Here is a 72,089-nt window from a genome sequence, read left to right on the forward strand (position 1 = left end):
CATACATTCTCACCTACTTTATATCACAACACCTATAAATACCCCTTCTTCTTATTTATTCATGGTGGGGGAAAAAGTTGGGAAAATATTGGATGGGGGAGAGAAATATAGAAACATATATTGATAAAAAAACATAATAAATATAGTCAAAGTTTCGAGTCTCGAATTTAGAGTTTTCCTTTGACTTCACCGGAGCTTTCCGTCGCAGTTCTGTAATAGGAATCAAAAGTTGTCACCTTCTCGTTTGTCTCCATTTTTGTACCTAGAAAGAGGTGAGAATCTCGCCTTTGCGTTATTTATAACTCTCTTTCTTCTCGGCCTTTGTATGTTTATTATGGTCTCGCACAAGTATATTTTTTCATTACGATCACATTATCTATTAGAAAATGTGCATGTCTCTTGGAATATGCCTAAATATGAGTTGAATGTCGATATAACTCCCTTCAAATGTTGAATCATATTAGATCTATGATGTTCCGGAATCGGTTTGATGACTTGATTTTCCGTGGTCAATGCTTTGATTGCTCCTCATACTCATAGTATTTTGTATTCCTTGTGAATGTAATTTATTCTTTTGTTTTCTTTGTGGTGACATTCTTCCTTCTGTGCAAATATGACTAGTTCTCTTTTTTCCTTAGCGCTTAGAGGTTAGATTATAGGTCGTATGTATGATATTTCATGTAAAGAGCAAATGGCTATTGTCTTACGATATGTTCATAGAAGGGGAAGTGTGATCGAACAATTTCTTAGTATTTTTCATGCTCGTGATACTACTACTTTGCATTTAAAGAATTGAATTATTGATTTACTTACTCGACATTCTTTAAGTTAATATTATATACGTGAACAATGTTATGATGGAGCAAGTAATATGCAAGATGATATAAATGGGCTAAAAATTGATACAATAAGAAAGTAAAGGTGCTCATTATATTCATTGTTTTGCTTATCAACTTCAATTAACTCTTGTTGCGGTTTCTAAAAGATGTGATGAATGCAAGAACTTTGTATTGGTTTCTTATATATTAAATATAGTGGGAGCTTCTTTCAAGCATAGAGATGAACGTCGCGAAGCTCAAGAAATATTAATTAAAAAGGCATTACGTAAAGGTGAACTTGAAACTGGTAAGGGCTTGAATCAAGAATTAGGTCTTGGTAGAGCAGGTGATACCAGATAGGGATCTCTTTACAAGTATTTTAACAATTTTATCCTCATGTTTGGCCTTATCATTGGTGTACTTGATTCTATTGTTGTGATTGCTCGTTTTGAAGAAAAATGTAGGGAAAAATATATCTTATAGCATGTTTAAAATTTAGTGTTGTCTTCATGTTGCATTTCATTCGCATTGTTTTAGAAATTACAAATTATCTAAATGATGATTTTCAAAAGAAAGAGAAAGACATTGCAAATGTCATGTTACTCGTTGTGGCAAAGAATCGATTAAAAAATACGTGATGATGGTTAGGATTCACTTATGAATGAGATATTTATGTTTTGTATCAAATATGATATTTTGATATGTAAATTTTATGAGTTTTATGTTATCTGTGTGGAATATCACATAGTAGAATTACAATGTCTACTATTTTACATCACTATTGAATTGAAGTATTTTATAAGATTATTGATTGACAACGACAAGAACTCAATAATCGCTTTAATGAGGTGACAACTGATTTGCTTCTGGGAATTGCTTGCTTGAACCCAGTTGATCTTTTTTCTAACTTTGATATGAAAAAGATATTGAGATTGGCTCAGTTATACCCTGATAATTTTGATAAATACGCTATAGTTGACCTTCGCTTTGAGCTTGAAAATTACATTGTTGATGTTAAAGATCATCATAAAAGGTTATTCGGTCTTTATGGACATTCTAATCTTTCCAATATACTCATAGAGAGGAAGAAGCACATAACTTATCCTCTTGTGTTTTGACTTGTTAATTTGCTTTACTTTTGTCGGTAGCTACTGATACAGTTGAAAGAGCTTTATCGGCAATGAAGTTAATTAAGTCCTATTTACGAAATCGAATGGATGATGAGCTTTTAAGTGGTTGGTTGGTGCCTTATATGGAGAAAGAATATTTAATACTATCCCAATGAGGTTATTATGAATACATTTCAAAATATGAAAACTCGTCGAGTGTAGTAGTTCACATGATTTATGTTTTATTAGTACATTTTAAATATTTTGTTATTATTTAATATTTTTACATTAATTATTTATTACTTATTTTTTTAAAATATTAACAACACTGTTTTTAAATATTAACAACACTTACAAAAATTCCTGCGTACGCCACTCCTCCTAGTCTATTTGGAAGAAAAGTCAAAGTGCTTTATTTAATTATGTTCTAATTTACTTAAAATATCCCCTCAATGTTGTTTGAATGTCAATAGGATTTATGAATTAGATGTTTATTTTATAAATTTTTTTGAGAAAAAGGCTCAAATAGTATATGCCATGAGATAGTTGTTGAATGTTCGTATTAGTAGATAGTTTAACTGTTCACCGTCCTTTTTAATTTCACCTTGGAAACTGTTTTATTTTTCTTATCTATCCCTGGGGTATTGATTATCTTATTTTCATTATCAGAATATTGGATAAAGTTATTTCAATATTAGTTACTTATTCAATGTCATTTGCCTTTGACTAATTCTTATCTTTGTTTTTGTTGCAAGTGAAATCTTTCTGTCACATCCGGGAACACCCTCTACACGTAACCGACGTCATCGTCCTCTTTGAGGAGTAAGACTAGCCTCTTAGATTAAATCATTACATTCATTGGTTAAAATTAGTGGAAATTGTAAACTTTTTACTACTTCTACATTGAGGTTTACATAGACCTCTACATACACATAGTATATATATTGAGTATCCATAGACCCTTCTTATATGAAGATTACTTAGTCTTCTACTTTTATTGCATATAGATATATAGGATATAACATAAACTCAAATAGTTGTCTCATATCATAACCATCTAATAATAGTATAATAATTTGGGCCTAGTCCATACATCAATGAAATAAGACCACATACAGATCATACAATGTTTAGTATCCAAATGAAAAGGAAAGAACATAAAAGTCTTGAAAACTAAAGAAACATCATGAGCTTGATAGTGGCATTGCCCTCGGAATGTGAGGACCTACCCAACTTGGATGATTAAGAATTCCAAGCTTCTTCAAAGTCGTTTCCAAAAGCGGTTCAATGATCGGAACCTAAAATATTTAGGAAAAAGAAGAAATGGGGTTAGTACACCACTTGTACTAAGTATGAGTACCATATGCACATATAATATCAAATTATGCTAAAAAGGGACATTTCATTAAGTATGTAATTTAATTTGAAAACCTTTATGCACATTCAACAAGACCATACCAATCAATAAGACAAATTCCTTAAGTCATAGGCATGTACATCATAAGGCCAACAATACGAGGCATAGTCAAATCAACATACATATCATATAATTGAACAAATATTGAATGTAACTCTATCATTAAGTTATAATGGTAACAAGAATGAATAAGAGCACATTTCATCATAAGCAAAGCAAGACCATTACTCATCACCCTGTTTAAGTCCACTTATGCAATGACTAAGCAAATCCCCATAACTTTATTTATTCAAGTAAACCTATCAAGAATCATAATCAATGTCCAACTTCACATAACATAGCATTAAGAGTAAATAATATCATACTTTAGCAATATAGACCAAATACATTTTCATAAGAGTAATCAACATCAAATAGTATCATTAACATGTAAAATCATTATACACATATCGTTTACATTCATAAACATATACATACGTAAGAACATCCTCCTAGATTTCCCTTAAGGCTAACTAGTGCAATGTATAGGTAATCCCAAACCCCTACCTATACTAAGCTAAACCCCTTAGATCATCTTAGTTAGAGTTCAATCCTTTAGTTCATTTTACCTTTTTGAAAACATCTTGTCTTAACCGACATAGAACACATGAGCTAATGTGGAATCTGGTGTCATGAAATCCTACCCCGAAAGAAGGCGGACTACTTGTCAAGGTAGTACCAAAACATGAACATAGAAACTACGTGGATCCACTAGCTAGTATTCCTATGGGGTCAACAAAGTTCAAAAACTAGGAGATATAGTTGGGATCCTCTTTATGCTACATGCATTATGATGTCCAATCTCAAGAGTACAATAGTGCTCCTACCTTCCCTATGTGGGAAGGGACAATCCTCACTCTAGTTCACTAGGTGCTAAGCTCGAGTCCCTTTTGAAATGTCTTTAATACCTTTATTAAATATCATAGCTTAATGTAGGTCATAGGATATAACCCTTGTATAAACATCATTATCATAGATCAATAACAATTGCATGAGTATTGTCCTTTCATTACAATTCATATTGTAACATCCCGAAAATGACTATGCTAAGTAATGCCTAAACGTACCTAGAATGCCTAGATTAGACCGGGTCCACACGGCTTCATGCGCGTGGAACCAGACCTCAGAACCTATGCACCAGCCAAGACAACTAACTTCCAGAGTTAGTTTAGCTAGGCAAGGTTGGGTCCAGTCATGTAGGGCACCCTTATATAAAGATTCACCTGGATGAGTCTTAACCGTACTTGAAAGGGGTAATCTTCAATTTGGAGGGTCTAGGGGTAAAATGGTCATTTCCAATATAGGAGTAGTATTGTAATTACCCTAAGTATTTAATAATTAATTAATATAAAAAGGTGGACAATTCGTGTAGGATTGGCCGAATTTGACCCTTTTCGCAAGTTAAGCTTCACCCGGGTTCGATCCTTGGTGGAAGCAATGTTAAATCTAATTAATTTATATTAATTATCTGATTTAAGTAAGGGTATGATTAGTCATTTCACCTAAGACTTTAAAAAATCAGATTTTTAATAGTAAATGGCAAGGAGTCCTAGTTGACCAAGTCTTCAACAAAACTCCTACTCCTACACTTACTCCCATCTCTCTCCGCTCTCTTTCTCACTCTTATTTACTCTCATTCTCACGTTCATTATCAGTAAAAATAAAAAGAATCAAAATTTCATCACTCTTGAAGAACTTGAACGCTAAAACTCAAAAGAAAAAACTAAACTAAAAACGAAAAGCAAGTTAACGTAAGATGTATGTGATGAATTGATGTGACCCCATGAGGGTTAAGTAAGGGTGTGAAACACACTAAAAGTCCAAGTGCATTGGCATATAATGAAATGAACATTCATGTAAAAGGGGTGAGTAATTATGATGAGCTAATATGCTAAAGTTAATGAATGTGGTGACAACATGATAAAAGGCTAATGTGAAAGATAAGATCAATCTCAGATGAGCCTAAGTAAGTGTTACCAATAACGTACTCAGCTATGAGAGTGTAAAGTTAATGAGGAGACCAGTCTCTAAGAAACACTCTAATGAAAGTATTGAGATTAATACACACTTAAAACTAATGATGAGATGAGAAATAATCTAATGAGCAATGATGCCCTCATTCTAGAAGCCAGTTTCTATGATGTGTGAGATGAATGTAATGGAACTTTATACGGAGCGCCGATAGACTAGATATGAGTCGCGATTCCTTCTTTCGAGAAGGAAGAGGTTCGTGTAAATATCATGTGATGAGACTGTCCGTTTAGGCAGGTATGGGTCTCCTTATATCTCCTAGTCTTTAAACCTATGCAGCCAACATAGGGATCTAGCAGGGTTCAATCCCCTATATACGCTAGAATGTCTAAGTTTCATCTTGGCCGGTGATTCCACCTCTTTTCGATGTGTGGTAGACATCGTATTTCATGGAGCTCACATGATCAATGTCGGTTAAAGTTAAAGTTCCCACAGAAAGAATAAGTCTAGCCTTAGTAATGCACAAAAAGAAATGAATGATACCAAAGGTGTTTGGTTAGGATAATCAAGAGGTGAACTAGACTCAAGTAATGACACTAGGTTATTCTTGGTCATTGCACAGTGAACCCGATGAGTGTCTTAAACAATATCCTAGGTATAGCTAGTGCTTACACCAGCCTATGAATAAATGAAACGAATGAAAATGAAGTATGCATGAATAAAAGAAGTAGACTCTGTTTTTGCTAAAGAAGGATCCCTAGTTGAGGTCCCATATGTTGAGCCCTCATTTTCGGAAGTCCTAATGTTAAGTTCATGATTCCAAGGTCTCATGGCATATGAACGAATGATATGTGATATATGTATGTGCTATATGAAATATTTTATGTGATGTGTGTAATATGAAAAGAATGATGATGCATGTTACTCTCATAGCATGACTTTCCTAAACCGATTTGGCAAGTCCAACTGACTGGGATTTCCATAACTCATATCGTTAGAAGAGAGCTTTCCTTAATCATGCATGTCCTTGGTGTGTACTTGCATACACCCATACTTACTACAATTGTGTACTAAATCCATTCAGTATTTTACTTTTAGGTGCAGGTGGACGCTAGAGCTTACGAGACTATGTTGAAGCTATCCGGGAGTGCAGCATTCATCCAGACTTAGTAGGCCCTCATGTTTTCGAGGATGCTTATCTTTTATATTCTAGCTTAGACGTGGGAATGAGCTAGTGGAGAGTGTTCCACTAGCGTTTATTTCTTATTTATTTCAGATGTTGTATTGGTGCCATTTTGGCAACTTTATATTTATGTAGTTATGAACTATTTCCTTTATTTGAATATCTCATTATTAGATGGTTGTGGTGAACTGGTGTGATATATTGCAATTCTTACTACGAAGTCTATGTATCCTTCAAACCTAAAAAAAAGTTTTAAATTTTCCACTAAAATTAACCTATACGATGTAATGATGACGTATGTAGGCATGTCTGCGACCTCTAAGAGGTCAACGATGCCGGTTTTTACTAGGGTCTAGACCTCGGTCGTGATAAACATTCTATCAGAGCTTTAGGTTAAGTTCCAAGGATAATAAGTTCACATCAACCACATCGAGTAGTTTCTAACTTATGATAGTGAAGTTCACCACTATCATGGATTAGAGACTGCATGATACGTAGAAAAATTTCCCTTTTTCTGATCTTATCGTGCTTCCCTTAATATCTGATTTCTTGTTTTTATGAGAATATCTAACATCAATTCTTATGTTTTCAGAAATTGAACACAAGGGGAAACGCTGGCCGGGGAAGAGTAGGAGCAGCTGCTGGGGACAACCAAGTTCCACCCCAGGCTCCAACTGCAGGACTGGTCATGCTAGTTAACCCAGCTGGGTTGACTGATGCTGAGGTGCGGAAAACTTTGGCACAGATGGCTCAAGCCATCACTCTGTAGGATTAGGCTATGACGGCCCAGGCCAATAGACAGTACGCCCAGCGGGAGAACCCACCAGCCCACACCATGGTGAACAAGTTGCGAGACTTTATGAGAATGAATCGTCTAATATATGCAGGATCTAGGACTGCAGAGGATCCTCAGGAGTTTGTGGATGAGGTCCAGAAGATTCTGGTAGCGATGGAGGCCACGGAGATTGAGAAAGTTGAGCTGGCCTAGCACCAGCTGAAGGATGTTGCACAGTCTTTGTGCAAGATGTGGCAGGATAGCAGGGTGTTGGTCGAAGGTCCGATCACATGGGAGTTGTATAAGACAACCATTCTGGAGAGGTTCTTTTTCAGAGATATGAGAGAGGCTAAGGTTGAGGATTTCATCAACCTTAAGCATGGCTCGATGACTGTCAGGGAGTATTCCCTAAAATTCTTTAAATTGTCCCGGTATGCCACTTCTCTTGTGTCTAACAGTAGGGACGAGATGAGCAGGTTCCTTACAGGAATCTTAGAGGAATTGCATGAGGAGTATTGAGCTGCGATGCTCCATGACAGCATGACTTGTCCAGGCTGATGGTGCATATCCAACAGGTTGAGAAGAGCAGGAAGAATAGGAGTGTCCGTGAGGTCAGGAGGCCTAACCCTTCTGACCAGACAGGTTCCAGTAGAGGTGGTGGAAGGAGCACTTTTGGAGTTCGTGTTCTGCCAGATTTACGAAGGGGCATCAGAGTTTAGGGAAATCTAACTCTCAAAGGAGTGCAGCACCCAGAGGAGGAAGACCCGAGCCCAAAAAGGGCAATGTAGGTGATGTGCAACGTCTCAGAAAGGAATGTAGCAAGTGTGGCCGTATTCACAGTAGAGAGTGCAAACTAGGCACAAATGCCTGCATCGGTTGCGGAAAGAGCATACACATTGTCAGGTACTGTCCACAGAATAGGGGTCAGGCTAGAGGTAATTCTCAGCTTAGGCCTAATCCCCAGAATGCTACTGCAGCCGAGCCTGCTAAGAGGAGCAGATTCTACGCCTTGAATGGAAGGGAGGAGCAGGAGAAGTCTGTTGATGTGGTCACAGCTATGCTGAATGTTTTCTCAACCCCTGTTTCTGCTTTACTTGATCCAAGGTCTACACTTTCTTTTGTTACTCCCTTGCTTGCTCTTACTTTTGAAACACCACCTGAGGTTTTGCATTATCCTATCGTAGTTAGTACTCCCTTAGGAGATGTCACGACCGGGGAGCAACCCCTAGAAGTAACATGGCGTACTTGACCTCTCGGAGGTCTTATACAAGCACATAGTTATCATTCATCGAATCAACATAGTAAATTTAGCGGAAAATTTAAAACTTTTCGTATCACCCATATGCTAGAAACTTTACTTCATATACAAATAAATTATAAGTCATAATACATATATAGACTCTAAGTCTCTTTGACATCTTAGACTAAACAACATTAGAATACATTAGGGATACGGCTCTTAAGACATAATACAAAACTATACAATAGTTAATAGAGTTTACAATAAGTACACATTAGGACATCCTTGGACTTAAGGATTCCTTTCCTTGAGCTTGGGAATTACCTATCAAGAACTTCATCATTCAAGACATCCTTTAAGCATCCATAACAAACACTTTGTGTAAAAAGTATAGAAGAATGGGATTATCACAAGAATGCACTAAGTATGGCAACCAAGCAAAAACATGCATTTAAAAGGGACATTTTTCTTGAAAATCATATTTCATGCCTTTTTAAGTAAATCCTTATGAAACCTTTAAACAATATCATTTACATCATTTTCATACTTCATAGAAACACAACCAAAGGCCAAAAATCATAGAAAAGCACATATAGAATTTAAGTCCAATTTGAGGTCACTTTACAGTGAGCTCATTTCGCTTTACAGTGAAACTCTCCCTTTTAATTCATTAGTCTCCCAAGTAATCCTTTAAGGATACTTGGTTCCATGTATCACCTTAGGACCACAAGGAAAATCATACATATCATCTGCATAAGACAACACATATCATCATAGAAGTATAATACAACATAGACATAGTTAAGTCAAGACCTTCATCATAAAGTCAATAAGATGAACATTATGCGTATAGACTCATATCATGTACATCTTCATAAAAAATAGACCAATACTGCAAAGTCATGCATATGGACATAATAATAAACATACACCTTAGGTCACCTTCCTAGGACTTCCTAAAGAGCTACTTGTGCAATGTCTAGGTGGGTTCATTACTTCCACCTATACTAAGTAACTAACCTTACGTCCTCCTAGTTAGGATCCTATTCATTTACTTCCATTGTCCATTTTACTTTAGGGAAACTATAGCCTTAACCGACACTAAGAACATGCGTGCTAAACATGGAATTAGGTGTTGTAGATCCTTATACCAATTGAAGGTGTTCCTACCTAGCCAAGGTAGAACATTAACATATATCCTAGCGTTCTAAGTGAATTCACCTTGCTAGATCCTATGTGGCAAGCATAGTATAGAGAACTAAGATATATGTATTCCGTCTTCATACCATTTGGTAATTGGGGACTCACCTTATGAGAAAACATGGATGAATCTTCCTCCAAGGAAAGTCAACACCTCATGTGGGTCCTTAGGTGAGTATTCCTCTAAGGGAAATCAACACTCTATAAGGGACAAATGGTGAATCTTCCTCCAAGGAAAAGTCAACGCCTCTCAATGTCAAGTTCACTCAGTGCTAAGCTAAGTTCCTTTTATTAAAAAACCTGTATTACATTTATTTATAAAACATAGGCTTAGTATATTTGATTCTCATATGCTTATAGCATACTCAAGCACCTATCTAGTTTAGAGTATTCTTGGGCACACCTCTCAATGTCCCTCTTTTAACAAGATCAACATACATGTGTGTCTATATACATATATGTGAGAAAACCTTTCACATAACACATTAAGTCACACAAGTCCATACATACATATTCATACATATAGAAACCAAAACTAGAACTATCATAGCAAGGTACACATGTACAATGCATAGGCAAAGTCCCATACCCTTGTAACATGCATGTGAGTGAGTGTGTGTGTACATTGGTCAACATGATCACATAATTGCTATAAACAACATATTGAGGCATACACCCTCTTAGACCGTAATATACCTTCAAGCATAAACCACACAACACACAATAGCATAGGAGACAAGCCAACTACATATTACACTTAAGACTCCTAACTTGTGCTATTCATACATTCACATAGGGGTACATAGGTAAGGGATTATTAACCATTTTAACTCATCAATGGAAGCACATATACTTCACCCTAACATAGATATACACATGCTTACACAATAGCCATACAGCCTAAATCACAACTAGAATAGGAAAGTAAGCATAAGCTTCACATAGTATCATCATAAGCACATGCTCATATATTCATCAATTTGCCTTCATGGCCATGGTAAACACATATATAGATTTTACAATAAAATAAACACCGCCACCATAAGTGGACCATACCATAGAATGTCATACAAGGCTTCATCACCATTACTATAAAGAAGTAGAAGAGTAGAGGGAATAAGCATTCTTACCAGTTTATCACTCTTTGATCATCATTGATCAATACACCTTATTCATCAATAAAACACATATATGGAAGTATCTAAATGTACTTTAAAAATATAAGAAACCATGTACAAGTCGCCACAAGATTATACTATAACATAATACAACACATCAACATACTAGGAAAGTAGAATAACATAGATCATTAGCTAATTTCCCTTGAAATTTGATCATATTTAATACATATTATAAGTCTAAAGAAGTATCTAAACCTGTATTTAACCATATTGAAATCATAATTACATACCTTCAAGATTAAGGTTACAACATAGGCATTTAGGCTTATCTATTTGCTGGAGTATAGAAGACTTTACCAATACTATGAAATCTATAAGATTTTGATCATCGTTCATATTTTATCAAGAATACACTCATTAGGCAGTAATTAGATAAGAAATCAAGATGAAATCATGCTTCATCTAATCACAATTCGAGATTCATCACACACTTAGCTTTTTGACTTCATAGCCTAAATGAATCTAGATCAATTCATGCAAGCCTTTCTTAATTTGATCATTAAAGATTTACACCTAAAAAATACATCCATTATATCACCTTAAAAAGTAGCTACAGCATTTCATAGATAATCAAAACTCTACACAACCGATCTCGCAATCAACTTCAAGGCAACATGTAGAAACATAGGCTATTCATGTTGAAATCTTCATACATTGATCCTCATGTATCCTTCAACATCAATTCAACATAAATTCATGTAAATAACAGCATATACAATCACTTCAACGTGAAAGAATCATAATTCAGATAGCAATTCAAGATCACAAAGCGCATGCAAGGCTAAATCATTTTGGTGAAGGAGCATGGGTTCATCATGAAATTGGAGTAAAATTCACGTTAAAATCACTGTATTAACTTCAATTAATCATGATTCAATCGTTCAAATTCTTTTTAGAAAGAACCCATGGCAAATTGAAGAAGAAGGACTTTGATCATATTTTTCTCTTTTGAAATCTTTGAGAATGGCTCTCTAGATGAAAAGATAACTAGAGATGAAGATCACCATACCATTGTCTAGTTGAAAACCTCTAAAATTTTATGATTAATACATAGAAGACTCAGCTCCAAGCAGTTCTTGAGCTTCACCAACAATGGAGGTTTGAAGGGAAATATTTTTGGAGGGAAAGGCTTCAATCGTGTGAGAGGATCTAGAATGGGGTGATCACGTTTTTAATGACTTATATACACCCAAAAATAGTTAAATAAACCTATTAGGGTCAGGTTAGTACGTGGGGTGAATATACCACTCACCCCTTAAATGAAACAGACGCAGGCTGCCAGTTGCAGGCTGCCAGTTGCAGGCCACCTTCGACGATGGCAATGACGGGGCGTCGAGGCCATGACGGGCTGTGTCTGGCCTCCGTTGCCTGACACTTAGCCAAAATTGGCTTAAGACCTGTCCAAGTCATGTATCCCTTGACGATACCTGCTCTAAGGGCCATTTGTGGACCAACGATCCGTCGTTGGGTTCGTCAATGGACACTGCCCAGGCAGTGTCTTAGGTAGCTTTGGGTCCTTCTTTGGGGACTCTTGTGGGGCCCTTTAAAAGTCGTACCCAGACGTTTCTAGTGTGATTACTAAACTTAACATGTTATACACCTTCAACATAAATTTCATCCAAAACAAACACCTATATGACGTCCAAACATTCCAAGCCCCATCATGACATACGATGAACGTCTTAGGGGCTATCTTTTGAACGTCTTGGACTTTCTTGGGCGTTTGACCTCGAAACTTTACGAAACTTCATATAGAAACATTAAACATCATTTTAAACCATTTCAAGACTTATTATACTCAATTCATACATATTTAGGCATGCATGCATACATGAGGCACATAAGCGACTAATCGTCGAACGTCTTGGACGTCCTTTAAAGTTCGACTTCCAAATCACTTCAAATTTTACACACATCCTCTAAACCATATGATAATACATTTTAGGACCTCATAACCTTAAGACGAACATGTTAGGATCTAGAAACCTTATCTCATTTTTGGGGTCTTACAATATCCCCCACTTGGGAACATTCGTCCTTAAATTACACTTAGGGATCTTTAATCACAACAAGGACTTCAATGCATATAAGAGAAGTTCATATCATTTAAAACATCTTCAAATCATTTTAGCACTAAATGCACACAAGCAAGCAAAACCATTACTCACTCACTCTTTAATGCATCAAACACAAAGGTCCTTTTCATGTTCATAGGAGAACATCCTTCTCCTAATCATAACATGATCATTACATCTTGATTCATTACAAGAAAATCTTGAAAAGCTACTCATGGGCAGATCATAACCCATACTCAAAGTTACTTACGCACTCATACTTCAATGCGCATAAACTTGAGTTAGTTAAATCACAAAGATCTTCATTAGTTAGACCTAGTACCATGAAGGTCATACTCAACCATACCATGCTTAGTGGTGTTCATGGACGAATGTCCTTATCCTCAACAGACTAACATGTATCATGAGTTTCACACCTTAGCAAGTACAAGGTCAATTTCATCTTAAAATGAGAAATTCTCAACTTTTAACCAAGACATGCTCATAGTTCCTTCCTAGTGAAGTCTAAGTGGTAAGTCCCACCAAGCACATCACAACAAAGAGGAAGACATTCCATAAATTTCTTTTCTTAACATAATACTCACCCTTATAGTAAGCCTCATTTTGGAAAAAATAACACAAATTATAGGCACACACATGGACACTTAGCTAAACATGCTTTCATCTTTCAAGAGTGAGCCTAAAATTTTGCATTCCAAATCATCAAAATCACTTAATTTTCAAGAGATTCAACATATTTCATCGTTAAAGAGACTCAACTTCCATTACAAGGCTAAACAATTTACTCTACAAGTGACTATTACCAAGTTACTTGTCTTACCTCATGAAGTCAACTTCACAATTAGCACATTAAAATGTATGCCAACATGAGAAAACATGGACTTTATCAAAAATTACCTTTCATGCTCTTTGGAAAATTAACCATGTCTCCAAGATGATGTCAATCTATTCATACCAATCATATAAAGGTCATGCAATTCACACTTTATGCAAGACTATATTCATGAACAAGATTACTAAGAATTCATTATTTTCCAATTCAAGTAAGAATAGAAGGACAGTGTAGACAATTTCGACAACCTCACTACTCAATCACCATCCCCCACTTAGGGTAATCCCAATTAAGAGCAACTTAACCCAACCTATAGAGGATCTTAACTACACAACCTTCATTTTCATCACTTAAAGTGTTTACTACTTTAGAGGGAATTTTCATTTATTCAATTTAGCAACACTAAGGCATTCTAAACCTTATCATTTTACGCAAATCATCCTCAACCATCAATTTTGATCATACCATTTAATTCACATAAGGTCTTCCTACAATGCAATAGACACTAAGGTTATACATCATTTGAGGAAAACAACAAGAAGGTTCATAACACAATAAGAAGTTTAGAAATAACTTTACGACTCATCATGTCATAAGATTCTCATTCTTCAATCTAAATAGCAAATTTTCTTTTCACATACATTATCATGTTCATATTCATCAATTCTACACATATTTCAACAAAATCCAATCAAAGGAAAATTTAGTTGATTCTCCAAACATGTTACAATAAGTTGCCTAGTATTTATAGTGAGCATGCTTCCAAATATCCAAAAATGCAACATTTAGACAATTGAGGGACAAGCATGGCAATATAAGATACAAAGTTTTACCAACTCATCCTTCATAAGCATGCATACTATCATCACAACTAGGATCAAGTCTTTACAAAGGACTCCAATTTCACTAGCAACTTATCAAGTATCTCGTATATACAAAAGGATACAATGCACACTTTTAATCACATACATTCATAGGATAACATGCTTCCATAGGTAGTTATCAAACATTCCAAGTTCAAATCCTAGTATTTGGCTACCATCATACAAAACCATAACTTCTAGAATGCTTTAACTATATCATGACATACATTATTCGACATATCTTGCTATTTCACATAGATTTCATATATTGCCATAATTGGCATCACATCATCAAATAAGATATATTTCATACATAGTAAGGTAAGATAACCAATCATAATCCCCATAGAATTAACATGTGCAATGATCAAGTAAAGCCCCATAACCTTACTAAATCAAATAACCCAACAGAAACTACAGTTAGCACCATACTCCACTCATCTATAACCTTCATGCATGCATAACTCCATATGTTTAGCACAGTAGGATATTTACATGTTTATAAGCATAGATATTATCACATAAAGATAATTACATTTATCATCATATACATACATAATATTAACCTCCTAAGGTCTCCATCAAGGCAAACTAGTGCAAGACATAGGTAGAGTCCCATACCCATACTTAAGTCTAGTTAACCCTTCAAGTCACCTTAGTTAGTTTATACATCATCAAATAAGGACAAGTGTCACCTTCACAGATACTCATTCAACCCATAAAACAAAGATAAGCATTTTAAACTCACCTTTTCTCCTTTAGGAATAAGAGAGAGGTCTTATAGAGTTAAGTTCTATGGCACGACCTGAGAATTATGAAGAAGGGAAACTCTATCGTCCAATAGCCTCTCATACCATTTGATGTATCGTGACTCGCCACCAATGATACAAGACTTTACTAAACGTGGCAATATGAGAATTCTTGGACCCTAAACCACTTTTAAAAAACCCTCGTGCTCTGATACCATGTTTGTCACGACCGGGGAGCACCCCCTAGAAGTAACATGGCGTACTAGACCTCTCGGAGGTTTTATACAAGCCCATAGTTATCATTCATCGCATTAACATAGTAAATATAGCGGAAAATTTAAAACTTTTCATAGCACCTCATAAGCTAGAAAACTACTTCATATACATATAAAATATAAGTCATAATACATATATAGACTCTCAGTCTCTTTGGCATCTTAGACTCAGCGACATTGGAATACATTAGGGATATGGCTCTTAAGACATAATACAAAACTATACAATAGTTAATAGACTTTACAATAAGTACACATTAGGACATCCTTGGACTTAAGTATTCCTTTCCTTGAGCTTGGGAATCACCTATAAAGCTCTTCATCATTCAAGACATCCTGTAAGAATACATAACCAACACTTTGTATAAAAAGTATAGAAGAATGGGATTAGCACAAGAATTCACTCAGTATGGCAGTCATGCAAAAACATGCATTTGAAAGGGACATTTTTCTTGAAAATCATTTTTCATGCCTTTTTGAGTAAATCCTTATGAAACCTTTAAAAATAGCATTTACATCATTTTCATACTTCATATAAACACAACCAAAGGTCAAACATCATAGAAAAGCACATATAGAATTTAAGTCCAATTTGAGGTCACTTTACAGTGAGCTCATTCCGCTTTACAGTGAAACTCTGCCTTTTAATGCATTAGTCTCCCAAGTAATTCTTTAAGGATACTTGGTTCAATGTATCACCTTAGGAACACAAGGAAAATCATATATATCATCTACATAAGACAACACATACCATCATAGAAGTATAATACAACATAGACACAGTTAAGTCAAGACCTTCATCATATAGTTAACAAAATCAACATCATGTATAAAGACTCATATCATGAACATCTTCATAACAAGTATATCAATACTAAAAAGTCATGCATATGGACATAAGCATAAACATACACATTAATCACATTCCTAGGACTTCCTAAGGAGCTACTTATGCAATGTCTAGGTGGGTTCATTACTTCCACCTATACTAAGTAACTTACCTTAAGTCCTCCTAGTTAGGATCCTATTCAATTACTTCCATTGTTCATTTTAATTTAGGGAAACTATAGCCTTAACCGACACTAAGACCATGGGTGCTAAACATGGAATTTGGTGTTGTAGAGCCTTACACCAATGGAAGGTGTTCCTACCCAGACAAGGTAAAACATTAACATATATCCTAGCGTCCTAAGTGAATTCACCTTGATATATCCTAAGAGATAGGTATTCCCTCTTCATACCATTTGGTAATTGGGGCCTCACCTCATGAGAAAACATGGGTGAATCATCCTCCAGGAAAGTCAACACCTTATGTGGGTCCTTAGGTGAGTATTCCTCTATAGGAAGTCAACACTCTATAAGGGACAAATGGTGAATCTTCCTCCAAGAAAAGTCAACACCTATCAATGTCAACTTCACTGGGTTCTAAGCTAAGTTCCCTATATTGGAAAGCCTTTGTTACATTTATTTATAAAGCATAGCCTTATTATATTTGATTCTCATATGCTTATAGCATACTCAAGCACCTATCTATTTTAGAGTATTCTTGGGCACACTTCTCAATGACCCTCTATGATCATCATACATGTGTGTGTGTATACATATATGTGAGCAAACCTTTCACATAACACACTAAGTCACACAAGTTCATACATACATATTCATACATATAGAAACCAAAACTAGAACTATCTTATCAAGGTACACATGTGCAATGCATAGGCAAAGTCCCATACCCTTTCCCATACTAGTACACCTATCAAGTCATCCCAGTAAAGAATACAAAACATACTTCACATACATATACTTTACATGCATAGTAATAGACATTAGTGAATATGAGAACAACATTTTATTAAGACACCATGACCTATACTAATTGTAACATGCATGTGAGTGAGTGTGTATGTACATTGGTCAACATGAGCACATAATGGCTATAAACAACATATTAAGTCAGCTCCAAGAAGTTCATGAGCTTCACCAACAATGGAGGTTTGAAGGGAAATATTTTTGGAGGGAAAGGCTTCAATCGTGTGAGAGGATTCTAGAATGGGGTGATCACGTTTTTGAAGACTTAGATACACCCAAAAATAGTTAAATAAACCTATTAGGGTCAGGTTATGATGTGGGGTGAATTTTCCATTCACTCCTTAAATGAAACAGACACAGGCTGCCAGTTGAAGGCCACCTTCGACGATGGCAATGACAGGGCGTCGAGGCCATGACGGGCCGTGCACGGCATCCGTCGCCTGACACTTAGCCAAAATTGGCTTAATACCTATACAAGGCATGTATCCCTCGATGATACCTTCTCGAAGGGCCGTTGGTGGACGAACGATCCGTCGTTGGGTCCGTCAATGGACACTGGACAGGCAGTGTCTTAGGCAGCTTTGGGTCCTTCTTTTGGGGCCTCTTGTGGGACCATTTAAAATTCATACCGGGAAGTTTATAATGTGATTATGAACCTTAACATGTTATACACCTTAAACATAAATTTCATCCAAAACAAATACCTATAAGACGTCCAAACAGTCCAAGCCCCATCATGACATACGATGAACGTCTTAGGGGCTATCTTTCGAACGCGTTGGACGTTCTTGGGCGTTTGACATCCAAACTTCATATAAAAACATTAAAAATCATTTTAATCCATTTAAATACTTATTATACTCATTTAATACATATTTATTCATGCATGCATACATGAGGCACATAAGCAACTAATCGTCGAACGTCTTGGACGTCCCTTGACGTTCGACTTCCAAATAACTTCAAACTTTACACACTGCCTATAAACCATATGATAAGACATTTTAGGACCTTATAACCTTAATACAAATATTTTAGTCCCGACAAACCTTATCTCATTTTGGGGTCTTACAGAGAAAATGTGAGAGCTGATAGGGTTCATAAAGACTACCCAATAGTAGTATGTGGTAAGACTATGTGTGCAGACCTTGTTGAGTTACCCATGAATGACTTTGATATTATACTGGGTATGGAATGGCTCCATAAATATTATGCTTTTATGGATTTTCGTAGTAGGGTTGTGAGATTCTGTTTCCCTAATGAAGTAGAGCTGGTCAAGGAGGGGTTAAATTCTAGTCGTTCAGGTTCCTTGATTTCGAATCTAAAAGCTATAAAATGATGTCCGAACGATCGTTATGGCATCTTGTGAGTGTCAATGATCTAGATCATGATGTTCCTTCCATAGACTCTGTGCCAGTAGTGAATGATTTCCAAGATGTTTTCCTTGATGATTTGTCTGGAGTCCCTCCTCATAAAGAGATTGATTTTGGTATCGACCTAGATCCCGATACCTAACCAATTTCAATTCCTCCCTACAGAAAGGATCCAACTGAACTCAAAGAGTTGAAGTTGCACTTAAAGGATCTCACTGATAAGGGCTTCATTCAGCCGAGCGTATACCCTTGGGGCGCTCCAGTGCTGTCTGTGAAAAAGAAGGATGGAACCCTTAGGATGTGTATCGATTATCGGTAGCTCAACAAAGTCACTATAAAGAACAGGTATCCACTTCCCAACATAGATGAAGTGTTCGATCAGCTCCAAGGGTCTAGTTTCTTCTCGAAGATTGATCTTCGTTCCGGGTATCATCAACTTAGGGTTAGGGATTAAGATATCCTAAGACAGCCTTTCGCACCCGTTATGGTTATTATGAGTTCCTAGTCATGTCATTTGGTCTCACTAATGCACCAGCTGCATTTATGGACCTTATGAACCGAGTCTTCTGTGAGTACCTTGATTCTTTTGTCATAGTATTCATTGATGGCATCCTCATCTACTGTAAGACCAAGGAAGAGCATAAACAGCATTTGAGACTAACCTTGCAGGTACTTAGACAATATCGGTTGTATGCCAAATTTATTAAATGTGAATTTTGGCTTAGATCAGTGACCTTCCTGGGTCATGTTGTGTCCGATCAGGGTGTAGAGGTAGACCTCAGGAAGACTGAGGCTGTTAAGAACTGGCGAAGACCTCTTACTCCCACTGATATTTGTAGCTTTCTGGGATTGGCTGGTTACTACCGCAGATTCGTGGAGAGTTTTTATTCCATTGTTGCCCCACTGACAGCTTTGACTAAGAATAGAGCCAAGTTCGAATGGGCGGAGAATTGTGAGAAGAGTTTCCAGAAGCTCAAAGACAGACTTACTTCAGCCCCAGTGCTTAGGTTGCCTAAATGTGGTGAGAATTACACTGTTTATTGTGAAGCATCTAGGGTTGGTTTGGGTTGTGTTCTTATGCAGGGTGGTAAGGTGATATCTATGCGTTCAGACAGCTCACAGTTCATGAGAAGAATTATCCCACTCATGACCTGGAGTGGCAGCTGTGGTATTTGCATTGAAGATGTGGAGGCATTACTTGTACGGGGTGCATGTGGATGTCTTCACAAACCACAAGAATCTCCAGTACGTGTTCACACAAAGGGAGTTGAATCTACGTCTACTGAGATGGTTGGAGTTGTCTAAGGACTATGACATGAGTGTCCACTACCATCCAGGGAAGGTAAATGTTGTAGAGGATGCTTTGAGCATGTTGAGCATGGGGAGTACAGCCCAGATTTATGATGGGAAGAAGGAGTTGATGAAGGATGGACACAGACTAGACAGAATGGGTGTGCGGTTGATGGTCTCTACTAGTGGGGTGTTTCAGTTCATCCTGGTTCTGAATCATCCTTGGTAGTTGAAGTCAAGAAGGGTCAGCATCATGATCCTGTGTTGATGAGGTTGAAGGACTCAATGCTGATAAAGATGAATGAGTCCTTGACCTTGGAAGGTGACACCATACTTAGGTGCCAGGACAGGTAATATGTACCAGACGTGGATGATTTGCGGACCAAGATTATTGCAGAGGCCCATGGTTCCAGGTATTTGATACATCCAGGTTCCACCAAGATGTATCATGACCTCAAGCAGATCTATTGGTGGGATGGCATGAAGAAGGACATTGTTGAGTATGTGGCCAAGTGTCCTAATTGTCAGTAGGTTAAGGCGGAGCACCTTAAGCCTGGTGGTCACACTCAGATGATTTAGAAACCAACTTGGAAGTGGGATGCCATTAACATGGACTTCGTGGTTGGTCTTCCGAGCACTAGGAGGCAACGTGAATCCATATGGGTTATTGTGGGCAGGATGACTAAGTTTGCCCATTTTATCCCTGTGAATTCTACTTACAGGGCCAAAGTTTATGCGAGACTCTACATTGATGAGATTGTGAGGTGGCATGGGATTCCTTTGTCTATCATTTCGGATAGGGGAGCTCAGTTCACTTCGCATTTCTTGAGATCTTTCCACAAAAGCTTAGGCACTCAGGTAAAGCACAATATTGCCTTCCATCCTCAGATAAATAGGCAGGCAGAGCGCACCATTCAGACATTGGAGGATATGTTGAGGGCGTGTGTGATCGACTTCAGAGGTAGTTGGGATGACCATCTGGCATTGATAGAGTTCTCGTACAATAACAGTTATCACTCCAGCATAAGGATGGCACCATTTGAGGCATTGTATGGTAGGAGGTGTAGGTCTCCTCTTAGGTGGTTTGAGGTTGGAGAGTCATCCATTTTAGGTCAAGAGATCATTCATGAGGCCATAGAGAAGGTCAGGGTGATTAGGGACAGGTTTGCTACTAATTACAGTCGGCAAAAGTCTTATATAGATAACAGCAAGCGGCCCTTAGATTTTGATGTTGGTGACCAGGTATACTTGAAGATATCACCCATGAAGGGGGTGATGAGTTTGGCAGGAAGGGGAGGTTGAGTCTGAGGTATGTTGGTCCATACGAGATTCTACAGCATGTGGGTGAGGTGGCCTATGAGTTGGCGTTGCCTGCGGAGCTAGCTTCTGTTCATCCAGTCTTTCATGTCTCTATGTTAAAGAAGTGCCTTGGAGATCCAGCATCGATTCTTCCTATTGAATGTTTAGGGGGTGATGAAGACTTGTCCTATGAGGAGGTTCCTGTAGAGATTTTAGACCGGCAGGTAAAGAGGTTGAGAAACAAGGAGGTTGCCACAGTGAAGGTATTGTGGAGGAACCATCTAGTTGAGGGTGCTACGTGGGAGGCCGAGGCCGATATGTGATCCCACTATCCTCATCTTTTCAGCTCTTGAGGTTAGACTTCCTACTCTTAAATTTAAGTTCCTTGCCTCCTCTATTCTTTGTTGATATTGCTTGACTGTGTAAAGTACTTATGTTATGATATGACCGGCATTATGCTAGATAATTAGAAGTGTCATTCGGGGACGAATGTTCCTAAGGGGGGATAATGTAACAACCCGAAAATGACTATGCTAAGTAATGCCTAAACGTACCTAGAATGCCTAGATTAGACCGGGTCCACACAGCTTGATGCGCGTGGTACCAGACCTCAGAACCTATGCACCAGCCAAGACAACTAACTTGGTGAGTTAGTTGATCTAGGCAAGGTTGGGTCTAGCCTTGTAGGGCACCTGAATATTAAGATTCACCCGGATGAGTCTTAACCGGACTTGAAAGGGGTAATCTTAAGTTTCGAGGGTCTAAAGGTAAAATGGTATTTTCCAGGCTAGGGGTGTATTGTAATTACTCTAAGTATTTAATTAATTAATTAATTAATATAAAAAGGTGGACAATTCGGGTAGGGTTGGCCAATTTTGACCCTTTTTGCAAGTTAAGCTTCACTCAGGTTCGATCCTTGGTGAAAGCAATGTTAAATATAATTAATTTATATTAATTATATTATTTAAGTAAGGGCATGATTAGTCATTTCACCTAAGCCTTTTAAAAAATCAGATTTTTAATAGTAAATGACAAGGAGTCCTAGTTTGACTAAGTCTTCAACTAAAACTCCTACTCCTACACTTACTCCCATCTCTCTCCACTCTCTTTCTCACACTTATTTACTCTCATTCTCATGTTCATTATAATTAAAAATAACAAAAATCAAAAGTTCATCACTCTTGAGGAACTTGAACGCTAAAACTCAAAAGAAAAAACTAAACATTGTTCTTGACGGGTTGTGCTTGAAGTTTAGTAGTGAGGCTTTGGTGTCATGGAGTGGGCTTCCATTGGAGAATATTTGGAGGGTGTTGATCGACAAAAGGTATAGGTCTTTCTTCCTCTTGGTCCCTTTCCCGAGAGACCCCTAGGATTCAGTCAAATTCTAATCCGAAAACTAGGAATTTTCCCCGTTGCATGTCCCTGTCACTAGCTCCCATCGAATTTTGTAGGTTCGGTATGTTTTGCTGGTAGAATTTAGGGATGTGATGTGTTTTCGTAATGATTATGTTCATTTATGTGTATTCGGATTTATGTGAGTAATAAGCATGCTTTCCAAGACAATGTGTTAAACGTGTGTGTGCATTGTGTATGCCGTGACCTTGGTCACTGGTTGAAGTGTGTAATATGCATGTTAAATTCTTGTGTTTTATATGAAATTACTTGAAGTAAATCATGATGTTCGTAAGTGGTGTAATGTTGCTTAATTGAGTGAAAATTCTTGATCAAACATAACCACGAAAATGCACAAAATAAACGTACGAAATGTCCAATGAATCGTCCAAAAATCTAACGTATAAAATGTTGAGGAAATGGATTGGAAAGCGTGATCAAATTTTCAGATTTGCTGGAAATTTGGTTTTGGCTAAGTTGAAGAATTGGAGATTTAAAATTTTTTTAAAATAAGTGAGGTCATCAAGGATTGAACCCGAGACCTCACTATATGAAGGCTTCTAAAAAATTTAATATTTAAATTAAGGTGAGGGGGATTCGAAATGGGCTAAGGCTGGTGAAGCAACAAGAGAAAAGGGGAAGATAAATAAAATGAGGTGTGTGGGGATCGAACCCACGACCTCTCGGATAGATAAGAAAGTTAGGAGAAAAATTAAATAAAAGAAAAATGAGGTTGTGGGGGATCGATCCCACATCCTCTCGGTCTAAACGGGAGAATTAAGGAAAGAAAGAAAATAAAAGGGATGTGGGCGTGGGGATTCGATCTTGGGTCTCCAAGCCGAGATGTTTAAGACAAAGTGAAGAAAAGAAAGAAAGGAAGTGTAGGTGTGGGGATTCGATCTCGGACCCCCCAAGCCAAGAATTCAAAATCAAGAATTTATAAAATAAAAAAAACAAGTGTTATACAAGGGATTTGAAATCGGGTTCCTTTACCCAAATTCCGTATTGACACATAAGTCTTACGTGATTAAATATTTCATGAATGTTGCCTATAGTAAACGAAATTTAGACCTTGGCATACTCACAAGATGCATAAGTCCTGTACCATATAATCTTGGGTAAGTATAAGTCACTTAGACGAATTATGAATGAAGCCTCATGGCTTGTACGTATGGGATCATAAGTCCAGCGTACGTTAAAAAGTAAGTCAACGTAAGATGTATGTGATGAATTGATGTGACCCTAGGAGGGTTAAGTAAGGGTGTGAAACACACTAAAAGGCCAAGTGCATTGGCATATGATGAAATGAACATTCATGTAAAAGGGGTGAGTAATTATGATGAGCTAATATGCTAAAAGTTAATGAATATGGTGACAACATGATAAGAGGCTAATGTGAAAGATGAGATCAATATCAGATGAGCCTAAGTAAGTGTTACCAATAACGTTTTCACCTATGAGAGTGTAAAGTTAATGAGGAAACCAGTCTCTAAGAAACACTCTAATGAAAGTATTGAGATTAATACACACTTAATACTAATGATGAGATGAGAAATCATCTAATGAGCAATGATGCCCTTATGCTAGAAGCCAGCTTCTATGATGTGTGAGATGAATGTAATGGTACTTTATACGGAGCACCGTAGACTAGATATGAGTCGCGATTCCTTCTTTCGGGAAGGCAGAGGTTCGTGTAAATCTCATGAGATGAGACTGTCCGTTTAGGCGGGTATGGGTCTCCTTATATCTCCTAGTCTTTGAACCTATGCAGCCAACATAGGTATCTAGCAGGGTTCAATCCCCTATATACTCTAGAATGTTTTGGTTTCATCTTGGCCGGTGATTTCACCTCTTTTCGGTGTGGGGTAGACACTGGATTTCATGGAGCTCACATGATCTATGTCGGTTAAAGTTAAAGCTCCCAAAGAAAGAATAAGGCCAGCCTCAGTTATGCACAAAATGAAATGAATGATACCAAAGGAGTTTGGTTAAGATAATCAAGAGGTGAACTAGACTCAAGTAATGACACTAGGTTGTTCTTGGTCATTGCACAATGAACCCGATGAGAGTCTTAAACTACATCCTAGGTATAGCTAGTGCTTAACCAACCTATGAATAAATGAAACGAATGAAAATGAAGTATTCATGAATGAATGAAGTAGACTCTGTGTTTGCTAAAGAAGGATCCGCAGTTGAGGTCCCATATGTTGAGACCTCATTTTGGGAAGTCCTACTGTTAAGTCCATGATTCCAAGGCCTCATGGATATGAACGAATGATATATGATATATGTATGTGCTATATGAAATATGTTATTTGTTGTGTGCAATATGAAAAGAATGATGATGCATGTTACTCTCATAACATGACTTTCCTAAACCGATTTGGCAAGTCCAATTGACTAGGTTTTCCATAACTCATATCATTAGGAGAGATCTTTCCTTAATCATGCATGTCCTTGGTGTGTACTTGCATACACTCATACTTAGTACAAGTGTGTACTAATACCATACAGTATTTTACTTTTAGGTGCAGGTGCAGGTGAACGCTAGAGCTTACGAGACTATGTTGAAGCTATCCGGACGTGGAGCATTCATCCAGACTTGGTAGGCCCTCATGTTTTTGAGGATGCTTATCTTTTATATTCTAGCTTAGACGTAGGCATGAGCTAGTGGAGAGTGTTCCACTAGAATTTCTTTCTTACTTATTTCAGACGTTGTATTGGTGCTATTTTGGTAACTTTATATTTATGCAACTATGAACTATTTCTTTCATTTGAATATCTCACTATTAGATGGTTGTGGTGAATTGATGTGATATATTGCAATTCTTACTACGAGTCTATGTATACTTCAAAGCAAACAAAAGTTTTAAAATTTCCACTAAAATTAACCTATACGATGTAATGATGACGTATGTAGGCATGTCTGCGACCTCTGAGAGGTCAACAACGTCGGTTTTGACTAGGTTCTAAACCCCGATCGTAACACATACAGGTGAGGTTAGCACATTCACATATTACTTTATACTAAGGCACATTGGTAAATTATCACCATCCTTATAATATTTACATCTTAGCAAACACCTCAAAAACCATAGTCAAGATATTTCAATTCAACATCATACCAACACCTACTTAGACTATTCACAAGTCATCATAATTGAAGTAAAGATTAGGATAATAGAGACTTAATTAATCTCCTTCAATAGAAAAATTCATGGTTTTGCCATCAACCAACCAATTACATCCAACAATAGGTGTAGCAACATCAATCAATAGTAATAAACACAAGAACTAGGTCAATTGCATTATCACTATCCAATTAACATCAATTCATAACCTAGGGTTAAGGGGAATAGGGTTCATCATGAATTCTTCAAAAAAAAAAGATTCAATACCAACGATACATTATCCTAGGCAATCCATGAATGAATTAGAATAGATAAAACAAGTCTAATAATTAATTCATACTTCAATTCCCATCAATTTACAATCTAGATCCAAGATTTAGGGAATTGGGGAAAGGAACATGATCAATATGAAATTCAATAAATTAACATCACTTAACCAACAATCTATACCTAATTAATCTTAAGTAATCAACAATTAATCAAGATCAATCATTAATTTGAAGTTTAGAAGAAAACCATTAGAATAGAAAAACCCTTGGAATTGGGGAATTTAGAAATCAACTTTGAGAGTACCTCTTGGGTAAAGGAATCCCAAGAATGAATAACCCATACCTTAATGAAGATTATTCCACGAAATTGAAGTGGAATCCTAGAGAAATTGGTCTTCTCTTCAAGCTTTCTTTTTCTTGCAATGGAGGATGAATAAGGAGAGAAACTAGAGAGAGGTGAGAGCTTTTGGGTTTTGATTTGGGATTTGATTTGAGTGAGTAAATGTGAGGGAATACTGATTGGAAATAAATATATAGACACCAAATTAAATACCCAAAAGATCCCTCACTTAAGTTGACCCTTTAATGAAGTCAAACTTCAAATCCAAATTTCAGATTTTCATCGGGGAACAAGTCCGCGATGCGGAGCTGTTCCCGCATGATTTTCCAATTTAATTTTTGATACAGTGAAGTCATCTACCTGCCCACGACGCAGACTTGAGTTTTTCCCAAAATCCTCCCAAGTTTGCGACGCGGACTCACTCCCTCCATGTGCAATTTCTTGTTGCCTTAGGCAGCTTGCTTGGCCAAGTTCAGGGTCCCTTCATGGACCCCTAGGGAAACCCTTGGGGGTCGGACCTGGATGTTTTTACTCTATGTACAAGTTTTTAACTATTTAAAGTTATTTTACAAGTTTTAGACCTCATACAAAACCTCTAAACCTTCTTGAAACCTAAGGACGTTTCACTAGTTATATTAGACTAGCTTCCGGACATAATGGACGTTTCTTGATGTCTTGACTCCAAAACTTTCTAAATGGTTCATTAACATTATTTTAGGCTTTAAGACAGTGCTACTAACCTTATATAAACATGTGAGGCACTAGTTAAGGTCATAGACTTTCGGAGTGTTACACTCCGCCAAGTCCTCATGGACTCTACCTTTGCATTTCAAAGGAGGCCATGAAGACCTCAAAATTCATTTATTGAGTCAGCCAGCCGTGTAATCCGAAGAGAAAGTGGCAATAATATTGGCGTATAGGATCTGAAGTCAATATACTAAGAATATACAACAATATACACTAAGTGTATATACTGTGTGTTGTGGCAGAATGGGGCCCAAAAACACATCTCTTTATTTAAGATGTATTTTGTCATTTTGGACCTAAGCCCTTGTCATTTTAATTGTTATTACTTTTTTTGGACAGGCGGAAGAATTGTGCCTAAGGCCCAAAGAAAAACATTTCTTTATGTTAGACTAAAACAGGTACAGGTGATCTAAATGTCCGTAGACCTAAAACAAAAGTAGGCCCAAGTATTGTCCAGGCGGCCAGAAAACCTGACTTGGGTAGAAGTTTCTCTGCTATATTGTTTACTTGTCAATATTTTTGTATTAATCTTGAGGTTTTAAAATTCAAATCTCCAAAAGACAAACGTTTTGAATTAACTACATAACTAAATTATTCATCTTTTACTTCACTTAAAAAATAATTTTTCAAAGTATCCTACTTATATAATGTCTTAATCTTTTCCTTCCCCCTTCAGATGATCTTATCTTTCAAAATTATTCATTCTCTCAATTGATTTAAGTCGCCTTATTTTTAGTCAAATAGTTAACTATCGAATAACCACATAGTAGTGGGCATTTCAGGTTCTTTCAAAACCCTTTCCAAAATGCTAATATGAACCCCGAACCCTTTAAATATTTTCAATTGACATCTGTTTTCATCTTTTGAAAAAATTATTAATTTTCCTTTAAAAATTGAGTGGCGACTCTTAAACGCCGTTCTCTTTTTAAATAAAACATCTCTCTCTAGAAATCTTGAAGAAGAAGGGATCAACTTAAGGTTTCAAGTCAAGTCTTCAATTCCTCCATTGAAGGAAAACTTTTGGCATTGAGGTATGATTGTTTTCATCTATGGAACCATTTCTTGCATGGAGTTTCCAAATTCTTCAATTTACTAAGTTAGAATTCCCCAATTGATTTAGGATTTTCTTTCATGTCATGGGTTACTTTAAATATTTATTTATTTGATTGTTTTATGAATAATTAAGCATGCATTGATATAATTACATGATTTGATGATGAATTCCCATGAACCCATGTCCAACCCATGTTCTCTAGATATTGATGATTAAAAGAGGGTTTTGAACCATGAAAGGTGAATTATAGAATTATGCATATTCTTATGAAATTGATGTAAATGTTTTAAGGATGCTTTGAGAGTGTAGTATCATTGATGTTGTTGTTGTTTTGTTGTTGAAAAAAATTCTCACATACACATGAAAGCATTACTATTAAAGGATTATCTTAGATAAAAAGGGTTTTTAAGGTTGAAAGACGTCCTCACCTGAAATGAACCAATGTTAAGGAGTTATTCTAATGTTGAGGCAAGAGGCGATTACCCATGCTCTCTATTGAAAGACAAAAGGCGATTACTCATGCTCTCAATTGAAAGACAAGACGTAATTACACATGCTCTCTATTGAAAGACAAGAGGCAATTACACATGATCTTTTAAAAGATAGAGGAATATAATCAAGAACTATTTCATGGAAGTTAAGCTTAGAACTGTCTGGACAAGTGGCGATCATCTGTGTCTCATAAACTATGTGCCAACATAGGATTGTCTAGACAGACATTAGCTAGTGGATCCAAATAAGCTAGAAATTCATGGTCCTTAACTTTGGCAAGTAGGGCACCCCTTTTTCGGTGTGGAGACACCGAATTCCATGTTGATAGCTCTCATGATCTTATATGTCGGTTAAGGATACTTCCCACAAGTAAGATATGATGAACTAAGGTTACTTCAAGGAAGTATCTCATACATGTTTAAGATGATAACTATGTGCATTGAACATGTTTTATGACTCATGTTTTCTAACTCTTTATCTCATGTTTTAGCTTGATCATTGCATCTCATGAAGGTATCTCTTTTAAGTATGTTTTCAAATGTTAAATGCATGGCTATCATACTTGGTACATATTTTGTACTAACACATACTCTTGTCTACATTTCCCAAAATGTTGGGTCCAACTTTACATATTCGCACTTCCATGACTAGGGATCTCACATAAAAGATTGAAGTGTTGGTGAGCCCTTATATTCTGAGGACCGAGACCGGTTTCATTTTGCTCTTTACTTTCAATTTTTCAGAACATGATGTACGGTTGCGCCCTGATAAACCCCTATGTATTATATGGCTAGAGACGATGTTTATATTTTTGCTTTTCTCTATAAAACTCATATATGTTGGAACTGATCTCTTTTAATATCATGATTTCTATTATCTTGTCTATGTATGTAAGTGGCTTGTATGGGGCCTCTCGGGGTCCTATACGACATGTTACGTCTAGGGGATACCTTGGGTCATGACAATGGGAAAGAAATCTCTATAATTAGGGATTCTTCTAACCCTTGAAAGAAATATGTTTTATACCCGATAGTTGTCCACCCAAGTATTGAGAGAGGATGTAAACTTGAAATTACTATAGAAGATAGTGAACCGTTGTTTAACTTGTGGAGTCACATGAAGGTCTAATTTGTGGATTCACTTGAAGGTATCTACTCACAGTCCAACACTTCGAGAGGTAATTCTTGAATCAAATTTCATAAAGTTTATATGTTCTAGCATAAACGAATTGGTTATCAATTATTCATGTAAGCAGTATGATAGTATGATTCTGATCCTTTGTGCATATAGTTTTTTAACATTCTCAAATTCAATTAACAAAATTAATTATTTGTCATCATTGCCATCAATGAACAAAATTAAGTAATAGATTATTTGCTTACAAAAAATGATCTTGTTCTGAAGAAGAGATAAATAAACACATACTTACACGGTATATTACTTGAAAAGATCATTTCCACCATTAGGCATTTGTATCAGTTTGCACCCTGTTTAAAAATTGTTTCCGTCGCAGTACTTTAAGAACACATACAAGTACTTAAGAAAACTTATTATACCTTAGGGATAATTTTGTGGTGGACAAAAAACGATTGTCAATTGGTTAGAATCTCGTGCTAATAACATATTATGAAGCCATATAGTACAAACTTATTAGTAATACAAATTATTTCTCTTAAATGTGTGATTTTACAATGAAGAGAACCGATCTATAAATAGAGACAAATTGACTTGGTTCCAAAGTTAGGATTCCAAGAATTCTCTAAAAGATAGACATTCTGTATATTTATAACATTATGGTAAAAATCATTCTAATAACTAAAAAGAATAGTTTCCTCGGAAAGGAACCTTAAAAAGGGTTATTGGGACCCCTACGGAAAATGGGATTACTATCAGAATGGAGACATTATCTGGTAAAACGTTCATTGAAGCCTTAAAGAACTTCTCCTTAGCCACAACTCATACATAACCATATAAAAGGCATCAAAATGAATTGGGGAAACATGCCACTGGAAGTGTTCTCTTACCTTAAGAACATTGCTTTGCAATACTAAATACTCTTGCTGAGTTATGCCTTGAAGGATTTTCTTCAATAAAGGGATATCTAGTGTGGTAACAATGACTGAAAAATGTTTCCAATCTAATATGTCTGCAAATGGAAGATCATAATGGTTGGCAATGATCACAGGTACACACCCATAAAACATCGCATCAACAATGCGAGCAGTGTTAACTTCATAGCCTTTCACATGAAGGCAGAATTTGCTACCAAGAAATTCTTCAGTATAAGATCTTTCGAGGCGACCAAAGTGCACAAAGATGTCGGAGTCATTTCCCCACCACTTTAGAAGCTTTTCACGTACAGGAGAATTTAGTGATCCAGCAAAAAATCCCAGCTTTTTCCTGAAACCACCCAATAATATGAGTTTTTCTACATCAAGAATCTCCATCAACCCCCAACATGGCTAACAAAGTTATGAATAATATATGCATGCAAAAGCTATGGTTGAAATTTGTTTTCATTAATCATTAGCATATTTTTCTTTTCCTGTTTTTCAGTTATGAATAGCAACTATAAATATAAATGTATGTCTCTGAGTTAGTAATAGAGTAATTTCCTTTGACAACATTGTTGTATTTTTTTCTCCTACGATAATTATCAAATTTGATCGGTAAGGATGAAATAAGAACAGTCCTTACAAACACTCCATGCAAATCCTATTACTGTCCGGATTAAGAAAATTTCAACAAAAACTTTCAGATGAGACAAAGTTAAGTTATTGAGGGTATTTTTTAAGCACAACACTAAATAATCATAAAGAGAGATCGATACTAAAAAAAGAATTTGCAAGTTAAAAAACAGTAGAAACTGAGGGGCATTTTTTTTAATTGCAGTAGCTAAAGCAAAGAATGAAAGTTAAAATTTACTTTCAATTAGTGCAGATATTTTTTATCATAATATGTTGCTTAAGTTTAGAATGAATCTACAGATTAAATTATATTTCTATTAAATTGTTTTAGTTTTATTTGAATTTTGTTATGCAGATTTTCTACAAATTATATCTTTAACTTGGCTATTTAAGAAAACCTCCTATGCTTAAAAAAATATTTTTAGTCACTCTTCAAACTAATTTTGTTGCACTATCTTTTAAAAAACCAACAGATTCTCTAACAGTGCAGAGTGAATATTTTCATTGATAGTGCACAGCAAACTTGACAAAGAAAGAAAATTTTGTTAAGATTTGGAATAGTTCCCCCCTGGCCCCCCTCTCTTTTTCGCTCTATGTACCCTCTTTTCACATAGTAGGGTTACATGTACACACTTCAAACAATATAAAGATGGGTGTAACAATATCAGACAACTACCAGCCGGGTTAAACTGCTTGCTCATCTACCAGTTTTTCCCTCTCTGCACAAAAGAATGAGCATTGGCACACATACAAGGGCCAACTCAAGATGAATTGGTCAGAACATTCCTTGATGAAGGTTGTCAGGAGGAACATCTGGCATACATCAGACCAAATTGATTGATGACCTTTGTTGAATAGATCTCAAGCAAGGGGGAAAAAGGAGAAGCTAAGGAAATGTAAAGAAACCCCATGCTAATCACATCATCCATTAGTTGGCTGCCATCTTATGTTGTAGGATTGATCCTTCTACATATGTTTCTTGGTATGCCTTTGGGTGCAAAAATGAAGGATATTGTTGTATGGCAAGGGGTGATTGAATAAATATGGACAAAGCAGTACAGATCCTTTAGAGGCAGGCTAACACATACTGACAATTTTCTCAATGGAATTCCCACTCATATTATTTCCTTATTTCCCATGCTTTCAAAGGTTGAAAGTCAATTGGATAGGATTAGAAGAAATTTCCTACGAGAAGGGGGCCAAAACAAGAGAAAGCTCTATTTGGTGAAACAGGAAACTGATACAAGAGGCAAAAAAACTGGGGGATCGAGAATCAAGAATTTGAAGATGCAGCACAATAGTTTTATTAAAATGGCATTAGAGGTTTAATGACAGAAGAAATAACTTACAGGAAAATGCTATTACTCTTAAATATGGTAAAGGAGATGAATTGTGCACCAACAATGTTAAAAGTGTTGATGGCTTCTGCTAGGAAATACATCGTGGGCCTCTGTGATGAAATTTTTGTAATGATCGTCTAGGTCATTCCCTCTTCTTGTGTTATTTTAGGCGTTTAGAACTTTCCTATAGCAGCCCCTAGTCATTTTTTACTACATGGACTCACAGTTTTGTCACTTGGTCGTTCGTTTCGTTTTGTGCGAGTTTTCGTGTTTTGGAGCTTTGAAACTTTTACTTTAGACTTCGGTCAAAAATTCAAGTCGGCAGCCTCAGAATGCAACTATGACGGTTCTGCTATCTACGAAACATCAGGTTTGGTCTAGGACCTTTGGTGCGGATCTTGGGGCTTTTGGTGTGAGATCCACTTTTTGTTGAGACAACCTCCATCAGAAGTCATTTAAGTGGTCTGTTTTAAAAGAGCATTCTCGAAAAATCTAATCAAATGTGCAAATTGGTGAAGTTGATTTCTTGGTCTCTAGAGCTGTGATTGAGTTTGTTTTCATCTCATTAGGTCAGGAATTAATGGAGCTACGTGTTGGAACCATGAGACTGTGGGGGAATCGGATTAGAGGTAAATGCTTGTCTTGGAGACCCTTCTTTCTCTCTTTAATGGTGATTTTGTGATAGCTTAACTGTATGAACCGTTTAGCTTGTTTAGAAGCTCGAACTGTGCCCATTTTTGGGGCACAACTTCCTTGAGCAGATTGGGACGAATTGACAAAGTCAATTTTGGGATTCCCGGTGTGGGTCCCACAACGCCATTTTTACTTTTTTTGGGCCCATCTCCAATTATTGCGATTTGGGTGTCAAAACATGTCTATTGACGTTATGATCACTTATTTGATAGCATGGCAGCAAATGGAGGTGGTTCAGAAGGGTAAAGCTTTGTTTTAGTGGATTTGAAGTGTGCACGGTCAACTTTGAGGTAGGCTACGACTTACCAGTCTTTTGATTGAGCTTCTGTTAGTAATTGATTAGCTAGCTTTGGGTGGGGTGTCTAGCTTGTATCATATTAAAGTGATAAACCGCATGCCTTAGCCTTAGCCTTATTTTCGGATAGTTTCGGAAATTGAGCATGCCTACTTGGTTGCGTGGATGGTATCGTGTGTTGTGGTATCTTTAGTGTTGGTTGTATTGATTGGTAGCTTGTTCTTGGTTAGCCTAGACGTAGGCTAGTGATTTCCTTAGACTTGCGATTTGGAACCGTTTTGCCATAGAAATTCTCTAACGTCGCTTCGTATAACTTAACTCTCTGTAGACCGATATAACACACTTGGGTATGATATATGAATCCTTATCTAGACGACAACTCAACTCTTGTAACTGTTCATCCATAACTTCTCTTATGTTTCGACCCTGATTTGTTCTTTGGCGATTTCTGGCCTTGTTGGCTGTGTTGGGTTAGGTCTGGGACTCGAGCTAGAGTGGGTTCCCGTTGACTCTGAAGATGGTTTCGCTCTATGGTATCTTCCCGTATTGAGAAGAGCGTATGATTGGGAGACATTCAGAGTCTACTAGCCGCAGTTTGAGGTTCATGCGCATAATTAATAGATGCGGTTTGAGGTTCATGTGCATGTCTATTAGTCATGGTTCGAGGTCTGGGCGTATTTCTAGTAGCCACAATTTAAGTATGGGTATCAATTCTATTAGTCGAGATCTAGCCATGACTTGGTGATTCTATTAGGTTCTTTGGGATGCCTTCACCGTGGTTTGAGTCCAAGGATGACCATTTCAGTTGTAGAATACACTAGACTTAGTTAGTGTCACCTTTAGCTCTTTGTGTTCTCAACTACTCATCGGGCTTATGGGGTATGTTTGAGTTATTTAATTTCGAATTACGTACGAGTGTACCTTCTGGGCTTATCAGGGTCAGTTAGGTTATAGCAAATTGTTTTACTTTACCATATGGTCCTTGTTCTAGATCGTGGACTATATAGTTAGGATTTTCGTTATCGCTTCGTTCTTGTGACCTCTAGTTGCTGTTACTTTCTCGCTTTCATATTGTTTTTACTTTCTCAGCTCAGTTGGCCTATGATGCTACTGGTACATGTTATTTTGGTACTCATGCTACACTTTGCATCTGTTTTCTTGATGCCGATCCGAGCACTAGCTAACAATGGTGATTCGAGCCTTCTTGGAGCCTGTCTTCAGAGATAGAAGGTGAGATGATGGCGTCCTAGTTCGACCAATCTCCATCTGTATATAGTTTTTGACTAGTCTTTTGTATTCAAGACAAATATGTACTTTTTGATCCACTTTTGGGACTAGTACTCTTATAGTAGATTCGTACTTTCGTTCCCAGGTCGTGGGATTGGATCTTGTATTTTGGCCTTTGTATAGATTGTTGTTGTTCTCTTTTCCATTGTGTTTCCTTTAAATTATTTTACTTTTCCAGTTGGTTGTTGATTCTGCCCGATATGCATGTTACTGGTTGTTCCGGGATATGGATTGGCTTACTGACTGATGGGTTATGATAGGTGCCATAGTGACTTGAGGCTCCGTGTCGTGACAATTTTGATAATATAAACCTGAAAGTTGGCAATAAAAGAAGGTAAAATTGTGGACACATAGGTGGCTTGATGACATTCCTTTAGAAGAGCAATTTCCAGATTTGCTTTTGAGATTTGTTTATAAAGGAACTAAAGTGGCAGAATGTTTTTCGTTTTGGGGATGGGACCTTCATTTGAGAAGAAAATCATTTGATTGGGAAATTGATAGTACTAATCCAGATGAAGACAAAGGTCCAGTATTGTGGCTAAAGCAGGGTGACAAAAATATAATTTTCCATGGAATGGCAAATGCTCAAAGATTATTTGATAATTTAAACAAGCTGAAAGTAAATGGAGAAATGACATATCCAGAGTGTATTAAAGGGGATATATTAGATTTCTACAAGATCTTATATGCTGAAACTGATGTTTGGAGACCTGATTTCACATATGAAAACGTTCCAAGAATCAGTTGAAGAAGAAGAATGTCTACAAAGACCTTTTGAGAATGAGGTTTTGGCTAGTATCAAGCTTTGTGCTATCGACAAGCACCAGGTTCATATGGTTATACAATTAACTTATTAGGAAAAAAAAGAAAAAAATTCAGTCAAATATACTTAAACTTACCTTAAATTGTTCCACTATGTTGGATAACCTCACAGGCTCAGTAAACTACCCAAGACCAAGTAACATGTGGGGATAGTTATTATACTTGATGGCGCAAATATCTCTTTAGGTTCTGGTGTGATGTCCACATCTAACAATTTTCTTAAATACGTAACAGTGATATATGTACTAATATGGGGACACCAAGGGGATGACAATCCTCCACAAAAGCCAAATGACCAAAAGGAATAACTGAGAAGACCAAAACATAGACCATATTAAGCCATGAAAATGGAACTAAGAAAAAGGTTAAAACAATAAAAATGTCTAACTGAAAATTGGATTTGATTGCTTTGAAGTTCTATGAACAGATTTTGGCACAAGACAAGTCAGTCTGCAGGCTTGGGCAACTGCATCTAGTAGAGTTGACTTAACACCAAGCAAATCTCTTTCCTAGTCTAGGACTTATAGCTTTTGAAATGGAATTACTCCTGCAACTCCCCTAGCTACACATCGACCCTCACCCCGATCCAAAACCCTTGGAGCAACGTCCCTTGTAGAAGGGCTCCCACTTCAATTTAACCTCCATAACCCCTATCATCAAGGGAAGATGATTGGTTATCTCTTGAAGGAATTCAAACCCTCACAGACAGGTGTAAAATCTAATAAGGTTTAACATGCCCGACACCAGAAAGAATGGCATATGATGAATGTCAATAAAAAGCTTCCCATAGTTGGGGATATGATGAATCCCAGTAAAAGTTTTCCAAGATTATATGACAAAATAAACAAAGGTATCTTGTAAGATTTCATGTAGTTTTTAATAAATGATTTGATATTAACCTCAGGTAAGTAGTTCCATATCTGAAACACAAGCATGAAATAAGTAAATAACTAGAAAGACTCAACTGACCTTTTATAAGGTGCAAAATTTGGGTTACCACCTGGCCTTGGCCAAATCTGTGGCAATGATGCATCTTTATGTGGAATATATGCTGATACGAAATAACTTGAAGTACACACAACTTGGATCGCGTTGATCTTAACATCAACTACTTTCTCCATGGCAAAACGACCAATAGAATGACAGGCAACATAGAAATGGTCAGCCCCATTGGTTAGGTTCCAGTAAGGGTACTCATGACTAATATTGAAGATGTAGCTTTTTATGAAGTCTTTAATACCATTGATCCCCACTCGTGGATCATGTCGCAATCGTGCAATTGAGAAAGGTAGAAAGAAGAGATCGGCATTGGAAGGATCCCTTGTAATAAAATGGCTCATCTTGAGAACTTTCTTGAAGTAACTTTCACTTGCATAGTTTCCACTTGGCTCAAAATCAACAGCCAAGAGTAAATTGGAAAAGGGATCATCCTTTAGGTGAGGATAAACATATATCTTCAAGCTCCTATTCATTTCTTCATAGTTATCCACAAAGGCATCTCTGTCATGGAATACGTCATTGTCATTCACATGGTTTCCTGAAACTTAAAGCCAATCATTTCTAGATACAGCAAATAAGCGACAAATCTCAGACAATACAGTAATCAGGACTGACAAACCCTGCCAAAATGCCAATCAGGACAGAATATTGTCGGGCTGAAGGCAATTACAATTGCAGCAGATGCTATAGCATTCATAGAATATAATTATTTCAGAATATACTATCTACTCGTCAATCTTAAGAAAAGAAATGGTAGTTATCAATATGGCAAAGAGATACAACTTAAAGAAGGCCAAAAGGACATGGTTGGACTCCACAATTGCATTACATTACAATCTATTTAGTTTTTCAAATGTAAACTGGGTCAAATATACTGGTTTTTCCATGTTAGTATAACTTGTAAATAGGCCAACCAGTGGATAACTGAACAAAATTAGACTGGAATACCTATCTACAGGCCGTGCTTAATCAACATAATAAGACAGAATACAACAAGAAAATGTTACATTGTCATCTTGTTTACTTATCCGTTTCTGTAAGTCACTACAATAGCGGGTAAGTTCTTAAAAGGTCTCCTTTGCACAGTCCCAGAGAAAACTCAAAAAGAAACTAATGCAACCCTCAAGGCGATAGTAGTTTGTAAGACATGTCTCCCAGATAGAAAGGCTTCTGTATAACATTTAAACATGGTAAAGTAAGAAAAAGATTGCACTTCAGGTGTGAGGAAGTATAAAATATTAACCCACACAGTGGCTCTAGCAAACTGGGAATTCCTGTGAAGACATTTCACAACAGACATTGGGTGCCAAAGGTTTTATTTATTTACATATACACATATAAACAAATATAATCGTGATATTAGGTGGCTTAAATAATCAAAACTGGGATTCCTTAGACATCTAAGTGAGAATATAGTTGTGATGCTAAATGTTTCTAAACAGTTGCTTAAAGAGAGCCCTAAGTTGTGCTGATGAATAACTACATTGTGAGTTTAGAGGACCCACAAGGGGGTTATGTTTTTATGTGCCATCTATTACAGAAAATAATTGCACTCATCTGAAATTATACAGAAAAAGAACAAAATATGAGAGGACAGGCAGTTCCGATGACAGAAGGCACCTTAAGAGAAACAGTGGCCCAGTTTTTCCTGTTTCACAAGATTTCTCTAACGTTCCAAAAATAAAGTAATTACTTAAGATTCAGCTTAGTATAGTCATACTCGATGTTTGAGGTGAAAAAGGAAAACAAAGAGAGAAGTGAAATCTTGCATACCATTTGGAGTTTTATTTTATTTTCCTTTACGATTTTTACGTTATGGCAAGCAAGGGTCCAAGTCCAACAATGTGTCCTGAGAATATCCTTGTATGCATGGTTACAGAACATTGTCATCTTCTACTATTGGAAATCATTTCTGTCAACCCCGTTTATCTGTAATTTCATATCCTGCTAATTGATTTCCTTAGCTTCTTATAAGCAGTTGAAGATGCAAATCAATCGATACATCAACAATCTACTGAAATAGCTCATAATAAATCTATCTATCCAGTCAAATGAAGAAGTTGGAAACAATCTTTAAGCATAATATCAAACCCCAAATATTTTGAATTAAAAGGTAGAAAATTAGTGCAGAATAGGTTACACCCAGAACGAGAGTAAATTATTTTAGTGGGGTGGTCATACCATTGAATTGCACATGCGTATGTGTCTGAATAGTTGGATTTGCAACAAATGAATTGTTAAGGGTAGAGTTGAATGTGAGATGGATTTGGTGGGAGTGGATAAAGAAATTGGAAGTGAAGGAAACGTAGAATAGAATGAAGAGACAACTCACAACACCTAAGCCTGCCGGTATCAATATGAACATCACTCCCGACGCCATTGGAGCTGCTTCTTGCTTCTTCTGCCTCCCTCACTGCACATCACAAAATGTAGGTGGAACCATTAATGGGGGTACAACCATTTAGCCATTTTGTACAACAACATTTTGGAATTCTTCATTACATTCTTTCTCAGGCTAAAAATACAAAAGAATCACCTATGTTATTTACAATATATCCAAATGGACGTCAAATATTATTTTTTAACGTTTTCTCATCAAACCACAAGTCATAATAGGAAAAATAATACTCCATAATCAGTTCTTAATAAAATTGATAAAATACTCTAGCTAGATTTACTTCTTTAGTTTTGTTTTTTTTTTCAAAAAGTAAAATAAGAATTTAGATTAGATCTAAAACTTCTAGGAAATAATACATTTTGATTACTTACCCAACACCAAAAAATAAGTAAAAGTGCCACTTATTTTCCTAAAAGGTTAAAACACAATTTTTAGAAAAATTTCATATGAAACATTTTCACTCCTATCAAAGACACCCTTTGACTTTCTAACTTGTGGTAAACAGAAACGAATATATAATATTAGATTGGGTTAGAAAAGTGTTGCTCCCATTATCGTTTTTCTTTATTTTTCATACTTAGGCTATGCAGAAGAGAGCTTATGATATTTGCAGATTTAGTCGTTTAGTTGATTTGGAGAAGCTCATGAGTCATGTCAGAGTTTGAATCCTATAAATAGAAGTGCTTCCAAGTGTAAATAACGCTTTATTTGTTTCATATAGTGAAAACAAGATACGAACTGTGATTTTGCCTTTGATGGAACAAAAAGGATTGATATGAAAAAAAAAAAACAAATTTTCACTAATGCTGGATATCTGATCTGAACACCAAAGTCTACTAAATAAACTGAATATTTCGCTCATACAAACTTCTCATGCATTAGGATAGTATGCTTCTTATATCTACGTCCGGTATTACCAAATTGATGAGAAATAGAATATTACATATATCGTCTTTTCCGAGCTACTAATTTGGAGAAAAGAACCATATCCAGGTCGGTTTCTGGTTCGGTTGGGGCACATTTCTAAATTGTATTTCAACTTACACATGCCAACAGCCGGATGATCCTGCAGCATACTAGTAAAATCCTCAGTTACGAAGCAAAATTTAGTAACACAAATGCAATTCTGAAATTTCCAAATAACTGCAGTTACAATCCAAGCTCACCCAACAACATGTGAAGAATGATTTGTGACAACAATATAGCACCCTTACATAAGGTCCTTGTTCGATGTCCATAAAACACCTCAACATGTCAGTCTCATATTTCCCTCTTTGGTGGAGCAACTTTCTTATAATACTTTCTCCAATGATAAATGGAAAAAAAAAACATTAGACCTCTGAAAAAGCCCTATGATGAATCAGACAAATGAAAACCTTCTGAGTCTACAAATTTCTCAGGGTTGATTTGTTGACCAGACTCATGAACAAGATCGAAAGGAGAAAGCAAAAACCAATCAATGAAAGAGTGGACAATACAAAAATATGGAAACCAGTAAACTAGTTCTTTAAATAAAACAGATGAAAATTACAGCAGCCCAAAATTCTGAAAAAGATAGTAACATATTACCACAAAAATCAGTTACAAGAAAACAATAAACATTAAGCTCGTTTTCCAGTTCTAGGTGAAGACTTTGGGCAGAGATCCCATCGGCCTTTTGCACGTCTCCGCTGGATAGTTGCTCTGCCACTGGTGGTGCTCATACGCTTGCGAAAACCATGTGTTCGAGCCAACGACTTCCTCGACCTATTCCTCTTAGTCTGACAAAGAGCATACTTCTTTGCCTGCACCACCAGGCCACGCCTTTTAGTGGTGCTCACTCCAATGTTGGAATTGAAGCCAAAGCCAAAGACAAATGATGAACCTACACCACATATTAACCATTAGCTCACTACTACTCATCGTGCCAATTTAATATGAAATTGATCATATGTCTCTTGGACCTTAAGGGTCTCCTCTTTGTTGAAACTTTTTTCGTTCAATTGTTTTATGATCTAGCTTTAACCAATGGATTTTGACTATAAAATCAGAAATACGATTCACTTTTTTTCAATAGCACAGCAATGTCAGACCACAAATAGACACTACAAATTTGTGTTATATGGAATACTAAACATCATAATGAAGAATTGCAACCTACTCTTGTCTCCCCCTTGTACCTTCAAAGAGTGTATATAATTTAACAGGACTCAAGATACACACAAGCGAATAATTGCCTATTAAGGAGTTCTCAAAAGAAGCAATTCAAATGAAAATACTACCTGCCTAAAACAGGAATCAATAAACAACCCCACATTACCAATTCAAATAACAACTGAAATCTCTAATTCACATTTTCAATTTCCACATCAAAATTGAAAAGGAAGATAGAGAATTTATGGAACTTACCAGAAAAGGATGTTGAAGAAGATAAGGTAGAGAGTGCAGAGGAAGGAAGAAAAGAGCAGTGAAGCAACCCAGAAAAATGAGTAGAGGCATTAGCAGCCATTTTCAAAGAAACAGAAGTAGTCGTTGTTGAAGAACCAGTACGTAGAGAAAGCGAAGCGGATGGTCTGTGGTTTCCTATTCCTGAACACACCCAACTTCCTATTGACAAAGAAGCCATTTTTTCTCTCTTTCTAAACTCTCCCTCTTCCTCTTCTGTCTATCTATAAGAGGTTTTGATGCCTTATCTGCAATCTAAGGGACTCTTTGGGTAATCCGAAAAGATAACGGGTTAAAGATGGATTTAGAGAGGGTTTGACACAGTAAAGCACTTTTATTTAAAGTGGAAAGGCTAAAAATATTTTTCAATTTTATTTTATTGATTTACTATGTCTTTTATCCTTAAAAGGAAATTATTTTTACTCTGCCGTTATTAATTTTCATCATTTATACCCTTAATTGGATGAAAATTCCAAATTTACTAAAATTATCCAATTTCATCATTTTGACCCAAATTCAAATCCAACCCAAACAAAAGTCATCACAAATTAAATCTCAAAATCAATTTCTTCTTCATCTTCTTCCTCCTTGAATAAAAAAAATATTTTCATCTCTTTGCTCCATAAAAACATCATACATTTGCAATAACATGTATTCTCGTGGATTCATCAGCCTGCCGATTCAATCTTCTTACTTTTAACATAATTTTCTTACTTTAACAGAACGAGAGATGAAGAAGCTACACCCAAGAGTAATCAAGTATACCTAGAGGTAATTTCACTCTCTCAACACGATACATATCATAAATAAATTCAGCCCTCATAATTACACATGCAATAAACACAAATTAAATTGGACTTTTGAACTGTGGAAATAGACAAATTACAACTCCCAATGTTAAGTCATCATAAGCCTTTGCAATTAAATACACATACATGCTTCTAAGGGGATCACCATACCCGATTGATCATATCGCTCACTCTGAAAATTCTAAATTGCTAGCTAACATAAATATGTAATTGTAGAGGAAAGAACACAACTTGTCTACAATCCATCGAGTTTTTGCGATTTGTGTTCTCATAGGAGATGGATTTTAAGAGAAGATGATGGGTGTTTTGAGATGTAGGTGAAATAGGTTTGGGTTAAGTTAGTTGGGTCGGGTTTGAGTTAAAATAGATAATTGGGTCATTACAATTGAAATTGATTTAATTTGGATCGATTTGGAAATTTCCGTCAATTGAGGGTTACAAACGATGAAATTAGTAACGATAGGGGTAAAGATAACTTCATTTTAACAGTAAGGGTATATTCAACCAATAAAACAAAGTTAAAGGTTATTTTTGACCCTTTTCCCTTTTAAAAATGGCTTTTAGAAAAAAATGTTTGTGTTTGAGTAATTTATTTAAAATATAATATTGATAAACAAATTGTGTTTGACTAATTTTTTCTAGAAAGTCTTTTTAGAGTCAAATTACGAAAAAAAAAAAAGATACAGTAAAACCTCTATAAATTAATATAGATGGGACCATGAAATTTTATTATTTTATAGATATATTATTTAATGGATAAGTTAATATTTATTAATTAAAGAATGGATTGAGATATAATGAAGGTTATTTTTGATTATTTCAAAATCATTGCATCTTACTAAATTATATATCATATTTATTGATTTCACATAAAAAATATTATACATAAAAACAACGACTACATTAAAATCTTTGTGTTTTACTAATTTCAACCTTGTGATACTGAAAAATAAGAGCTTTCAAGATGTATTACCGTAACAGAGTTTACCGTAGGATATTAGAAGGCTATGAAGTGGGACAAATTGATCCAACAAAAGATTAATGTTTCGTATGCTATCAATTCGCAATCTCTGCTTGGGCAACAAATGTTTAGCAAGAGACAATAGCAAATTATTATCGATAACTTAAAATTCGTTGGGGGGATACTATCTGAAAGAATTTGAATGAACCCACTTGTGAAGACGTCATTCATGAACTTGTGGTCATGATTAATTAATGATCTCGGTTACCACAATAAAATGGATGTCAATAATCTATTGGATTATCCGAGTGAAAGTGATACATGTTCAAAGTTTCAGTGCTTAGAAGAAATTGTGGATACCATCAAAAAAAAATAAATGTTGATGATGAAGTTGAAGATGATATACCTTTGGAATCATTTAGCCGTAAGGAACCCTTATCGTATCTAAAACTCTTCACAATTTTATAGTGCAGTTCAAAAAGATAACATTGTTGCTCTTGGATGTAATAAGAAAAGTTAGAGATGAGCTTCAACTAGATTTAAATTTTAAGAAAAAACAGAACACAATATAATCATATTTCACTAAATTGTCTTAATATATTTGTACATTTAAAGAATTATTAATTTATGAAATTAATAGGGCCATATATTTATATAGGGGTGTTCTGAAAATATATTATCTTATCGAAATTAGTAATTTTTTTCTACTGGCCCAAGTCGGGACCAAGAAAAATATTATTTTAGAGAGATTATTAATTTACCGAGTATTATTTATAGAGGTTTTACCGTAACTATCAATGTACTTTTAATATTAAGATTATTTTATAGAAAAACTATTTTAAATATCTATTACAAAATTTTTAATTAAAATATAACTATTTAAATTTTCAATCAATACTATAAATAATTAAAATATTAATATAATATGAACATGATGATTTAAATATAATTAATTTTATGGCACGTGCGTTGCACATGTATGACGTCATATATATAGTATATGATGATGTAAAATAAAATTATACTAAATTTAAGTTTTTTAGTAAATAATTATAATTGAACGGAATAGGACAAATGTTTTAAATTATTAACATATATTGCCATAGAGTTACTTGGACTTTGAGATCAAAATGACTAGATATGATTAAAACATTTCAAAATACATTCAAAATTTAAATATGGGAGATAGTGACATTTCTTTAATAATATTATTTCTTACCTCGCTCAATTTTGTAAGTAAATCTAATCAACAATATTAAAAAAATATTCATTCAAAAAATGTAACCAGTATCATCCATACTTGAAATTTAGTATGTGCATGACACTAATAAGGATTACCATAAATATTTCAATATTTATCTTTATATATAACATTTTTTTTACAAAATATTATTACTTAAAATTCATATATGAATAAGGCTATCATAGAGAGGTAATTTTACCAGAAAATTGTACTTGGTTGTTATCATGAATGACGGTTATATCTACTTCACTAGAATAATTTAATTTTAATATGTGAATAATATAACCTATGGTGAAAAACATTTTCTTTCATTAAGTTTCTACCTTATCTGTCACAACCGGGGAGAACCCCCTAGACGTAACCAGTGTCGTCGTTCTCGGAGAGGACATAGACAAGTCTCTTAGCATTCGTCATACCATATCATTGGTTAAAATGCGGAAAATTAAAACTTTTTATATATTGATGTATACATAGACCTCTCACATACTACATATGGAGTTCACTTAGACTCCTCGCATATGAAGCTTAAATAAGCTTCTTGTTTAGTGAACATAACCAACATATTAAGATTTAGTCTAGGAATACTGTCTCACATTAAACCATCTACAACGAAGTTGAACATTTGGGCATAGCCCTCATACAAATTCATAGTTGCCACATAGGGCTTACCACAAATGTCATCAAGTATAGGATAGAAATGGATGTCTTTAAGACAATAGCAACACTACTAAGGTAGAACATGTGGAACCATCCTCGAACTAGAGGACCTACCAAAACTTGGGGAAGAGTCCAAGTCTTCTTGCAAGTGACCTTGATACCTCAACGGCCCGAACCAACATGGTTTGGGAAAAGAAAAAGAATATGGGTTAGTACAACCACATGTACAAAGTATGGAAACATATGCCCATAACACATTGAAATCATGCTAAAATGGACATTTAGTTCAAAAATAGTTCAAACCCATGCTAAATCACTTTCAAAAGCCTTTATCCACAATCAAGAACATATACAAGCCATTAGACATAACATTACTCAAGACAAGTCCATAATCAACACAAGACCAATATCATGATAGGGTCAAGTCAACATAGATATTATCAACATAAGGTCATATCAACATGAATGACGTCATATCAATATCATAGAAGCATAACAACTTCATCATAATGTCATAAACATAATTCATGTACAAGAGTTCATAACATCACATCACATAAGATCCTTACTCACAACCCTTCCCAAGCCAACAAGTGCTATGCTTATGTGAAGTTCCATAACCCCACATAATCAAGTAAACCAAGTAAAGGATCATAAGCAATGTAAACATTTCATATATCTTCATATCATGCATGTGCTTCATCATATATATCAATTTAGACCAATAACATGTTCATCAATGAAACTAACATCATATAGAATCATCAATATGTAAATTCATCATATACAATTTATACATATCATAAGTACATAAGAACAACCTCCTAGGAATTCCCTCAAGGTCAACTTGTGCCATGTAGAAGTAGAGTCTCATACCCCTACCTACACTAAGTAGAACCCTTTAACTCACCGTAGTTAATTTTCACTTCATTACTTTCATTTTACTTTTGGGAACAACCGCCTTAACAGACAATAGACCATGTGATCTACATGGAATCCGGTGTTATGAAATCCTACACCGAAAGAAGGTGGTCTACTTGCCAAGGTAGGACCAAAACATGAACATAGCATTCTAGGTGGATCCACTAGCTAGTATTCCTATGGAGGCAACATAGTTAAGGAACTAGGAGATATGTATTGTACCCTCTACATGCCCATTAGCAATTGGAGCCCTCATCTCATGAGTATGTTTGGTGAATCTCCCTTCAATGGGGAGTCAACACCTCTCATTGTCAAGTTCACTCGGTGCTAATCTAAAGTCTCTTTTTGAAATGTCTTTAAGTCATTCTTAATAATAATAGCTTAGTATAGGTCATAGTAGACTAACCCCTTGTATATCATGTCATTAGCTCATTAGGTATTGCATGAGAATATCCTTTCATAATAATCCTTCATCTTGAGATCAACACATCATAATCATATCATAGTAAGGCACACAAGTGGTTCACATTCAACCTTATATCAACATACCCTTAACATGATCTCACAATTCATATAGTTAAGACATTTCATCATAATCATCATATCATCATCTCCTTAATCTAGTCACATATATTACTTCAATTGCACAGTATAATCACCAAATATATTCCATCATTATTGAAGTAAAGAGTTCAAGATCACAAAGTCTTACCATATCGCCTCCATGGCCTTCATCAAGAATCTCACCCTCAATTAATCACCATTATCTAATATACCACTGATCATCATCATAATATAGTGAATTAAACAATAACATAACCAATTCTAACAACCCTAATCATATACAAGTCCAATTCATAGCTAGGGTTAGGGTAAAAGATTTGATTCATAGATTCTATCATAGAACTAGGACAAGGACTAAGATATACAACAATTAACACATGAATAATAATATTCTATCATTAATAATCAAAGAAAATCAACATCAAATCCAATTGAAAGACAATTCAAGAAATTAGAAAGAAATCCACATTTTTGACATCTTTTGAAATAAATTTTGAAGAGCCTCTTTGGGAAAGAGATCCCAAGAGTGTAGAGCTTCCATACCTTAGGATTACATAGTGTTTGATGGAGAAAAGTTGAAGTATTGAAGTCCTACTCAAGCTTTGAATTGTTCTTCAATGGGGTCCTGCAATAGAGAGAGAAGAAGAAAGAAGTTGGAGAGGATTTGAGTTTGGGAATTGTGGGCTGTTAGGTTAGTTTAATGAGGCTTAGGTATTATATAGTCCTTCAACTAACTTAATTAACCACCCCCTAACCCTTAATTAATTAACTAACCAACTAACTAATCAAATCCCTTACTTAAAAACTTGACAGCAAAACAAACCCAGTCGACGACTCCTCAACCTATGCCTTGTAGTCCCATCGACGGCCCCGTGCTGCTAGTCGTTGTTTGGGACAGAGACTTGATTTTTGGAGCATCCTGGCCGATTGACTAAGTGTCAACCTATGAGGCCATCGACGGAGTGTCGATCAAACGACAACTCCTCGCTTGGCTCGTGGTTGCACACTGTCAATTGACAGCTTTTGGGTCCAAATGGAAGGGTCCTCCTCAAGGACCCTTAGGGTGGCCCTTGGGGAGTCGTACCTGGGCGTTTCAACCCTAAACACTCTCTTCTATATATGTAACGCCTTTTTACCAACTTTCATTAAATTACGACTCTTAAACCTCCATGCAACATGCCAAGGCACACAAGTGCATATTTCACAATTCATCGGACGTCATGGTCGTTTCTTGACATTTGACTCTAACACTTCCTAAATACTTTAAATACAATATTTTAGGTCTATAAACAGTTTTAGAAGTGTTGGTTCATCATATGACTCTCTAGATTAGGTCATGGACTTTCGAAGTGTTACATTATCCCCCCTTAGGAACATTTGTCCCCGAATGACAGTAAAAATCTTTTGTAGGGGAAATTAGGAGACTCAATACTAGCAGCCCAACTCGCAACATATAAACAACATGAGTTAAAACTCAAAGGTGTACTTCCTAAGTCCATTCAACACACAAACGTGGCATTTACACATAGCAACTCAAATCACAATTTACCACATATAAGAGCTCAAAATCACAACATGAGGAACTACCTTCTCAATATTAATATGAGCTCAACATGATCATCAAGCCACTTATGCTTCAAAACATAATGCTCAATACCAATTTACGGAGTCAACAATACACAAAACACAATTAAGTACAAGTTATGCAAAAGAGCACTTTCACATGAAAAATCATTTTAGCATGAACCTTTACCATAAATATGCACATTTTAGCAAAACAAGCCAAATTCAAATTTATTTATTATTTTAAGAGAATTATTACTAAAATCAACTTTGGATAGAATTTTTAGGAAAAAGATGAGGATAACGGGACTTCATATTGGCCTCGGACTCCCATGTTGCTTCCTTAACTAGGCGGTTTCTCCATAGGACTTTTACGGAGGCCACCTCTTTGTTCCTCAACTTTTTGACTTGATGATCTAGAACTTCCACCGAAACCTCTTCATAGGAAAGACTCTCATCCACACCTAACCCTTCAATGGGGAGAATGGAAACGGGGTCGCCAATGCATTTCTTAAGCATGGAGACGTGAAATACCGGATGAACCGAAGCTAGTTCACTAGATAATTTCAACTCATATGCAACTTTTCTGACCCATTGCAAAATCTAATACGGACCCACATATCGGGGACTTAACTTCCCCTTTTTGCCGAATCTCATCACCCCTTTCATAGATTAAATCTTCAAATACACCATATCACCTACTTTGAATTCATGATCTCTTATTCTATTGTCGACATAGGATTTTTGCCGACTATAAGCTGTTTTCAACATATCCCTTATCACCCGAACCTTCTCCAAAGCTTTATATTTAATTTTGGGACCAAGGAGTGAAGACTCACCAACCTCAAACCACCAAGCCGTAAACCTACATTGCCTACCATAGAGTGCTTCAAAAGGTGCCATGGAAATGCTTGAATGGTAGCTATTCTTATAGGGGAACTCAATCAACGCTAGGTGATTGTCCCAGTTACCTTTAAAATCTATCACAAAAGCTCTTAACATGTCTTCTAGGGTTTGAATAGTACGCTCCACTTGACCATCTGCTTGGGGATGAAAAGCGGTGCTAAGCTTCACTTGAGTACCCAACCCTTTTTGAAAAGACCTTCAAAAACGAGAAGTGAATTGTGCATATCTATATAATATGATGGAAAAAGGGATCCCATGTAATCTCACTATCTCATCAATGTTATTCTTGCATAATCCTCCGCTAAATAAGTAGACATGACGAGGATAAAGTGAGCAGATTTTGTCAATCTATCCACTATAATCTAAATTGAGTCATTTTGCCTCCGGGTTCGAGGCAACCAACAACAAAGTCCTTATCAATTTCTTTCAACTTCCAAGTAGTAACTCCAATTTTTTGAGTCAAACCACTCGGCTTTAGATGCTCGACTTTTACTTGTTGGAAATTTGGACACTTAGCTACAAACCCCGCTATGTCCCTTTTCAAGCCATCCCACCAATATACCTCTCTAAGGTCACGATACATTTTGGTGGCACCCGGATGAATAAAATATCGGGAACTATGAGACTCTTCCAAAATCTTTCCCCTTAAATCATCAACATCCGGTACACACAATCTACCTTGGTACCTAAGAACACCATACCCCCCGGGAGAATGACTCATTGAACTTGCTAAGTACCAATTTCTTCAACTCCATCATAAGCGGATCAAGATGTAGCTTATAGTTCACCTCAACCACTAAAGACGACTCGAAGTTACTATGAACCATAAAACCACCATTTAGGGAATCTTCCAACCGAACACCCAATTGAGCCAACCTATGAACATCTTTTACTAGGTCTTTCTTACCGTCTTCTACATGAGATACACTACCCATGGTCATACGACTTAAAGCATCCGCAACCACATCGGCCTTGTCGCGGGTGGTAAAGAACACTTATGTCGTAATCTTTCAATTATTCCAACTATCTTCTCTGTCGGAGATTTAACTTGTTTTGAGTAAACACATATTGAAAACTCTTATGGTCGGTATACACATCCAAATGAACACCATACAAGTAATTCCTCCATATTTTCAAAGCAAACACTATGTCCGCTAATTCAAGATTATCAGTTGGACAATTCTTCTCATGCACCTTGAGTTGTCTCGAGGCATAGGCTACTACCTTCCCATGTTCTATAAGGACAGAACCCAACCCACTCGGGAAGAATCACAATATACCACAAAATCCTTGGTACCTTCTGGTAAAGTCAACACCGGAGCGGAGGTAAGCCTATCTTTCAAAATTTGGAAGTTTATTTCACATGCTTCCAACCACTCAAACTTAACACTCTTTTGGGTCAAGGTAGTCAAAGGAAAACCAATAGGCGCAAACCCACCCACAAACATCCTATAGTACCCGGCTAAACCCAAGAAACCTCTAATATCGGTTGGGATCAAAGGTCTAGGACAATTCTTAACCGCTTCGATTTTCTTTGGATCACTCTCTATATCCTAATTTGAGATAATATGACCAAGAAACGCCACTGATCTAAACCAAAATTCACATTTGCTATACTTAGCAAATAGTTGGTGTTCCTTAAGGACTTGCAATACCACCCTCAAATGGTTCATAGTTCACCCTCATTCTTCGAATATACCAAGATATCGTTAATGAAGACAATATCAAAGGAATCTCGGTAACTCCAAAACACTATATTCATAAGGTCCATAAAAGCCGCCGGGGCATTTCTGAGACCAAAGGACATCACTAGGAACTCATAATCACTAGACCTAGTTTGAAAAGTCGGTCTAGATACATCCTCACCTCTCACTCTAAGTTGGTGATACCCCAACCTCAAGTCAATCTTAGAAAAGTAGCTTGCCCCGTAAAGTTGATCAAACAAGCCGTCAATTTGAGGGAGAGGATACTTTTTCTTAATGGTGACCTAATTGAGTTGGCGATAATCAATGCACATCCAAAGGAACCCATCCTTCTTTTTAACAAATAACACCGGAGCTCCCCATGGTGATATACTAGGTTGAATAAAAACCTTATCTAATAAGTCTTTGAGTTGAAGTTTTAGCTCTATCAACTCCGTTGGAGCCATCCGGTAAGGAGGTATTAAAATGGGATTTGTATACGGTAGCAAGTCAATACCAAAGTCTATTTCCCACTTGGGAGGAATTCCGGGCAAGTCATCGCGAAATACTTCCGAATAGTCCTTCACTACAGGGACCGACTCTATAGGAGGAATGTCGGACTCAAGATTTTTCTCCCTCACAATATGGTAAAGACACACTTTGGAGATCATTTTATAAGCTTTTAGACAAGTAATGATGCGACCTCTAGGAATTGAGTTACCCCCTTCCACTTTAAGACAACTTCATTAGGAAAGTTGAACTTAACCACTCTTATTCGACAATCTATTGAAGCAAAACGAACATGCAGCGAATCCATTGCCAAAATGACATCAAAATCAACCATATCAAGTTCTACCAAATCCACCCATGTAAATGTATTAGGCAAAGATATAGGACAACTCCCAAAGACTCTTCTAGCCACAACGGAGTCACCTACCGAGGTTGTAATCGAAAATGGTTCAATCAAAACATTGGGTAGAACATCAAACTTTTTAGATACTAGAGGAGTTACTAATGATAAATTAGCGCGGAGGTCAAGTAAAGCATAAACATCAATAGAGAAGACTTGTAACATATTGGTGACCAGATCGAGAGATTCTTTTTTCTCCCCATATAGGGGAGAGCATAAAAGTGGTTCCTCTTTGGAGCATCAGAACTAGGATCGCTTGCTTGAGCTTGACCACTCCCCTTCTCTTGACTACTCACATTAGGACAATCCCTAACCTTATGGCCTTATTTTCCACAACCATTGCAATTTCCCGTTCCCATCAAGCATTCACCCCTATGTTTCTTACAACACTTGGCACAAGTATGTTTCTCCCTAGGTGAGTTTCCACTTCTTACCTTTTGGGACATAGGGTAACTCACAACATATTTTTTAGACTTAGGGAAATTAGAAGGAACTTGGTCGGAGACCCTCTTCTTGAACCTAGGCTAGTCTTGAATTTCAAGCCTACCCTTGGAAGTACCTCCCTCATAAGACTTGGCCCTCTTAAACTCCCTATTCTTCATCTTGAGTCTAGTCTCCTCAACTTGTTGAGTATGAACCATCAAACGAGAAATATCCATATTATCATGTAGCATTGCGGAATGACACTCTTCAACTAGTTCATCATACACTCCTATCAAAAAGCGACTCATCTCATCCCTAGTATTATATACCAATAAATGAGCATACTTGGACAATTTATTGAACTTCAAGGAGTACTCTTGCACACTCATACCTCCTTGACGAAGGTTGATGAATTTTTCCACCTTAGCCTCCCTTTTCTCCCTTGGAAAGAACCTATCAAGAAAATCATGTCTAAACACATCCCAAGTTGTAGGACCCTCTCTCAAAACCCTATTATCTCTCTATTGGGTATACCAAGTTTAAGACACATCCTTGAGTTGATAGGAGGCTAGCTCATCCTTCTCATTTGAACTCACAGCCACTGCATAGAGTATCTTGTAGGCCTCATCAAAAAAGTCCTGGGATCTTCATTCATCTTAGACCCAAATAACATAGGAGGGTACATCCTTGTGAATTCCCTCAAGAGAAAAGACATGGTACTAGCATTTTGTTGACACGGGGTCCAACCTCCCGATTTGCTTGAGCCGTCATGGATTGAGCTTGAGTATCTACCGCTTGAGCTTGGGTAGTCATAGCTTGGGCCAAGCTTAGAAAGGACGACCTGATCTCTCCATCCGTCATAGGTGGAGGAATGACCGGAGCTTGGTATTGTAGAGGAACTTGATTGCCTTGTGGAGGGGCTTGGTTCTCTTGGGGAGGAACTCCTGCATTAGCCAAATCTTCCTCCACTCTCCTTGTGGCTGCCAGCCTCATAGTCATTTCCTATATCCACAAGAAAAGAATTAGAAGAAAAAGGGACACATAGAGTTATTACTCTCAAGGCACGACTTTCAACATTACCAATAAGTGAGAATTCCTAAGAGCCACATAGCCTCTTATCCATAAGTGTGGCGCGCTTCACACCCATGAACAAGTATCTACGTAGACGTGGTTCAGTGAGACATCAATCCTAAGATTACTTGAACCTCATGCTCTGATACAAAGTTTTCACGACTGGGTATCACCCCCTAGACGTAACCGGCGTCATCGTCCTCGGAAAGGACTTAGACAAGCCTATTAGCATTCATCATAACATATCATAGGTTAAAATGCAGAAAATCAAAAAATTTTATATATTGAGGTATACAAAAACCTCTCACAACTACATATGGAGTTTACATAGGCTTCTCATTTAGTCAACATAACCAAAATATTAAGATTTAGTCTAGGAACACCGTCTCACATTAAACCATCTAAAACAAAGTTAAAAATTTGGGCATAGCCCTCATACAAATTCATAGTTTCCACATAGGGCTTACAACAAATGTTTTCAACTATAGGAAATAAATGAATGTCTTTGAGACAATAACATCACTACTAAGGTATAACATTTGGCACCATCCTTGAACTAGAGAACTTACCAAAACTTGGGAAAGAGTCCAAGTCTTCTTGCAAGCAACATTGATACCTCAACTGCAGGAACCTACATTGTTTGGGAAAAGGGAAAGAATATGGGTTAGTACAACCATATGTACTAAGTATGGAAACATATGCACATAATACATTTAAATCATGATTAAAGAGACATTTAGTTCAAACCCATGCTAATTCACTTTCAAAAGCCTTTATCCACAATCAAGAACATATACAAGCCATTAAGACATAACATTACTCAAGACAAGTCCATAATCAACACAAGACCAATATCATGATAGGGTCAAGTCAACATAGATATTATATTCATAAGGTTATATCAACATACATGACATCATATCAATATCATAGAAGCATAACAACTTCATCATAATGTCATAACCATAATTCATGTACAAGAGTTCATAACATCACATCATATAAGACCCTTAATCACAACCCCTTCCCAAGCCTACAAGTGCAATGCTTATGTGAAGTCCCATAACCCCACATAATCAAGTAAACTAAGTAAAGGATCATAAGCTATGTCAACATTTCATATATCTTCATATCATGAAGGTACTTCATCATATATATCAATTTAGACCAATAAAATGTTCATCAAGAAACTAACATCATATAGGATCATCAACATGTACATCATATAAGATTCATACATATCATAAATACATAATAACAACCCCCTAGGAATTCCGTCAAGGTAAACTTGTTCCATGTATAATTGGAGTCTCATACCCCTACCTACACTAAGTACAACCCGTTAAGTCACCCTAGTAAGTGCTCAATTCATTACTTTCATTTTAATTTCGGGAACAATCGGCTTAACCAACAATAAACAATGTGATATAATCATGGAATCCAGTGTCATGAAAGCCTTCACCGAAATAAGGTGGTCTACTTGCTAAGTTAGGACCAAAACATGAACATAGCATTCTAGGTGGATCCACTAGTTAGTGTTTCTATGGAGGAAACATAGTTAAAGAACTAGGATATATGCTTAGACCCTTATATGACCATTAGGAATTGGAGCCCTCATCTCATGAGTATGTTTGGTGAATCTTCTTCAATTGGGAGTCAACACCTCTCATTGTCAAGTTCACTCGGTGCTAATCTAAAGTCCCCTTTTGAACGTCTTCAAGTCATTCTTAATAATAATAGCTTAGTATAGCTCATAGGAGACTAAACCCTTGTATATCATGTCATTATCTCATTAGGTATTGCATGAGAATGTCCTTTCATTACAATCCTTCATTGTTGAGATCAATACATCATAATCATAATATAGTAAGGCACATAAGTGGCTCATATTCAACTTTGTATCAACATACCCTTAACATGATCTCACAATGCATATAGTTAAGACATTTCATCATAATCATCATATCATCATCTCCTTAATCTAGTCACATATATGACTGCAATTGCACAACATAATCACCAAATATATTCCATCATTGTTGAAGTAAAGAGTTCAAGATCACAAAGTCTTACCATATCGCCTCCATGGCCTTCATCAAGAATCTCACCCTCAATTAATCACCATTATCTAATATTCCACTGATCATCATCATAATATAGTGAATTAAACAATAACATAACCAATTCTAACAACCCTAATCATCTACAAGTCCAATTCATAGCTAGGGTTAGGGTAAAAGATTCTATTCATAGATTCTATCATAAAACTAGGCCAAGTACTAAGAACTACAATAATTAACCCATAAATAATCATATTATATCATTAATAATCAAAGGAAATCAACACCAAATCCAATTGAAAGACAAATCACAAAATTGGAAAGGAACCCATAATTTGACATATTTTGAAATCAATTTTGAATAGCCTCTTGGGAAAGAGATCCCAAGAGTGAAAAACTTCCATAACTTATAATTCCTTAGTTTTATATGGAGAAAAGTTTAAGTCTTTAAGTCCTACTCAAGCTTTGAATTGTTCGTAAAAGGAATCTTGCAATAAGAGAGGAAGAAGAGAGAAGTTGGAGAGGATTTGAGTTTGGGAATCGTGGGTGTTAACTTAGTTTAATGAGGTTTAAGTCTTATATAGTCCCTAAACTAATTTAATTAACCACCCCCTAAGCCTTAATTAATTAATTAAATAACTAACTAATTAAATCCTAACTTAAAAACTTGACGGCAAAACAGACCCCAATCGACGACTGCTCGACCTATGCCCCATAGTCCCTCGATGGCCCTGTGCTGTTGGTTGTCGATTGGGATAGAGACTTGATTTTTTTGAGCATCCTGGCCAATTGAATAAGTTTCAACCTAAGAGGTCGTCGATAAAGCGTCAAGCAAACGATGGATCGTCGCTTGGCTCGTGATTGCACACTGTCAATTGACAGCTTTTGGGTCCAAATGGAAGGGTCCTCCTCAAGGACCCTTAAGGTGGTCCTTGGAAAGTCGTACCCGGAAGTTTAGACTCTAAACACTCTCTCCTATATATTTAATATTAATACCTTTTTTTTTTTACCAATTTTCATTAAATTCCGACTCTTGAACCCCCATGAAACATGCCAAGGCACACTAGTGCACATTTCACAATTCACCGGACGTCATGGTCGTTTCATAACATTTTGACTCTAGCACCTCCTAAATACTTAAAATACATTATATTAGGCCTATAAACAGTGTTACAAGTCTTGGTTCATCATATGAATCTCTAGATTAGGTCATGGACTTCCGGAGTGTTACATTATCTTTATGGAATTGTAATCTTCTCCTTTTTTTTGTCGCATACATATCATATAGTAGTTGTCTAATGAAAGTATCTAGTATATTATATAGTTTTATCATGATATAAAATATTTGAGTTTTTCAATTATTAAAATTAATATATATTTAAAATTTAAAGTATTATTTATAGAATCATTAGTTTGATTTAAGATCATTTTATGATCAATCACTATTTCATTTTCTATTTTTATATAGATAGTAAGGAATGTATATTGTGACATAAAGAAATATTATATAAAAGAATATATACATATCCAATGAAGGAACACAAAAATATGTGTTCATGATATATTCACTCTAGTGTTCCATTTGATTTAAATCTATTGTCAATATATATATATATATATATATATATATATAGAGAGAGAGAGAGAGAGAGAGAGAGAAAGATAGATTAAAAGTAATTATAATCATGCCATGTTATCCTATTATAAGTAAAAATGAAAATCTATTTTTGAAATAGTGAATTTAACATCAAAAATAATAATTCAATGGACTACATTGGTACCTATTGTTTGAGAAAAATTAGGAAGAAACTCCTTTTGAGGGAAAATAATAAAAAAAACAAAGAAGAAATATCTTACCCAAATCATATGCCTTTTTTCATATCTATTTAATATTATTGTCTCTCCCACAAATTTTCGTCACTGTTAACTCGTAAAAATGCTACAAAAAATATGAGTGTGAATTGATAAATAATTTGCTACAATATTTTCACCAACTCTTTTCTATGAGGTACCTCGAATTTCGTTGAATTTTAAATTTGATCAATTTTTGCAAATAACAGTTGAGATTTTTTAAGACGAACAAGAGCAGAGAACTTTAAAAAATTGAAGTTTAAAATGTGTGGAAACCCTTTTATTTATAGATACAAAATAGTAGTATGACTAGGTGTTAATTGTGCCTTATCTGAAAAGTCACAACCTTTCGAAAGGTCATTGCTTATTGAAAAAGGCACAACTCATCCGAAAAGGCACAACCCTTCGAAAAAATCACAACCGTTCGGAAAAGTCACAACTCACTGAAAAAGTCACAATCTGTCAAACAAAGTTACAACCCTTTGGTAGGTCACAACTCATTGAAAAAATCACAATCCTTTAATTTGAAAAGATATATACTTTCAATATAATAAAATTAATAAATAAAATGAATTGAGTATTTTTAATTGGGGGTATTACAGTAATCCAACCTTCAAGTTTGGGAGTTAATGCTTTTAAGATAGTATAGATATAGCTTAAAATATTATAAAATAAAAAAATTCAAATACCATTCCCCTGAGTACGAAAGACTTTCTGAGACGACCTCCAAAGATAATAAGTAAATTGAGTACCCTTGTCAAAAATAATGGATAGAGGCACTCCGTGCAACTTCACTATTTCCCGAATACAAAACCTAGTATAGTCTTCGGTTGAATATAAGGTCTTTATCGGAAAAACACGAGCCGACTTAGTCATTCATTCTACAACAAACAAAATTGAATCAAACTATCAATGAGTACGAGGTAAACCATAATAAAGTCCATATTCTAATCTTCCCACTTATAAATAGGAATGCTAACATTGTGAATCAAACCTCTCAGCTTCTGATGCTCAACTTTCACTTGTTGACAATTAGGATAATTAGCCACAAACTCCACAGTATTCATCTTCATCTTATTACACCAATAGACCTCATGCAAATTACGGTACATCTTGGTGGCTCCCAAGTGAATAGAATACCGAGAATTGTGAGCTTCCATAAAATCACATGTTTCAAATCATCAACATTTGGAACACATAACCAACCTTGATAATGAATCACATCATCTCCCCCTTGAAAGAAAGCCTCAATGACATTTATGGAAACCATTTTCTTCAGCTCAATCTTAGTCGGATTAAGACTTGCTTAGCTTTCACATTAGAAACAAAGAGACAATTCTAAGTCATAAATAAAGACAAAACCATTCTCAGAGTAAAATAAGAGAGCACTCAAATGATATATTCTAGAATATCATTAACTAACTCTTTTTTACCATTTACAATGTGAGCAACACTATTCATCGACAATCGACAACCACATTTGTCTTACCCAGATGATAAAAAACATTACATCATAGTCTTTCAACAATTCAACACCTTCTTTAGGGAAGATTAAATTGTTTTCTTAAACACATATTGAAAAATCTTATGATCGGTTAAAACATTCATATGAACACCATAAAGATAATGTCTCCAAATCTACAAAGTAAAAACCACCGCTGCTGAATCCAAACCAGGAGTCAGATAATTATTTACATGCACCTTCAATCGCTTCGAAGCATAAGAAATTACCTTACCATTTTGCATCAATACACAAACAAGGTCGAAGCATCATAATAACCAACAGAGGTATCAAATCCTTCCAGTATTGTCAAAATTGGAGTTGAAGTGAGTCTATTCTTCAATTCTTGGGAACTCTTATCACAAGCTATCAACCATTGGAATTTCACCTTTTTCTTAGTCAACATAGTCAAAAGGGGAAGCAATACAAGAAAATCCTTGGACAAACCATCAATAATAACCGGCTAAACTCAAGAAACTCTGAATATCTGAAGAGGAAAGAGGTCTAGGCTAGTTTTTAAATGGCTCAATCTTCTTAGAATCACCTTTGATACAATCACTAGAAACAATATGGTCAAGTAAAGAAACATACCTCAACCAAAAATCACATTTGCTAAATTTAGCATACAATTGATTGTCCTTGCAAATCCACACACGATCCATGGGTCAACATGTTCATCCTCACTTTATGAGTAAATCAAAATATCATCAATGAATACAATCACGAACATGTCAAGATATTACTTGAACATGCTATTCATAAAGTCCATGAAATCCGCTGAGAATTAGTGAAACCAAATGACATCACAGAAACTCATATTGACCATATGGAGTTTGAAAAGTCATCTTCAAAATGTCACTTTCCCTTACCCTTAATTAATGAAAGGATTAATCTCGGAGAATAGACTAACACCTTTAAATTGATCAAAAAAATCATTTATCCTCAGAATAGGACACTTACTTCACTCTGTCAATAGTCAATGCACATATGAAGTGAATAATCCTTCTTTCTAACAAACAATATCGGAGCACCCTATAGTAAGATACTTGGTCTAATAGAACTCTTATCCAACAAATCCTTCAACTAATCATTTAACTCCTTAAGTTTTGTTGGATCCATATGGTAAGGATTAATAGATATAGTTTCCTTATCTGGAAAAAAGTCAATATAGAAGTTTATTTCCCTTTAGGGAGGAACACTAGGAAGCTTATCGGGAAACACTTCCTGAAACTCATTAACAATCAGAACTGACTCAAGGGTAGAGGTCTTGAAATCCATATCCCTAACCCCAACAAGATAGTAGATACAACCCTAAGAGATCATTTTTTAGCCCGTGGGAATGAGATAAATCGACCTATAGGAGTTGAAGTTCAACCCTTTCATTCTAAGATAGCTTCATTCAAAACCTAAAATGTGTTCAATCTTGTACAAAAATCTATGAAAGCATAACAAGAATGAAATTGACCCATCTTAGGAATGATATCGAAGTCTATCTTATCTAGTTCTTACAAGATCAAATAGAGTGACTCTATGAGAAACTGAAAGTGAGAAATTTCTATGTACTTGTCTAGAAATAATGAAGATATAGAGATACAGACAAGTGTAGAGACTTGAAAAGATTCTAAAAATTTTTTGGGACCAACATCACACTTTATAGTCACATAAGGAGTGAAAAAAGACAATTTAGCACCTGGATCAATCAATACATAAACATCAAACTAAAAGGCTCATAACATACTAGTCACCACATCCATAAAACCCTCATGATATTGTTGAGTTTGAAGAGCATAGAATCTGTTCAGGCAAGGAGCACCATTAGAACTAGAAGAAGCACTAGGATAAGCCTCACAACCATCTTTACCCTTGCCAGCCTACAAAGGGAAATCTCTCAATTTGTGACCCAACTTACCACAGCTAAAATGTGGACCCTAACGAATTAAACACTCTCCTAGATGGTTCTTCCAACACTTTTTACATGGGGGAAATGTTGACCACTAAGGGAACCTCCTTGAGGCCTTGCTCTAGGGTCCCAATCCTTGTTGAACTTTTGAACCGGAGAACTCGATGAATTTGGGTCAGAGAACATTTTCTAAAGCTAAGAACATCTATGTGCATGTTGACACCCACTTTTGACCCTCCTCGAATTAATTAGCGAGTTTCGTAATTAAAAACAATTCTGAAGTAATTAGTTTTTATAAGGTTAAAGTGCTTTCTAAATTTATTTCACATTAGTCTAATCACTTTTATAATTCTTAGATAATATATGTGTTTTACGTAATTATGTATATAATACTATATTTTATGTTTATTCAAGAATCGCCTCGAAAAGATTTTACTTCGTTTAAATATTTTACTAATTATTTCGATTATCTAATAGTCTATGTTTTAAAATTATTTAGCTTATAATTAGATTAATCATTTTGTTTTGTCAAAATTAAGAAGCTCGTTAGTTTATTTCATCGGCTCACATTATTTAACTTTAGTCGAATTTGTCGTCTAGATTTGATCCGATAACAATCTAAATTTAGTTAGACTTTGATGATTTATTTCTACCATTTGAAGGGAAAATTTGGACCTTTTAATCCGTCCCTTTTAAATTAGATCAACCCGCTTTAACATTAACCCTCCAACAACCCATTTTATTCCTTTTTACAGCAACTTTCGATCAGCCCATCTCCTTCTCCTCCCAAAATCAGGCCCAACCCATTTCTCCAGCCCAAAATATTTATGGCAACTCTTAGCTGCATGATCCAGCCCACTTTATGGGGCCACTCAATTCCAACTCCCTTAATATTCAGCCCACACCCTTTCTTTTGACCCGACCAGTGCATTGTCACCCTCAAAGAGTCAATGTCCCCAGAAATTTCCTAGTAACACAGACAACATTAACAACATTGAAATTCAAGGTGATACACGACAAAATACATGAGAAAAATAGCAGGGTAGCTGGGGTAGTACCCTGCACCCTTTTGTTTTCTTCCTCCCATCTCTCTCAATCCGTACAACATCAGGCAGCACGCGAAAGTCATCCTTGATGGCTTGAGATCTCTCCAAATCGCAACAAGGATAAGTGATTCTATCAATACCGTCCACATCCCCTTCCCCTTTTGGAATGGGGACAATTTTTGCAGAAAAGGGTGTCTATCCTAAAAGGTGAATGTTTTTTTTGAGTTTTGAATTTCGATTTGGGGCCCTGGAATCCGTTGGGATTTTCATCTTTTCCCCCTAAGACAAAAAATCAAAACCCTAAAAAAGTTTGCATATAAGTACTCTTTTCTCTTTCAAAACAGGAGGATTTTTTTGGGGGGCGGAAAAAGTTGAGAGAGTATTTTTTATGAACTTTGATTAAAAGATATCGGTTGGTCAAATCTCTATTTTAAGTATACAAATGTTTTTAGAGAAAATACACCCAATACACATTTTTTGGCTCTTGTTCGTGGTTGTGGATTTTTACCGGAACTCTTGAAGCTTCCGTGGTCGGTGGTAGAATCGTGTCCGGAAGCTCGTCGTCTCCTCGCTGCACCTAAGAAGGTAAACATCTTTTCGCCCCCCAATTCTTTACTTGCTATTCTGTTATATTTCTAGTCGAAGGTGAATTGCGGGTTATTTGCTTCATTTCTTGTTTCGTGTCCTTCTCGATTCGTTTGCTCGTGTGTGATAGTCGTGATTTTGGTTGAAGGCTATGCCCTTTCTTGCTCTAGATCGTTTTCGGTTTAGGTTTGACGTCCTTTATTTAACTCTTGTTAAGCACTTTAAAAATGCTAGTCTGTTTTAGTTAACATAATGAATTCTCATTTTGTTTCGTTTCTAACCAACCTATTACCAATTTTGTTGCTATCTTTGTTGCTTAAAAAATGGGCCGTATGAGTTTATGTATTAGTTCGTAACAACTTTCCCTTTTCCCTTTAAGAAATATTCGGTTTCGTCGTGATTTTTGGTTCTATATATCTTTAGATTGAGTCGCGAGTTGAGAATATTTGTGAGATTCAACTCATCGCGGTATTCGTCTGTTTGTATCTTTTGAGATAGGAACATTTCTTTCTTTTTGTAAAATGTCAAGATAATTCAGTTTGGTTCATTTGGTTTGCGAAGAAGTGATTCTTGTTGCCTTTTGCCTACCATATTGTTCCTACCATATTGTTCTTTGTTAAGATGTAAATGACTGACTGCACATGGTGAAGTTTTATGTTTGTTTCAATTGTTTAATTTTATCCATTTCTCAAACATTTTGTCGTTTTAGTGTTTGAAGTAATTCGTTAAATCGTATTTCATATTCAAGTTACTCGCTTTCTTAGTTAAAAGCATGTATGCTTGTAGTTTTAATCCGTATGAAATCTGAATTTTTCTGTCCTTCTTAGCTTGTCACAAGTTTAGGCTCCATTTTGTAGTTTAGTCTTTAAGATTGGTTGAAGCATGCTTTCTTTTGGCGTAATCTGTCGTTACATGGCGTAGTGATTCTTTAAATTTCTTTAAGATATTTTCCAGTAGTTCCGTTTGCTTATATTGTATCCATTTTTTCTTGATAGTTCATTTAATAGTATGGCAATAAGAAAGCGTACATGAAGAAGCAACCGGTGTAAAAAATAATAAAAATATAATCGGCTCCTAAGTTGTACAAGATATGTGCTTACAGTGTCAAGTATTTTTTTATTCTTAATTTGTGTACTTTCCTTTTTTTTTCTCTAGTTGGTTTTGCCGCCTCTTTCTTCCTTCTTTACCTGAAATCGAAAATTACTATTCTAAATTTAGAACGTGCCGTCTCTTTACTGCTTAAGAGCTTTTGATTAGGCTTGACATGATATTTTACTTATAATAGGAATAAAAATATAGATATCGTTTAGGAGGACTTTACTCCCCCCAAAGTTGAATTGATTTGTTTAGTTTGCTAGTGATTTTAAATGTGTAAACTTTTATTAAGAGGGCCTTCCAGTGATCCATTTGTGAAAAAAAAAGAAATTTGATTTAGGGGGGCATGATTTTGCTTTAAACAAAATTTTCAGTAAGTCCGTAGCCATATCATCAGTGGGTGTTGTTGTTCTTATTGAGTTTTGTTATTAAATTTCTTCGTTATGCGGTTGTATTTTAATCCTTTCTTTTTCCTCATGTTTCAGGTGAAAACTGTTGGAGTTCTCCACGAACTCTTTCCCTCCCTTTGCATTTCAAGAAAGTCGTCAAGTCTTAGTTTCTCCCTTTTGAATCTGTCCATAGAAAAGGCGAACAGATCTTAGAGTCAAAACTCGAAGCAAGTGGAGGAATTGAAGAAGTTGGAGCCAAAGAGTCCAGTTTTACTTTTGACTATGTCGTATTGTATTTATTTTGGACCAAAGCCCTTGTCGTCTTCTATTTTTTGTTATTATTGTATGTTTAAACTAGGAAAGGTACAAAGAAAGTGGGCTTAAAGGCCGAAAATGAAAATATGCCCCAAAAACTGGTCCAGGCGAACAGAAATCAGTTTAGGTCCAACCTAAATCTCTCTCTCTCTCTCTTTCTATTTTACTTTGTCGCCTATTTGCTTGTGTTTATTTGTCTTTAGTCTTAGGGTTAGCGAATCCATATCCCCCGCAAGACGAGGCATTTCATTAAATCAAATTGATCAGGTTTTAACAAATTAAAAAGTAAATAAGATTTGAAAAATTAAATAGCTAAACTTAGATAGTGCTTCTTCGCAAACAACTTGAATAAAACATTTAAACTCAAAACTTAAGTTAGATCATCTAGCCATACTGGTTAGTTGTCGGAAAATCGGATTAGCGAATATTTTAGGTGCCGTCAAAATCTTCCTTAAATATAAATAGGAATCCCCTAACCCCCCTAAAGGTTTACAAAAATTGTTTTTTTTGTTAAGTCTTTTGAAAATAAAGTTTTTCTTGATTTTTTCTTAAAAAATTAAGTGGCGACTCTAAAAAGTCGAAAACCTACAACAAAATAATATTTTCCCAAACTTAGTCTAAAATAGAAATGGCGACTCTGCTGGGGAGTTAGAGGATTCTAATCTTAAAACTAATTCTATTTGGCTACGTTATATAATTGTTTACTTGTTTTCTTTGTATTATTATTGAAACTGTTGCATCTTCATGGCATCGATTCCGCCAAATGGCAAATAGTTTGCAGTAGGACCACGGAAGCTACGTGGCTTACCACAACTTCTATCGGAAATATACAAAATTTCATTTGGAAGTAACAAAAGAATAGTTGGAATGTTGTCATCCAACGTTTGTTAGCTTCACCACGTTGTCTGTCCGACTCAGGTAACCGTCACTTTGAAATAAATTCTAGTAAGCCTAAGATAGAGAGAAACCAAAACCGAAATTAAGCATTAGCTTAAGACGACTTAATACCCAAGGCTTATTAATTCCATTATTTGAAACCACCAAAATCATGTCCAAGGTCTCCGGCCTCACGACATGTCATTTTTCTTGACATTTTGAATGATGTACATGTGGAAACCAAATGTGGGTTGGGTAAACATAACTAGTTTCTGTTTTGTAGGTATGAATCGCTTGCCGAAATTCGACATAGTTGTAGAAGCACCCCTGCTACTCAAAATGTGGCATGACAACCTTGACGGAGATTATAGAAGGACCTTTAGCAAGTACGTGGGTGTGCTAACCGAATTGATCATCATGAAGGGTTGGCCAAAACTGATGGAAGTCCTCATCGGGTACTGGGATAATGAAAGAATGGTGTTCCAATTCGGAACTATGGATATCACCCCAACTATCGAAGATATTCGAGACAACCACAACACAGTGGATACAGGGTTGGAGAGAAGAGTAAGAAAGCAAGAAGACATATTCATCCCTAACAAACCTTCTATAGAGAATATCGCAAACTGGCTAGGGTTAGAAAATATTATGTCTACTGGTGCCAAGAGTCTAACATATCATTCAGAGACATCTATGTCAGGTTCGGGCATGTAAGATTTTACACTAATTATAATCAAGATTTCAAGGTCTCCTACAGAGAGTGGAACAAAATGCGTCCTTTAGCATTTGTCATAGCATTGTTGGGAATAATGTTTTTCCCGCATGGCCCGATTCTGAGCGTCAACACCTGAGTTATAACACTCAAGCACACTCTATTCATGGTATAGAAAAACCAAGGACAAGTGAAATACTATCCTCTTGCTCCGGTCATACTATCTGACATGTACCGAGCCCTGGGAAAATGTAAGGAAGGGCATCGCTATTTCCAACGGTGCAATCTACTCTTTCAGTGGTGGATTTTGAGTCACCTAGCAAAGGGGGCTGGGACTCAGGAGTTGGATACTCTCGATAACAAGAACACCCTTAGAGATTTGAATAACATGTTGTTCCGGGCAAATCTGAATCGAAGGACTAGAAGAAGATGGGCTCAGATTTTTTCTGAACTAAGAGAAAATATCTCCAATGGATGCTCGATCGCTTCATTTCGAGAGAAGTCATCGTGGAGGGCCGCAGACAGCATATGCTTCCTTTACCAGGTATTCGAGGAATCCTTCCTTATGTACCCTTCTGAGTCCTTCGACAGTTTGGGAGGAGGCAAACCACACCTCGAGAGGCGTACTATGGTGACTATGCGTACGATATTGGGGACGACATAGTGCACGATGCTTCAGAGATGCTGAGAGAATGTAAAGGGGCTAAGTAGATGGATAAAGACACCATTTCCCCAGACCGATTCAACGCCGGATATGATAAAAAGTACAAAGCTTGGTTGAAAGATAACATACGAAGTATCTCCTCTCCAATTCCATGTAGTTTTCCCAGTATAGAAGACAAAGAGTCCAAAGTCGTAATCAAACTAACGGAGGTAAAACGCGAAGCCTAAGAAATGTACAACAAGTTTATTGAGAACCAATATGATCTTGAGAAGGCAAATCAAGAAGTGGAAAAGATGAGATGTGGTTATGATGAACTTGACTCGTGGGTCAAAGAGAAGATAGAGAGGATGCAATGCGAGAGCTGGGAAGTAAAAGGACGCCTGGGCGAAGGATTCCTGCTGATACTACGATGCATCTTTCAGAATAGAAGACTCAGGATGGCAGTGCAGGAGCAGGGCCATCAGGGACGACATAGTGGATTTCACCGATGCGTGGCTTTTTCTATATGTATTTCTGTTATTTTTAGCCCCTGCGTGGGCCTGTCTTTAGTGCATTTCCGTACATTTTAATGGTCCCTGCGTGGGTCTGTCACTTTGTATTTTGTTCCTTTATTTCTCATTGTAAACACTAAGTTTTATTTTGTAAAATTCATTTGGGGGGATTGATTATCTGGTTCAAATTCACGTGTACATCATTCAAATGCGCTAGGCCTACCGTTGGCACAAAAGGGTCCCCTGTATGTTTAGGACGTGATTTATGTGATATTAACTGTTTATGTACTATTTGCTGTGAATGAGGATATCGGAAATCCACTCCCTGTCAGAAATCTCTAGAATAACAAGTCACTATTATCAAAATGTCCAACCAAATTTTCTGAGTCTTAAGTTTCTCTATCAAAAACAAAATCCTATCTCCAAATCCTAAAACACTACTCTACTGTCTAATGAAAGGCAATTTCACTGCTATGGAAAAGGGTAATAGTATCCAGATGGAACTTACTGGGGAAGAGTTACACAGGAAGATAGAACAAATCATGCGGGAGATTCAAAGGGTCAGAGAAGAAAGACTCAGGGTCGAAGTTGCCGCATCGGTCTACAAAGTCGCGACTGCGACACTTGATGAGGATTTGGTTTCAAAAAAGAAGAAGAACAAAAACATTGAGACAGAGAGAGAGGACTTAAGCAAGAAGTTGGATATGCTTCGGCTAAGGATTCAGTAAAGGGAGGCAAGAGAAGCATAGATAGATTCAGAAACCACAAATGTGCTGGGTAGAAATGCGGCAATTGATGAGAAACTGACGGCGGAGATGGCGCAAATCATCACCATGAGAGAAAGAATGACCGAATTGAGGGAAAAGAAAAAGGTGTTCCACCATAACATGATCGCCAAACTTCAAAGAATGCGCGGGAAACACTCTATCCCGAACAAGAGGCTAGTGGTGGTCTTGATAACACTCACCCTGGAGCAACTGAGGAAGACATTGACAAGGAAATCGTCAATAAGCCTTCATTTCTGGGCCGTCTGAGAGGTGGGGACAAGTGGATCATTCTTTCGGCCTATGAGCCAACGCATCATGTAGGAGTGAAAGTTATATCTTGCGTTGTTTTGTACGAACATCTAGGTGGAAACCTCATGAGGGAGTGGCTGCATTCTTTGGGCAACAAAACCCTTCAAAGGTATGTCCATTCCACCCAAACCATCAAGGTCATACTATAGAAGAATGCGCACAGTTTAAGGCGAGAATCTACCGCCATATCGACGTTGGAAACATCCCGCACACGTGGGGTAATTATACCATTCTCACGTATGACCAGTCGGAGCTAATTGATCACACTCGATTTGTTTGCCATCATTTAACACCGTTCAGAGGATCAATGCTGCATGGATTTGGTTCGAAATGGGGTCTTAGCCCCTATCTACGATGATGATAGAGGTCTCAATCCCATCGGGGCAGAAATCTGGAGACCTTGCGCTTAACACAATGCTAGAGATCATAGACTTTCAAGGTGCCTCAGCTTTCGCTACGACGTAGAAGCCCTCTTCAACATGGGAAAAATCCAAGTCGAGTTTGTTCCCCGTGGTTGAGATGACTTTTAGAAGAGGGATGATTAGGATGTAGTCATTATTTATCTTTTAAGCTTTGTTGTTATCTTTCAATTTCCATGTAACTATCCAGAATGAATGAATGAAAATCAATATTTATTTTCTACTCGAATTACGTTGGCCCTGAATTCTCTTAATGAGATACCTAGGAAGCCTTCCAAGGTCCGACTCCTATCTTTAATTTTTTTTCATTCTCCCCCCTTCATTACTAGAAGATACAAAACCAGATCAACGCACGTCAAAGAGCATCTACAAGAAGACCTTAGTTCAACGTGATTTAGACTTTCTGAGATATTGTAAAACTAAAACAAGCAAATTCATGCTTGCCAAAAAGTTTGTTTTCGTCCTTACTCGTGGATTGAAGATATCCTCAAACAAAGCAACTTGTGTGTTTATCTACTCTATGTGCGATATTGTGCATTTTTTAATATGAATCCCTACTGACAAATCTGCCTTTGAGTTGTTTTCCTCCTCAGGTACTTTGAAACTGATCTGTGTCGATTAACCGGGCAGATCATCCCCATTTTACCAGATTCAAAGGTCCCGCAGATTCCTTTCCCAGAGAAGATCTGGAGAAAGGAAAAGCAATAATGGGAGACAACAATAAAGAAGTCAGTCTCACCGACGTTGTGGTGGCTCAACCCACCGTAGCGGACCAGAACGAATTGATTATGCAATTAATGCAACAGATAGCGGAAATGAGAGTGGAGATGCAAAGGAGACAGAATATGCCTCCGCAGGTTTTGCTGCTAATGCTACTGATAAGAGACCTCCTCTCTACTTCCCTTCTTCAAACATGGATCCAGGTCAAAATCTTCCATCTACTCCTGCCCAAAGCCCCTCTGTCATAGACTTGACTACACAAAATCTTGAGTATGCTTCTGCATCCTACCATACTCCACCACCTCCTCTAAACAACCCATTCCCAAATACCATCTCATCCTCAAAATACCAAACATCAAACCGCTCCTCCACCACAAAACAAGAATCAAACCAAAAACCAAAACGCTTCCACCCCCAAACTCCTCATCACCACCAAAACCAAAATACTAATCCCCAAACCTATCCGCAAAACTACCAAACCACCCCAAATTCCCAAAGTCCTTCCGTGGCTCTACCTCTACCTAAAAGAGCAATTTTTCAGATTCTCATCCCAACTGAGCAGGATGTGCATGGTTCTAAGCTGGACCATTACGAGGAACAATTTAGAGAATGGAGGGCAAAGGAAGAAGCAAAGGTGGATATAAAAGAAGAGATCAGAAAAGCCATGAAGGAGTTCCAATGCATCCCCGACGTTGTTGTTCTTAACTATGAGGATTTGTGCATTCATCCAGATCTGGACCTCCCAGAAGGGTTCAAGGTTCCTAAATTTGGCACTTTCGGAGGAGTAGGGAATCTATGTCCCATCTGAGAGCCTACTGTGACAAGCTTGTCAAAGTTGGTAGGGATGAAGCCTTGCTGATGCGTCTCTTTAGCTAAAGTCTATGCGGGGAAGCTCATGAATGGTTCACCTCACATGAGACCAGACAATGGCCTAGTTGGAATGCCCTGGCCAAGGATTTTATTGATCGGTTTGCTTACAACATGGAAAAAATCGTTACCGATCGATACTCCTTGGAACAGATGAAGCAAAAATCCACTGAAAGCTATAGAGAGTTTGCCTACAGGTGAAGAAAGGAAGCAGCTAGAGTAAGGCCACCTATGTCCGAGAAAGAAATAGTGTAAGTGTTTGTATGGGTGCAAGAGCCCGAATATCATGATAGAATCATGTTGCTCGTTGGAGCAAAATTCGCTGAGATAGTCAAGATTGGTGAGACTATCAAAGATGGTTTGAAAACAGGGAAAATAGCCCGTGCTGCCGCGTCACCCGGATCGTCGGGACTGTTGAAAAAAAGGAGAGAGGAAATTGCTGCTGTCTCTTATGAGGGTAAGAAGACACCTAGAAGATCATCGTCCTCCAAAAAGCCTCGACCTTTCCATAGATCCTACCAAGCTTGCTACACGCAGGCTAGTCATCTAAATAATCCTCCTCCAACCTACCAAAATGCCACCTCCACTTACCAAAATGCCCCCCTCCAAATTACCAAAATCCTTCTCCTGTCTACCAAAGTCCCCCTCCACTTTACCAAATTCCATCACCAGTCTACCAAAACATTTCTCCTAACCGTGCCAATGTGCAGTCGAGCTACAGAGAACCGCCTCCCGTATATCAAGTCCAAGCTCTAGTAGACCAAAAAGCTCCCACGAACTACCAAGCTCCATCTCCAAATTACCAAAAAAAATCCATATCCCAGAAGCCGACCTCCCTGTCCTAATACCAGAAGTTATCAACAGGTACCCCCTCCCAACAAGGCAGTTAGATCCACCTCGACCCAGATTCGAGAATAATCCTCCCAGGAACTTTACTACGCTCGCCAAAAGCCGAACAAAGTTGTACGAGCGACTGGCTGCGGCCGGATATATCCACCCGATGGGGCCCAAGCCAGTGGATACTAGTTCCAAATTCTACAAGACCGATCAAAGGTGTGACTATCACTCCAACAGTGTTGGACATAATACCGAGGACTGCATCAACCTCAAGCACAAGATTCAAGATCTGATCGACCAAGAGGTCGTTTCTCTCCAGGAAGCCGCGCCTAATGTCAATACCAACCCTTTACAGAATTATGGAGGCGTCAATATCAACATCATAGAGACGGACGATGATTGGTGCGTGGCTAAGGTGATAACTCCAGTTATTCATGACGAGTTAGAAAGGGTTGTGGCCTTGTTGAGCGTCAAGGAGAAAAAATAGTTCGTGATCCTGACACCCACAAAGGCTGTTGCCTTGGTACCATCAGAAACTCTTGTTAGGCCAAAAGTTGTGATTGAAACTGCTGCTGCTCAGGGTTTGACCCGATCTGGAAGGTGTTATACACCCGAAGAATTGGATCTAGGAGGACAGAAGAAAGGATCAGGGTAAAAGGCTGATAAGCGAAGGCGAAGCAGAGGAATTCTAGAGAAAGATGCAGCCAAAAGATTATTCGATTGTCAAGCATTTGGAGAAGACTCCAGCCCAGATTTTTGTGTGGGCCTTGCTAATGATCTCCCAATTGCATAGACAGGACTTGATGAAGGCTCTTGATGATACATATGTGCCCGTTAGCACAAGCAGCGATAATATGTCCGCTATGATTAACCAAGTTATCCGAGGGCATCAGATTAGTTTTTGCAATGATGAGTTGCCTTTTGAAGGGAGGTCACACAACAAGGCATTGCACATCACTGTCGTCTGTTGCGAGAAGGTCATAAATCGAGTCTTAGTGGATGATGGATCGGGTCTAAACATTTGCCCGTTGTCGACACTGAGGCAGTTGAGGTTTGACTTGGGGAAGGTGGAACAAAACCAAGTCAATGTAAGAGCCTTTGATG

The 72,089-nt window shown here is 36.6% G+C and overlaps 2 protein-coding genes and 1 long non-coding RNA gene across 5 annotated transcripts; 1 reads left to right on the forward strand and 2 right to left on the reverse strand.

The window, feature by feature from the left end:
- Positions 1–30,772: 30,772 nt before the first annotated feature.
- On the reverse strand, positions 30,773–39,627 carry LOC107015254 (probable glycosyltransferase At5g03795). Its single transcript, XM_015215468.2, has 3 exons — positions 39,231–39,627; positions 37,020–37,587; positions 30,773–31,326 (listed from the first exon to the last, which is right to left on the reverse strand). Exons 1-3 carry the CDS (start codon positions 39,427–39,429, stop codon positions 30,846–30,848), a joined length of 1,248 nt encoding a protein of 415 aa, XP_015070954.1. The 5' UTR covers positions 39,430–39,627; the 3' UTR covers positions 30,773–30,845.
- LOC107015259 lies at positions 32,108–35,373 on the forward strand. 3 transcript variants are annotated; one of them, XR_001456308.2, is made up of 3 exons: positions 32,108–33,582; positions 33,859–33,936; positions 35,031–35,373. It is a non-coding gene; the product is annotated as an uncharacterized LOC107015259 (long non-coding RNA). The 3 variants fall into 3 exon arrangements; XR_003576684.1 differs by having other exon boundaries at positions 32,108–33,415; positions 33,523–33,582; positions 33,859–35,373; XR_003576683.1 differs by having other exon boundaries at positions 33,859–35,373.
- A 1,282-nt stretch (positions 39,628–40,909) lies between the features above and the next one.
- Positions 40,910–42,135, reverse strand: LOC107008495 (50S ribosomal protein L34, chloroplastic). The gene is made up of 2 exons (XM_015207557.2): positions 41,836–42,135; positions 40,910–41,311 (listed from the first exon to the last, which is right to left on the reverse strand). The coding sequence occupies exons 1-2, from the start codon at positions 42,050–42,052 to the stop codon at positions 41,049–41,051; spliced, it is 480 nt and encodes a 159-aa protein (XP_015063043.1). The 5' UTR covers positions 42,053–42,135; the 3' UTR covers positions 40,910–41,048.
- Positions 42,136–72,089: the final 29,954 nt, after the last annotated feature.

Source organism: Solanum pennellii, chromosome 1 (genome assembly GCF_001406875.1).
Source record: "Solanum pennellii chromosome 1, SPENNV200".
Taxonomy (NCBI): Eukaryota; Viridiplantae; Streptophyta; class Magnoliopsida; order Solanales; family Solanaceae; genus Solanum; species Solanum pennellii.

Excerpts from the sequence above, each read along its gene's own strand:
- LOC107015254 (XM_015215468.2), bottom strand. The coding sequence starts at position 39,429 with ATGGCGTCGGGAGTGATGTTCATATTGATACCGGCAGGCTTAGGTGTT. Across the intron at positions 37,588-39,230 it reads TACGCATGTGCAATTCAATG|GAAACCATGTGAATGACAAT; the intron begins GTATGACCACCC and ends TTTAAGTTTCAG. Across the intron at positions 31,327-37,019 it reads AATTTTGCACCTTATAAAAG|GAAAAAGCTGGGATTTTTTG; the intron begins GTCAGTTGAGTC and ends GGGTGGTTTCAG.
- LOC107008495 (XM_015207557.2), bottom strand. The coding sequence starts at position 42,052 with ATGGCTTCTTTGTCAATAGGAAGTTGGGTGTGTTCAGGAATAGGAAAC. Across the intron at positions 41,312-41,835 it reads TTCTTCAACATCCTTTTCTG|GTTCATCATTTGTCTTTGGC; the intron begins GTAAGTTCCATA and ends TATGTGGTGTAG.